The sequence below is a fragment of the Eulemur rufifrons genome, chromosome 10 (genome assembly GCF_041146395.1).
Source record: "Eulemur rufifrons isolate Redbay chromosome 10, OSU_ERuf_1, whole genome shotgun sequence".
In the NCBI taxonomy this organism is placed as follows: Eukaryota; Metazoa; Chordata; class Mammalia; order Primates; family Lemuridae; genus Eulemur; species Eulemur rufifrons.
The window spans coordinates 25,689,535-25,742,387 of record NC_090992.1 but is presented as its reverse complement, the minus strand read 5'-3'; the positions used below and the strand labels follow the sequence as shown (position 1 = coordinate 25,742,387).

At 39.0% G+C, this 52,853-nt stretch overlaps 2 protein-coding genes across 4 annotated transcripts; one reads left to right on the top strand and one right to left on the bottom strand.

The window, feature by feature from the left end:
* Positions 1 to 11,778: 11,778 nt before the first annotated feature.
* On the bottom strand, positions 11,779 to 36,801 carry SOX30 (SRY-box transcription factor 30). 2 transcript variants are annotated; one of them, XM_069484303.1, is made up of 5 exons: positions 35,605 to 36,801; positions 33,721 to 33,960; positions 32,282 to 32,461; positions 24,963 to 25,455; positions 11,779 to 12,160 (listed from the first exon to the last, which is right to left on the bottom strand). In XM_069484303.1, exons 1-5 carry the CDS (start codon positions 36,614 to 36,616, stop codon positions 11,779 to 11,781), a joined length of 2,307 nt encoding a protein of 768 aa, XP_069340404.1. In that variant the 5' UTR covers positions 36,617 to 36,801. The 2 variants fall into 2 exon arrangements, with proteins under 2 accessions (XP_069340404.1, XP_069340405.1); XM_069484304.1 differs by lacking the exon at positions 24,963 to 25,455 and having other exon boundaries at positions 12,042 to 12,160.
* Positions 36,802 to 45,397: 8,596 nt separating this feature from the next.
* Positions 45,398 to 52,453, top strand: THG1L (tRNA-histidine guanylyltransferase 1 like). 2 transcript variants are annotated; one of them, XM_069484306.1, is made up of 6 exons: positions 45,398 to 45,753; positions 46,661 to 46,837; positions 47,601 to 47,770; positions 48,553 to 48,641; positions 49,877 to 49,984; positions 50,987 to 52,453. In XM_069484306.1, the coding sequence occupies exons 1-6, from the start codon at positions 45,473 to 45,475 to the stop codon at positions 51,146 to 51,148; spliced, it is 987 nt and encodes a 328-aa protein (XP_069340407.1). In that variant the 5' UTR covers positions 45,398 to 45,472; the 3' UTR covers positions 51,149 to 52,453. The 2 variants fall into 2 exon arrangements, with proteins under 2 accessions (XP_069340407.1, XP_069340408.1); XM_069484307.1 differs by lacking the exon at positions 45,398 to 45,753 and having other exon boundaries at positions 46,707 to 46,837; positions 47,696 to 47,770.
* The last annotated feature ends 400 nt before the right edge of the window (positions 52,454 to 52,853 follow it).

Sequence of the window (52,853 nt, the reverse complement as noted above, 5' to 3'; positions counted from 1 at the left end):
TCCTTCAGGGCAGCCACGGGAAACACTGCGTGGAATAAACCCTGCCAGTCACAGCGGTCAGACATTCTCTGCAGTACTGTTCTTTTAAAAAACTGGAAAGTTGGGTTGAGGAGTTTGGGGCTATTATTAGCACCAAACACTCTAAAAAGGAAATGCCACTGATAATCTTAGATGGCTGTATTTTTATACCGAATCATTCCAGCTTCCTTCTTAGAGTTCTCAGTCATAAGAAATCCTTAATAAAAATACTACCTAAGGTCAAACGTTCGAACCCAGCTTAACATTGCTGAAATCCTTTGGGACTATTCGAGTCAGGACTGACTGGGAGAACTCAGATTGCATTTTTAGCCTATTTTTATGGCTGCTTCCTCCTGAGTTGCTCATGTCTGTTCTACCAGAAAAAAAAAAAATTTGGTAACTCAGCCGATGTATGAATATTTATTTGCACTGATTATGTGGAGACAGCATAGCAAAGGGGTTAGCGTGCAGGCTTTTATCAGACTTACCTGAGCTCTGCCCTTTTGTGGCATCAGGTAGGTTGCTCATCCCTGCTTAGCTTCCTCTACAAATAGGCTGTGAACCCTGTGAGCTAATGGCTTGTGTCTGCTACTTAGCAAATTTTCAGCAAATTTTAATTCATTACTGTTGCTGTTATTATTATTGTTGTTGTTGTTATGTATTCAGTTATACCTCCTAGCCTTTGAGAATCCTAAACTCTATCTTGCTACACAAAGCATACAGACACGAGAACGAGAGAATAACGGAAACGATGATACCTTGTATTGGAGAAGCTGTTAAAAATAATGTACTTTCATTTTTCATACACTGCTGGCCCCTTGCTTTGAGCTTTATTGAGGAGCAATTTGTCAATATGTGTCAAAAGTCCTTAAAATATGTTTGCTCTTTGACCCAGATTCCCTCTAGAAATTTTGTTAAGAAAACAATTTTGTGAGCAAAGATATAGCCTGGATATTACTTAGAGTAGCAAATATTTGGCAACAGTCTAAATGTCCAACAACAAAAGTTAAATGCATATTTAAACATTATAATTCGTGAACATTTATACAAAGCAGGTCACAAAACAATATATACAGTGTGGGTCCACTTTGAGGATATGACCTGATGTGGTGTTTTTTGATATATAATCATTGTACATGTTTTGGGGGTACGTGTGATATTTTGGTACATTCATACAATGTGTAGAGATCAAATCAAACTAATTAGATATCCATCACTTCAAATATTTATCATCTCTTTATGTTGGGAGCATTTCAAATCTTCTCTGCTAGCTCTTTTGAAGTATACAATAAATTATTGTTAACTACAGTCACCCCACAGTGCTATCGATCACTGGAACTTACTCCTTCAGTCTAACTTTGTGTTTGTACCTATTAACCAACCTCTATTCATTCCCTCCCCGCTTTCCCAGAAATAGTGTTTTTATTAAGGGTTTGTTATAACCAGAAACTCTAAGAAGGAAGCTTAAATTATTTCCATATAAAAATACAGATATATAGATATCTATACCCACATATAGAAAAGGTCTATAGGCCTTGGCTTAACAATGGTTTTGTGTGTAGCTGGAGCTTTTGAGTGGGTTTTCTGGTTTCATTCATTTGTATTTCTTTTTCTTTCTTTCTTTGTTGCTTGAATCAGAATCATTTATTTGTATTCCTATAGAGAAGTATTGTTTTTAATAAGGAAAAAAACAAAAAATTAGAAAAAACAAAGAAAACCTAGAAAACAAAAAGAGAGAACAATAGGTAAAGTAAGCAGTAATTTGGTCTTTACTTGACATTTATAAGGGTTCTAGGCCATTTATCCAGCTTGCCACAAATGCGTTGATTCACTGCGTGACATTGACCAAGTTCTTCCCATCTCTGGCCCTCAGCTTTCCATATGTAAAATGCAAGGGTTGGGCTAGGTGCGGGATGGCCAATGACTTTTGCCTTGAGTGCTAACTCTGTACCATTGCTAGGGACTTCCTGGACCACCTCTGTGATGACAAGGAATGTCTGATAGGAGGTGACAACTCTGTGGCTAACAGTGTCTGCATGAACATGAGAATAAGGAATAACACGGAAGGGCCATGCAGTTCCCATATGTCTATGTAGACTAGGTAACTTTAAGGTCTCATACAACTCTATGAGTCTGGGGCATCTTTAAGCAAAAATATTAATCTGAATTTGGGAAGTTATCATGGTTGGGGGTACCTAACTCCATGTGTTCATTTTCTGGTTAGGTTGCACTGGATCATTAATCTCACTTCGCAGGACCCAAGACTTAACTGGAGATTTACTGAAGGAGAAAATGGCCATGACAGTTGTGTCTCAATTGTATGTGCACCCATGACCTCCCATCCCAAGGACAAGGAATAAACCTGCAGCTGTTGTTTCAACTTCTTCAACCTGAAACAATTCAAAAGCCACAGCTGTTTCAGGCGTAAACCTAATCCTGGCTTTGTCCTCAGTCCACGTCTCATATTTCATGGTATTCTCTTCTCGGGGTTGTTTCGCAGAAGGCCACTTTTAATCATTAGCCTCCCAGAAAGCAGAAGTGCCAAGTGCACCTTCCTTAGTGGACTTTCCAGCGTGAACTGGAGCCCATTCCTGACTTGACTCAGTGGAAAGGCCCACAGAGGGATGATGACAGTCCCAAAGTCATGTGTTAAGGTCAAACCAACACTCAGCTTGGTCCACTGGCAGGCAAATATGGATTCTCTGGCAAAAACCAGCCTCTGGCTCTAGTGGTTTGGCCATTTGGAGGAAGGGGCAGTCTGGAGGGCGTTACTGCATCTCTACTTAACCACACTAATCTACCGTAGCTTCCACGGAGAACAGCAGGCTGTATTCAGAGAGCTCAGCGACAGCTGTGCCTTCCAAACCAAGACACTGTTCAGAAAGATGATCCGAATATGGGCTGTGTGTTTCAGCAGGATTTGGAGGGACTTTCCTACTCAAAAGGCCCTTTGTGTGCTTTTAAAAGACAGGGTATTAACCTCACGCGTGGCTAAAGCATGATGGATGACTCGGCGCTCTCGATTTACACTTGGCTGGTGGCCAGAGCTGAGCCGTCGGAACGCCTGGGCATCGGATGGACAGTGCCCGGCTTGTTCAGACTTGTTTCTGATGGAGTCAGTGGATCCCTGGGCTTTTGCTACAGCCAGGCTTGATGCGCTAAACAAGGCCAGAATATTCCAAAGGCTGACACCATGGTTCCTCTCAGAACAGCAGAATTCAGTGTCCTGAATCCATCCCCTCTCTTATCATCTTTGTTCATATTCAGCAACTTTATCTACTTCAGGGTCTCCTCCAACCTCTGCCTGTTTGTTGCAAGGTGTGGTCCTGCCCAAGACTCGGGTATCAGGAGCGCAGGGCCCATGCTCAAGTCGCTTCTACCCGGCTACCCAGGGTTCCCTGCTTGGACCTGGTGCCTTCTCAGTAAGATGCTTTGCAAGTGAGATGTGATTCTGGATTCATCAGCATGCTGGGCTGGCGCCATCACGTGAGCCTGTGAGACACCCCCATGCTGGAGCCAGGTGGGGTTACCGCACTCTTCTCTGGCACCCCTGGGTTCTGCTGTTTCATCAAAGAGGAGCTGTTTGATGTTGGATGAGTCGATTGCTCCTGGCTGGGCCTCAGTTTCTTCACCTTTCACTTGTGTTTTCCATGAAGCTCAAAGGAGAAAGCAAAGTGTTCTGAAAGGCTTTGTACAAGTGTGAGGAGGTGGTAGTGGCCAGTATCCTCCTAACAACTAACTGTTCCATCACATCTCGAGGAGAGAGAGAAGCTAAACACTGGGGCTGGACACATTTATTTCCCTCCCAATCATGTTTTCAAGGTTGGCCTTGTTCTAGCAGCTTGGAGGATTCCAAATGGCTGTCCCAGAGACGTATAAAATAGAGCAAAGAGGAGATGCGTTGAGCTGTTGCTAATAACACAAGAGGGAAACACCTGGGCACAATTGCTGCTAATAATAATAATAATGGCAAACACATTTGTATTAGTATGCACCCAACATTGTGTGCAAATCATTAATCCTCCACGGCAATCCTATGAGGTGTGAACAATTATTAGTATTATTCTTATTGTACAGAAAAGAAAACTGAGATTCAGAGGGGCGATGTTACTAGCTCAATGTCACACAGCCCCCAAAATGGTGGAGCCAGCAGTCTTTCTCAGATGTGCCTGATCCCAAAGCTGGTAGATATTCTTAAACACTGTGCTATGCACCCTCACTGCGGGGGAAACACTGCAGTGTGGAAAGCATTCACGGGGATTCAGGATGTTGGCTGGCTCCTGACACCACGAGAGGGGACTGTTTATAGGTCCTGTGTTTTTCCAGACTAATTTGCAAAAAATAAAAACCCACCATCACCACAACAAAAAAATCCTCGAACTAGCTAACTGGCTCAGGAACCAGTGTCGATGTGAAGACAAGCCCTGGGGTGAATGGAACCGAAGACTCCAACGGTGTCAGGATTCTCTCTCTGTCTTCCTATCTTGGTTTCTGTGTTGGAATCCTTTGCTCCTACCAAAGATGGGCTTTACCCAAACCAGAGGGAGCACAGCCATGGGCAGCTCCAAACTCACACTCTTACAGAACCGTTTCCCATGAAGAAAGCAAAGTTGCCCCAGCCTGTCCGCTTAGAAAAATCCTTGTACAGATTTTTGTGAAGGCTCTGACTAGCCTGCTGGGTGGCTCACCGAACCCTGCACCAGTCACAGTGACCAGCCACACCAGAACTAAAGGATCCCCTAAAGGAACAAGCAGAGGTGGGAGGTGGTTCTCACAAGTAGAGGGAAAATGTAGCTCAGTCCCTCCATTGTGCTCTGGCAGGTAGTGACGAAATTAGGGATGTGTTGGTGGCCCCTTCAATTTAGCAGATATTTTTTGTGTTTTCTTCCATTCTAAGCTAGCTCAGGATACAGTCGGGGTGTCCATATCTGTGGAAGAAAGAACTTAATCTGAGAGTTGCAGTGGATCTCAGGTGGATCGCACTCCAGCAAGCAATAAGGAGTTTGTCAGCAAGGACGACAGGGTGGAGCAGAAACAGGGCTGAGTTTGAAGGCAGACAGACTTGAGTTCCGTTCTTAACTCTTCCAGCATTTTCTGGGTGTCCTTGGATAAGTCACTTCACCTCTTGGGATCTTCAGTTTTTTCATTGTTTAAGTAAAGATTGTGACACTTATTTACAAGCTTGTTATGAAGACTGAGTGAGATAATCGCATAAACTATCAGATACAGTGGCACATGGTAGGTGATCAATAAAGTGTAGCTTCTATTAATTAATTCAGCAAATATTGATTGAGTGTGCAATACACTGTAGGCACAGTGATAAGCGTTGAGGATAATGTATCAAGCGAGAAATATAATGTCCCTATTCTCTTGCAGTTTCTAGCAGTGGGGGTTGGTGGGGGAAAAGTAAATGAGGAAACAAACAAGATAATTATAGATGATAATGAGTGCTTTGAAAAAATGAAATTCTTTGTATGCTTATATTTTTATTAGTGTAAAAATCCTCCTGTGAGGGTTGCTGAACCTCCCTTGTTCAATCTCTCTCCACCCTTTTATCTATGAGTTGGGAATCACATTCAAAGAGAGTTCAGCAATTGCCTCAAGCTTGAACTTGGAAAGACAGAACCATTGACCCTTAAAGTGACACAGAGAAGAGAGAGGAAAGGAAAATGGGATGCTGGCTGGAGGAAAATCCTGATGCTGTCCTATACCTCCAAACGCCTTTTTCAAAATCACCCAGGAAGTCTTTAAAAGATATAGACTCCCCGGTCCTATCCTTAAATGTTCAAATTTTAGAAGTCCAGGGTGTTGCTTTTTTTATTTTTATTTTTATTTTTTAAGTTTCCTGGTAATTCATATGGGCAATCAGACATGAGAAGCACTGCTTGTCAGCCAGGCTGTGAATTCTATTAGTCAGTGAGGTTCAGAATGCAGGGCTGCAGCTATTCTTTTGTTGGCCAACATATATTTATTTTTCTAGTTTCTAGGAGAAGACATTGGTCCTGGTTGGCCCCCAAGGAGTTTAGAGTCTAGCAGGAGTTATAAACAGGTGCTATGGGAACATAAAGCAGGAACAATTAACTTAGTCTTTGAGGGTTTGTGAACACTTTCTGGAGGGGAAGCGTTCTGGATTAGTTAGAATTTAGTTCAGCTGCATGTGACAGAGAACACAAAACTATAGTGGATTAAGCTAGATAGAGATTCATTTTTCTCCTATATAAAAGTCTCGAGGAAAGTAAAGCAATATGGTGCTCCTTTCTTGTTTTTCTACCTTCTTCAGCATAAAGCCTGTGTGGTCCAAAATGGTTGCTCAGATTCCAGCCATCTCTTCCACATTCCTGCCAGTAGGAAGGACAAAGGGGCAAAGAAGAGCACAACCTCTCTCTTTAAGGGTACTTTCTTGAAGTTGCACATGAAATGTCCATTGATAGGTTATATTCCGAAACTTGGGTACTCAGCCACACCTTGCTTCAAGAGATGACACAAAGTCTTTATATAGAATGGCCATGTATATAGCTAAAAATTTAGGGTTCTATTACCAAAAAAGAAAAGGAGAGCAGCCGTTGAATGACAACTGGCAGATATCTCTACGCTGAGACGTGAAGTATGCATAGCAATTAGGCAGGGGAAATCACAAAGCAAGGACTGTCCAGAGAGGAGAACTAGTGTGTATGCTGCCCCCGACTGGCAGGGACGGACACCACGCAGCACTCTTCTACCCACATGCTCCATTCCGCATCCTTCATATTGTGATCCAGAGTCCTGGGATGCGTCCACCGCCCTAGCTATTTAGTGCACAGATCTAAAATGACCACAGCACAATTCTGACATCAAAATCTTTCATGTTGCTGGAATAATGGCTGCTGAGAGAAAACTCCTCCTTTTGGTCTGTCAGTAAGAGAGGTCACCCTGAGATCTCATCACTGAAATTTACTAGGACAAATTACTGAAACCAATTTGGAAGAAACTACAATCCCGGCCCTTTCATATGATGAATTATGGCATACCAGCCTGAAGCAATGTTATGCAAACATGAAATGTGATCATTTATGAAGGCAGAGTATGATGAACAGCTCATGATAAAATATTGAGAAAATGCAAAATCGTGTATGTTGTGATTATGATCACATGAAAAATGTATGCGTATATGGACAAATACTAGAAAGAACATCAAAAAATAAAAATAATTATTGGATGGATTAAAGCCTTTTTTTCTCCTCTGAAAATTCACGTTAATGAGGTTATATTGTTTTTATAACAACTAAAAATTGAAAATAAGTCTTGCAAACGTTACATAATGTCAAAAACCAAACCAAACCAAACCAAACCCAGTACATGGTGTCAGTGGTAGGTGTGCATAAGAATCACCCGAGGAGTTTATCGAAATGTATATTCCCAGGCTCCAGCCCAAGAGGTTCTGACTGTATATGTCTGAGGAATGGCGGCATTTTTAACAGGCACCCGGGGTCATTTCCTTGGAAGTGGTGCATTGGCCACATTTGAAAAACACTGCCATAGATGGTGTCTCAGAGATACCTAAAAATAGAGCTGGGACCTTATCTGTGCCAAAGCAGCCCAGCTTTGTGTTGCGCTAATGACTCTAGGCCATATTCTTCTATCATGGTGGGGAAAACGGTAAGAAAGTTTAAAACAAAACTCTATGTTAACAAAAATGCATTCTCTCCCTGGTTTGTAAAGTGAAATGTCACCAACAGGTACAGTTTTGATTATTTTTCTTTTAGTCTTCCAAGTAAATGTGAAGCTGTCTGATAAAAGCACCCCTATAACAGTCACATGTCTCTGTTTCTCTTAGAGTCCCCCCACTCCCTGTATCTTACCTTGTGTCTTCGTAGTAGTCTGATACAAGTTCAGCTCTAATCTGCTTTCGAGAGTAAGGCATAGTCCTCACCAGTGAAATGCGGAAAAAAGAGAAAGGAAAAAAAAAAAAGAGTAAGGCATAGGAATTTCAAACTTTGCATCTGGATAGCACAATCTGTCTACGTCAGCCTTCTGGATAATTCAATATTCATTTTATTCATTAGGGTGACCAACGTATCCCAGCTTGCCAGGAGTTTCCTGATTTTAGCATTAAAATTCCAATGTCCAGGAACCTCCTGCCTCTCAGTCCTAGGCCAATGAGGAGCAGGACAGTTGGTCACTCTACACATTTCTGGTGACTATAACCTGTGTAATTACATACAGTTTAAAAGAGAAGACCTTCTGCTGGAGGGGTTGTCGGCCTCCACAAAGACCCAGGGAACACAGGCAAAAAGTTGGCTTTCTAAAGATCTTCCTATGAAAAAGAATACATATTAAGATGCCATTCGTTATTGTTAGAAATAAAACACTTCCCTCAAGTGGTTTCAGAGAAGGAGCCGGAGATCTAAGGGTATAGCAAAGCCACCCTCTCCTATTTCCCCCCTTTTCCTACAAACATTCTGTACTTAGAGAAAATTTTACTAAGCTTCATTTATGTTAAACTTATCACAAAGAAGAGATGTAATGTTGGATCAGACAGTCAGAAAGCAGAACATAGAGATAAAGGGTAAATCTGCCAAGAGGAGGTGGAGTTTTCCATCAAGTAGAATTAAATAAAAGGTACCTCCTTCTACACTTGTTTTAGATAAGTATTTTCATTGTGATGCCTTTGAAATTTCTCTTACATCCTAAAAAGTTATTAAGATGATTCAGAAAGCTAAAAAACATTGAGCCTCAGCAGAATTTGTTCCAAAATGTACAACAAAAAATTTTCAGAATTACTCTGTCCACATCAAAATTATACTACTTTAAAATATTGCAAATAGTTCATAGAATCCCCAGAAATTTATTTCAAAATCAGTTCCAAACTACAACTTTGAAAAGCAGCTCATACTTTTGGCTCAGGAATAATCCTACCAACAGCTGTATGACATGGTGAAAAATATACTTGTGTGTGTATTTAGCACATTTGCCTACTTGAATTCTTGAGTGCAATATCAACTTTCATCAAAAAGCCGGTGTAATAGCCAATGGTACTTTACAGAAATTTTAAGTTTCTGTTCTTCAATCTTTCGAGATGCTTAATGCAGAAAACAGTTTATTCAGCCACTGCTTTCTTTCAGTAAAGGATTTAAGGTGCCCAACGCAGAAAACCATATGTGAGTCAACACTTTTAAAACCAAAGCCACCAGCTATAATTGTATTAGCATTTCCAAAGTGTATCCTGTGGGATGTTAATAGACATTATGTCAAAACAAAAAAGGAGGATCTCACACTAAATTAGATTGGGAAGCTCTGAGATAAACAAAGTTGAACATGTTTCTTTACTGTAAGACTTTCAGACATTGCATTGATGATGGACATAGACACTCTCCAAGGTGGGGACATGGCATGTGTTTCCCAAACTTATTTGAACAACTTTTGTCAGAATATCTAAAAGGCTTGGGTTCTAACACACACATGTAGGGAAACACTGCTCTTGTCTTTCTAAATTTGATAATTTAGCTCCTCAAAAGTTGGGACTAAATCTATTTCGGTCTATTTGTGGTGAAACTAGTTTTTATTCGCAAATAGCTAGAGTACTAGAGTAGCTTTCTCCAAAGCACAGAAGAGTTTGAGTGACATTTCAAACACACTGACATTCCAACACACTTTGAAAGGAGATTATTCTTACAACAAATGTGATTACCTCCAATTTATAATAAGAACAAACAAGGCAATGAGACCTATTAGAAAATACTTGCGGTTTTGAACTTGGAGAATTTCACTTTGACAGCTTGGAGAAGGACATGAATTACTGACAGTGGGGCAGGGCTTTGTTTAGTCTGTAGATCTCATCAGTGGTTTGAAGAGTTATAAATGAGCAGACACGGGCATTTGTAGTTAGGCATGTTTATCTGCAATTGGGTACTTTTCTAAATAAGAGATACCCACATTTCCCAGCCCAAATTGTGCTGTGCTGTGCTGTGGATCTGTAAACAATCTAAACTCCTGGCTTCCCATGCCAGCCAGCACTGAGGAAGAAGAGGAAGAAGATTAAAAGAATTGCCCAGTTTTAGCCATTCAAAGACAACACTGGAGAAGGAATCAGAGATATAAGGATACCCCGAAGATACTTAAATATGCTTGATAATCATCCCACTGCTTTAACCCAGGGGTTCCCCCCAACCAATTTTCTGTAAGAATAAGGCCTATGATCAAAACCCAGTTTAGTCACAAAGGTGCTATTAAAATGAGACAAGGTAAAATGGGTCAAATTGTTGTATACATTTCTCCTTCATGGTAAATGTGTAGATAACCAAATGTTTCTTTAGTTCAGAGGTAAAGTAAAATAGTATTTACTTACTATCACCAAGAAACTCAAGTTTTTCTCTTTAACGACATCAAAATGGCACTGTGTATAGTAATAAGGAATATAAAATATGAAAACCAAATTTTTATTGGGAGAGGAAATGTTACGTACAATAAGCACAGGGATGATGAAATGTATTACATTAACAACCTTTAAGAAACAAATACAGGTTTAGTAAAGGAAGAAGTTGGAAGCTTAGAACAGATTTCCACACACAATTTCCACACAATTTTAAAGAAAAAGATCTCAATTTGCATAAATGATACAGATCATTGAGGAAAAAGTGTATTGGGGTTTGTGGCTATTTCTCATTATCCATCCATTTTGTGCTTTGTAGATCTGTCTTTTACCATGATCCCAACTAATTCTGGTGGTCCTGATACTGTTCTAAAAAGTTCTTCTCTATCTGTAAATCGGCACTCACCAAGCAGTTACATCACAAGTAGGGATATTCGTTCATTGTGAATTCAATAAATTCCACATGCAGATTCCACGGTTTTCAAGACAGCCGTTTGACCAAATCTGGAAGAGCTCTACCATTTTGTGGTGTCCGTAAGTCACATGTACACATGCGTAAAGAGTTTGGAAATGGCATTAGAATTCATGTACATCTTTGCTGATACATTTTTAAGTCTCACGCAAGCTAATAGGATCTGCACAATGCTGGAGGCTATTAGGTAAAAATAAATATCTGTATGTGTAATGGAAAACAACCTTCCATGAACAATACTCATTTGGCTTATTTCTATCTCCCAAACAGAAAACATCCAACAAGAACAATTTTATCTATGTTTATTTAATTAAACAAAAATAGAACAAATGCATACCAAATGGAAAAAAATATTCTAAAGTGATGATAAAAATGTTTAGGAACAGAAATGACTAAATTTAGCGGAAGGAATTACCCAGGTGCCATTAAACACATTTGCAACTTATAATTGGTTGTTAGTGTAAATTAAATTGAGTAACCAAGTCCCAGTACTGCTAAATGTTATCAAAATATTTTCAAAATGTTACATAAAAACTGACAACATTCATAAGTATTTCATAAACACCGAAGAATCATTTAAGGAAAATAAACATAGCCTGAGATAAAATACAAATCACACTTATGCCAGATATATACGCCCTGCCCCCTCACATACAATTGTGAGCCTTCAGTATTTTGCACGTTCCAAGATAAAGTAATGATAATACATGTTGATGCCAATCTCAGCCATTAAAATAAACTACCTCATAGCTTAAATATTCCTGCGATAAAACATCAGGACTCTACTCAAAACTTTATGAAGAAAAATTACATTTGGTTTTGACTCTTCAAATCATGGCTGAAAACTCTCAGCAAAACGTACTAGGCTTTTTTTCTCACACCAACTGACCCAGAATATATTTTAAAAAATGTTTATTTTCTGCGCATATTTGTTTTAAAATTATAAATTCCTGAGCACTTTTTCTTCTTCCTCCTCATCACTGTCAGTGACGTTGACTTGCTGGATGCTAGGGGGAGTTGACGTTGGGGCTGTGAAGACATTCTCCAAGGCTCCGATGTCCAGCGGAGGCATGGGGTTTAAGTACTCCTCCTCACTGTGGCCGTGACTGTTATAGTAAGCGGTCCCATCCATGCTCTCACAACTCCGAGAATCTTCGCTGTGTGTGCGTTCGTCTGGGTAATCTCTAAAAGGATAGTCTCTGTTTAAAGCTGAAAACATAGCTTCATGTTTTTGGTACCTGTCCTCATAATAACCAAGGCATTCTGGCATTGAACTTGGAAAATTTCCATAGCCAAAGGGAGGCCGACTATAAGGGCATGTGCTGTGGTAGAAAGACACAAGAAAGGAATTAGCTCAGACCTTGTCCACATATTGTCTTGCATACAGACTAACTGAGCAAGTTAACTCCATCCTCTTTGAGGCCTGGAAAGTCCCAAGATCCTTTCTGCAAGCACTTCATGTATTCATCTGCTCTTTTCCCACTGCCCAGTCTCCACCCAAGGTAAAAAACAAAGGAAGCTTGTGACTGGAATCCTCACCAGCACTGTTACCTATTTTTAGCCTCAGGCTTCTTACCTTTTGACAAGCTTGATGAAGAAAATTGCTTATCCCAGCCTTTCTCTCATGATGCCTCATATCGTGTAAGGTTTTGGAAATGCAGGTATGTGCTGTGCTATGCTAAGAATTGACACTTAGTGAACAATGCAACAACTGTTTTTGTTGGTATTTGAAAGGAAGCTCATGCGGAGAAAATGTATAACTGGATTGAAATCAAGAGTTTCTGAATTATTGGGGCTCTGGAACAGAGGATAACAACTTCTTAATTGACATTCAATAATAAAGTAAATTAAAAACACTCTTACTACCAGAAAGATTTAGGACTGATATTAAAATGTGGTTTTAAAATTATTTTTGGAGTGCAGGAATGTAAAGAATTGAAAAGACTTATTGCAGTTTTACAAACTGATGATTTTGTTTAAAAGGCAAATCCAAAATTCTGCCATTTGCAGGGTGCAGTGGTTTGCACCTGTAGTCCCAGCTACTTGGGAGGCTCATGCAGGATGACTTAAGCCCAGGAATTCAATGCCAGTCTGGGCAACCTAGTGAAACGTTGTCTCTAAAAAAAAAATAATAGTAATAAAACTTTTAAAAAGACTAGACCTCAAAAATCTGCTACTCAAACCTACTTGTCAATTTTTTTTTTTTTTAAGGAACATTCTCCCTTTTAAAGGCACAGAGGTATGAAAAAGTCCAACCAAGAGTTCCCTGGGCTCATGGACTCCATCTAGTGACAGATGACATAAACATAATGACCACACTTAGCAAAATTTATAAGTTGGGTGTTTCATTTCATGCTTTTTTTTTTTTTTTGAGACAGGATCTTGCTGTGTTGTCCAGGCTGGTCTCAAACTCCTGGGCTCAAGTGATCCTCCCGCCTCAGCCTCCCAAAGTGCTGGGATTACAGGTGTAAGTCACGGCACCCAACCCCTTTAGTTCTTTGTCCATGGTTTCCTTTAGCTCTTTGAGCATATTTAAATAGTTGATTTAAACTTTTTGTCTAGTGAGTCCCGTGTCTCAGCTTCCTCAGTGATAGTTACTATTAATTTTTTCCTGTGAATGCCATACTTTCTTGTTTCTTTGCATAACTTGTATTTTTTGTTGAAAATTGGACATTTTGAATATTATAATGTGATGTCTCTAGAAATCAAATTCTTCCCCTTACCCAGGGTTTGCTCTTAATGCCTATTTTGGGTCATATTTATTTGATTAGTGATTTTTCTGAACTATTTCTGTAAAGATTGTATTTTTTTTGTCATGCGTGGTCATTGAAATTTCTGTTCCATTAGCTTAGTGGTCAGCTAGTGGTTTGACAGAGATTTCCCTAAAACACCTAGAGACAAAAACAAAACCAAAATATTCTCTCCTGGTCTTTGCAGATTGGCTCTGAGTTGGGGTGCTCTGTCAGTGCGTAGCCAGGCTATTTGCAATTCTGCCTTAGCCTTCACTTCCTGCTTACACAGGCAGAGGGGAAAACACAGGGTCTTCTCAGGTGTTGTCCGAGCATACATCTAGCACTGGGCATGTGTGTGACCTCCTGGATTCCCCAGTATGCGTGGGAGCATTTCAAAGCTCTATTCCCCCATGTATCTCCTTCCCCAGTTTCTTCTAAGCTTTTATGTCTGTCTGCTGCTTGCCCTGTCTGTTGTCTCTTATCTTGAGCAGCTGAGGGTAGTGCATGCCTTTAGATAATTTCCACAAACACCCGTGGGAAACCACTCCAGCCCCAAGAGAGTTCTGAGGTGGGTGAAACAAAGGTAAGCCCCTGAGCCAGTTCCTCACAAAGCCAAGACAGGTCAAAACGCACAACCACAATGCTTTGAGAACAAGGTCTGTGTTGCCTCCTCTAGCAGCAACAAGCCACACTAGGGACATGGGCCACTGTCCCCTTGGCCATTGTCAAACTGGGAAATGGGGGATGGTAGGCAGGTAAACAAAACTGCAGAACTCTCACCACAATTTAGCAGATTCATTCTTCATTAAGCACCTCCCCCAGATGTTCTAAGATTTTTACTAAATTCCAGAGTTCCAAAAAAGTTGATTCTGACAGGTTTTGCCAGTGAAGGGAAAGATTCTTGGAGCTCCCTATTCCGCCACTCTCAGTGACATCCTACCTCGACAAAATTTTGTAGTTTTCAGAGTGTAAGTTTTGCACTTCTTTTGTTAAATTGATTCCTAAGGTTTTAAAAATCTTTTTGATGCTATTATAAATGGAATTACTTTCTCAATTTCATTTTCTGTTTGCTGCTAAATAGAAATGCAATTGATTTTTGTATATTGGTCTTATATCCTGTAAACTTGCTGAATTTGTTTACTATTTACAATAGCTTTTTTATAGATTCCTTAGGATCTTCTACATGGAAGATTATGTCATCTGCAAGTAGAGATTTTTTAATTTCTTCCTTTACCACTTGGATACCCTTTGTGAACTAAAATAAAATTTTAAGGCTCACCACCCCCCATTGGCTGACTAAATGGACCCCCTCATGGCCAAAAGAATATCCCAAAACTAAATTGCCTGCCAGGAGGAAGGAGGTCAGACATGCCTTATCATGCCCCCCTCCCTTCCTGGGGACATCTTTTATAACCCATTAACAGGCCTTAGGATATGCAAGACAAACCTACAGGTCCTCAATTTATACAACAAATATATGTCCGGTGGCTTATCTCTGATAAATAGCTTCTATGTTAAAACATTCCAGGTCTTTAGACAAAGCTTCATGTCTTTAACCAATTACAAGCCAAAGAATCTTTAAACCCACCTATAACCTGTAAGTGCCACCCCCTCTTCAAGATGGCCAACCTTTCTGGGCCAAACCAATGTATGCCTCCCACGTATTGATTTATGACTTTACCTGTAACCCTGTCTCCCTGAAATGTATAAAACCAAACTGTAACCCAGCCACAGTGAGTCCACTTGCTCCGGGTCACAGTCCTCAAATTTGGCTCAGATTAAATTTTTTTAAAATTATTTTACAGAGTTTGGCTTTTTTTCCATTGACACTTTTATTTCTTTCTCATGTCTAATTGCCCTAGATTAAACCTCCAACAAAATTTTGAATAGAAGTGGCAAGAACAAGACATTCAAAATAAAGAAGTATTGAATTTTGCCAAATGCTTATTCTGTGTCTTTTAAAGTGATCGTGTGATTTTGTACTTTATTGTATCATTGTATTATTCTATTATTATAAAATGGTATATTACATTAATTGACTTTCAGATATTAAACCAACCTTGTATTCCTGAGATAAATCCAACTTGATCATGGTGTATAATTCTTTTAATATGCTGTTGGATTTACTCTGCTAGTATTTTCTGAGGATTTTTGCATCCATATTCATAAGAGATATTGGCCTGTAATTTTTTCTTCTTGTGTTGTTTTTTTCTGGTTTTGGTATCAGGGCAATATTGATCTCATAGAATGAGTTGGTAAGTGTTCTCTTTTATTTTTTGGAAGAGTTCGAATCTAAAGTGTGTCTCCTACAAATAGCATATCATTGAATCTTGATTTTTTTAATCCACTGTGGCAATATCTGCCTTACGATTGTTTAACCATTCACATTTAATGTTACTATTGATGCACTTAGATTGATGTCTGCCATTTTATTTTTTTGTTTTCTATGAACCCTCATATTTTCCTTTTGGTCTTCTATTCCTTTTTATTGCTTTCTTTTGCTTTAAGTGAGAATTTCCTAGTGTAACACTTTAGTTCCTTTAAAAATATTTTTTATTTATTTATATATTTTTTAGTTATTTTCTTAGTGGTTGCTCTAGGGTTTACCATATACACCTTAACCTGTCAGAATCTACTTCAGACCTATACTAACATAATTCCAGTAAGATATAGAAATGTTGCTTCGATATAGCTCTATTCTCTCTTTCCATTTTTATGCCATTATTGTTATACAAATTACACCTATATATGTTACAAATCCAATTATATATTTTTGTAATCATTACCTTATATAACTTTATGTCTATTAATTAGACTGAGAAAAAGAAAGAACAGCAAGTATATATTTATGGAGTATGTTATATTAACCTTCTTATATACCATTTCTAGTTCTCTTCATTTGCTCCTGTGAATCTAAGTTACAATCTGGTGTCATTTTCTTACTCTAGAATGACTTTGCTTCTTCTTCTCACCTCCTTTGTGCTGTTATTTCCAAATATATTACATTTCTATATGCTATAGGCCCCCCAAAATAATTATTACATATTGTTTTATACTAATGGTTTTAAATCAGTTAAAAAGCCAGAGAAGAAATACATATTTATACTGTCTTTTTTTATGATTACATATTTACTTTTACTGGTACTCTTTGTTTCTTTGTTTGAATTCCAATTACCATTAAGAGTCACTTACTTTTAGCCTAAAGAATTTCCTTCAATATTTCTTATAATGCAATGTTAGCAATGGATCCTCTCAGTTTTTGATTATCTGAGAATGTCTTTGTATTGCCTTTTCTTTCTTTCTTTTTTTTTTTTTTTTTTTGAGACAGAGTCTCACTCTGTGCCATGGCTAGAGTGCAGTGGTGTCATCATAGCTCACAGCAACCTCAAACTTCTGGGCTCAAGGGATCCTCCTGCCTCAGCCTTCCAAGTAGCTGGGCATACAGACGTGTGCTACCATGCCTGGCTAATTTTTCTATTTTTAGTAGAGACAGGGTGTCTCACTCTTGCTCAGGCTGGTCTCGAACTCCTGAGCTCAAGTAATTCTCCCATCTCAGCCTCCCAGAGTGCTAGAATTACAGGCATGAACCACCACGCCCAGCCTTGCCTTCATTTTTGAAAGCTAGCTTCAGTGCATATAAGATGATTCTTGGTGGCTGGCTTCTTTCAGCACTTTGAATATGTATTCTGGCCTCCATTGTTTTCAAATGAAAAGTCAGCTGTTAATTTTATTGGGAGTCCTTTGTATATAATGATTCCTTTTCCTCTTGCTGCTTTCAAGATTTTGTCTTTGGCTTTCAGCATTTTACTGTCATGTGTCTAGGTGTAGATCTCTTTGTACTGGAGTTTACTGAACAACTTGGATATGTAGATAAATGTTTTTCAACAAATTTGGGAATGTTTCAGCCATTATTTCTTCAAATATTTTTTATGATCCTTTCTCTCTCTTCTCTCCTTCTGGTACTTCTATTACGCATACACTGGTGTGCTTAATGGTGGCTCTGTTCTGAGGCTCTGTTCAATTTTCTTCATTCTTTTTTTTTTTTTTTCTCTGTTCCTCAGATTGTGCGGGGAGTTAGCTATGTTCCCAGCAAAAAGCGAGTCCCTCAGGCAGGGGTTGTCGCAAAGGATGAAAAAATAGTAGGAAACAGAAATAAAAATAATACACAGAGGCAAAAATATAGTTTATAAAGAATAGATTTATGAAAACAGGTAAAGGAGGGCACTCGGATGTCCACACGACTTTCCCATCAATCGTGTGGCCCAGACTGAAGTTTTACGTCAGCATTTGTAGATTCGGTGATCGGTTGTCAGGGGTAACAGATTTATATATTAACAGGTGGTTCCGTTTAGGTCCAAAGTCTTCCAGATCCCTAAATTAACTCTATGTGAACAAATGGTTACAAAATCTTTTTAGGACAAACCTCTAAGTTTTAAGATAAAGCTATCACTTTAGTAAAAACAGAGACATTGTGGCTCTGGTTATTGTGTATTATGACAGAATTTTCAGAAGTCAAGCAAGAGCTCTCCCTTATGCTAATTACTTTAACCACATGGGTCCGTCTTGGGCCATCTCGGGTGACATGTCTTTATTGATCAGCTCCCATCCCATGGCTCCTTGCAAAACCTGCTTTGTCATTCAAAGTAGGTGAAAACCACATGCTTGAGACTGCAGTGTCACCTTGGAATGCAGCTGCTACTGACCATTGCGATGCCCTCCTGAGGTGAGGCAGCTTTTGATATGCGAATTAACACGTTCACATTTTCCTTCAGGGCAAAGCCTTGCAAAACTCCAGAGATCATTTCTGTCTCTAAAAATATAGGGGGCATTTCCATAAATCAATATTTCTTAGGCTCAACAAGATTGCATACAACCTATCAATCTATCTTCAAGCTTGCTGATATTTTCTTCTACCAGCTGAATTCTATTGCTGAGCCTCTCTAGTGAATTTTTCATTTTGGTTATTGTTCAGTTCAATTCCAGAATTTCTATTTGGTTCTTTTTATAATTTCTATTACTTTATTAATACTCTATATTTGATGAAACATTCACCATTATAATTTCCTTTACTTCGTTAAGCATGATTTCCTTTAGCTGTTTGACAACATTTTTAAAAGTTTTGAAGTCTTTGTCAAATTCAACAACTGGGCCCTTTCACAAGCAGTTTTTGTTGCCTCTCCTTTTTGTTTTACTGTGTATGAATCATACTTCTCTGTTTCTTTGCATGTCTCATAATTTTTTTGTTGAAAACTGGACATTTTGGATAATATATTATGGCAACTCCGGATAATGATTCTCTCTCTCCCTCTCTAGGGCTTGCCTTTGTTGTTGTTTACTTGTTTGTTCAGTGACTAGGCTAGACTATTTTAATGAAATGTATCTCTCCTGTAGTGTGAAATCTTGTGTGTCACTCCTTAGAGGGCACAGACTTGGACATAAATACAGTCATTGTGGGATGACATTGGTTTTAGCAGGGTTCTTTCTGACTGCCTTTTTATCTGATGTTAAGCCATCTGCATCATTTAGTATCACACCAAACTGTTAGCCTTCACTAATTACCAGGTAATTGCTCTATTGCTTTCAACAATGTCCTGGGGCACAAACTGCTTCACAGCCTGATCCAGTTATTAACAATTTCAGGCAAGACTGAGTTTCTTTGAGGTCTTTGAGATTTGTTCTGACCCTGAGTGGCTATTCTTAGCTGTTTCCCTGATTTCTCTGGTGAATTAACTGGCCTACGGTTAGCATGTTACTCTTAATTAAGAGGAGCCACCAGCCTCCTTTAATTTGCTAACCACCAAAATCTCTATGGGTTTTGAGAGAACCTTTAGGCTTGAACTTCCCCACACTCTGTTTCAAATAAGGTCAAGTTCCTTTGGAAAGAATTCTCTCCCTTGGCAAAACACCTCCAGTCTTCTCAGCTTGCCTCTCTCTGCATAGAACGTCCTACAAGTGACCTGGGACAAAGGTGACTGGGGTCTCAGAATTCTCTGCCTCTGATCCTTGGGGATGAGCTTTTATCCTATGAGCAGGGGCCAGCTGAAAAAAAAAGGGTCCGCAACCTCTTGGTCATACTCACCATCGACTTAATCTCTTAATCTGAAGGGGATGAGAAATGCTGCCCCTCCCTCTGAGATACTATATCCCTTGATAAGGAGCTAAGGGGAGAGAGCCCTGTCTCCTTGGCCATACCTTTCAGAATGGGGTTTCCATCAAGCTGAACTGGCGGTGGGGGTAGAGGGTGAAGTGTATAATGGCTCAAGTGTCAAAGACTCCCGCTGTTCTTAAGTTTTAGGAAATCTTCTTGCATAAATGTTTCTTCATTTGCTATATGCCCTTTAAGACAATTTCCAGAGACTTTAATGGTTGGTTTTATAAAATAGTTTTCACCAGCTATACTTTTTGCTAGAGAGTGGGTCCATGGAGCTCCTCAAGCTGTCATCCCAGAAATGGAACTTCTTCTCACTTATCTTTTTAAACATTTGATTCTATTTATATTCATAGAGTTTTGTTCTGGGATGCAGTTACTTGGAAACAGTTTGATCCTTTTAGGTCTTGCTTTTAAGAATTCTTAGATGAGACCATAGCAACATTTGGTCTAGGGCTATCTGAATTGAAGCAAGACCCTTTTGAGGACTCAATACTCCATGAAACATTTTCCAATCTGGTTGGTGGGACTATTCCCAGCACTGTGTGAGTGCCAGGCACTGTTTTCACTAATCCTTTCAGGTGGTTCTTTTACCAGCTTTGGGTAGTTTCCTCAAAAACATGCACTAATCAGTATTTCACTGAATACTCAAGAGAGACCCTACATTAGTGTCTGGAGTTCCATCTGTGTACAGCTCTCTTCTCTCTGATATTCTTATCCTAAGAAGTCTAGCAAATTTGGTCTCACTGGACTTTCAGCTCTGTCTCAACTTAGAAATTCCGCCACGATATTCTTGTATTTCTCCTTCCTGCACAGTGGTTTCCAGACCAGTAAGCTGAGAATTGTAGGGCTCACCTCATTAGCTTCCCATCACTCAGGGATCTCTGTCCTTCATTGCCTGATGTCCAGCATCTTGAAAATCATATTTTCATATATATTGTCTGGTTTTCTGATTGTTTCACAGGAGAGGTGAATCTAGTCCCTATTACTGCCTTTTGTCTGGAACACAAGTCCTCTTTAATTATTTGAAATATTGATTTTTAGTCTCTTCCTGATTTTCAATTACCACAAATTCTTGGGATGTTAATCCTCATTTGTAGCATCTACAGACTCCTATTCTTAATCTTTTCCTCATTTTCTGTTATTTTTTAAAGCTTTAATGACCATTCCCCCATCCCCACTTTGGAAATCCTAGGTGGCCTCCTGGATGATGGAAGTGTTCCTCTAGACCAGGTACCCCAGATAATTAATGTTGTATGCTAATTTCTCAGCTTGGAAATGTCTGCATCAAGTGGATAGTGTGATTTTAGATTCTGAACCAGTGTGTAATTCACCTTTGAATTTTGATTTCTAATGGAAATCACATAGAGCCCTGGGTAACAACAAGTTTCTCTTTGTGTTTTATCCTGGTCAGTGACAAAAATTTTCTGTCCCTTTTAACAAGGTTTTTTGAGGGTCCCGGCTTTATGGAGAGGTTTTAGTTTCACTCTCCACCTTGAGTATGGCCAAGACCTCATGTCTCTTCTCCTTACACAGGCATTAAAACCCAAGTTCAGACATTTTTTTGTTTGTTTTTAGAGAGACAGTGTCTTGATTTGTTGCCCAGGCTGGTCTCAAACTCTGCCTCAGGCTCCAGAGTAGCTGGTACTATAGGCGTGTGCCACCATGCTGGGCTTAAAACCTAAGTTTATAACCACTGAGACTAATTTCTGAATCTGAAAACCATCTCCAAGACCACCATAATTAGTTTTCAGCTTGTTGGTCATTTTGGGATCTGGGGATTTATTTTCCTTTCTGGAGTATTCAGCTAGGTATTAAATTGTTCGTATTTAAACTCAACATTTCTTGGTAGTTGCAGCAGCAGGTATTCTATGTTAACTAAAGTCTATCATGTTTTGGGACTATAAGTTTCCCTTCCCCATAAAAGTTTAGGCAAAAGTTTGTATATGTATGTAGATATGCATTATTATGAGAAAAGTCCATAACTTCATTCAAATTCTTAAATGGGTCTGTGACCCAAAGGTTAAGAAGAATTGCTTTTAACCTTTGATCCATTTGCCTAAAATTTCACAAGATGCCATTTATTCCTACATATCCAGGAATTCTTTGAGCTTACCTTCCCTACCATATATATCTAAGTATATTTTCTTTATATTTTAAGCTAATAAATCCTCATTTGTTTTTCATATCCTTTCTACATCCCTAATTGCAATAGATTTTTAAACTTTTCTCTTTATTCAATGGTCAAGAAAGTGACAATCCCACATAACTTCTTTGAATATGAAAGTCAAAATATATTTCAAGAAGAAGGAAAAAGAAGGGGTGGGGAGAAAAGAAGAACATAGAAAGACAGTGTTTCAATAAACACATTATGAAGACGGTTAAGATTTGAAGGCAGGAATAAGATGTTAGACTTCAGAGAGAGGGATCAGCACTTCTGAGTGTCCATCTTTTTATAAAATGACTCCTTGATTAAACCACCTACACTACTTGGTTTTTACTGTACAAACACAGGGCAAAATGGACTGTTCGGCAAACACAATTTTTTAAAATAAATAAATAAACCTAAATATATACATCCACACACAAAATATTTGTATATACCTCAAATGTCCATTACAATTATGGTATTGAAATAGTTGGATAATTCAACATATATATGGAGTAGGTTAGGAAAGAAATACTCTTTATACAAGATTCCATTATCAGCTGGAAGAATAGAAAAATTCAGAATCAATTTTCTCATTTAGCCAGGCTAAATTTTACTGAAATACACTATCTAGATAAGCATAAATAATTATATTATCCATTTCCTTGGGAAAATTATCAGACAGATACAGGTAGAAATCAGAAAAACAAATGAAAAATATTATAATTCACAAGAGTGCTCTTCTATTTTGGAAAACAAAATAGCTTACTGTTTATAGTTGACATGCTGCTTTGATATTCTTAAAAGAATTAAAAGTCAGTATAATATTACTTATACATTTCATTTGGTTCTTTCAATAGCATTATTATTAATTAGCAATAGCAGTATTAAAGAAAAAGGTATAGTTTCTGTCTTCTAAGAACGTACTTTCAAGAACTTCCTTTGAAAATGTTCCTTAAGGTGTCAGATGATTTGTACATGAACAGCCAAATCCTAGAAGCCTTGTCATGAGTGAGAAAGACAGACTTCCTATTTCATATGTAAGGAAGTATTGCCTGTCCCAAAGTCCACTTGACTACATGAGTTTTCCATTCAAAAGTACATATTTTCCATATGATTCTCTGCTAGCAACTAACAGCTGCCAATCAAGAGGAGCCATTATATTAAGAAGTCTTACCGATATAGTAAAAAAATATATATATATGGAATTCAAAATCACACAAAGCTTTCACTATTGGCTCTGCCATTGTGTAACCTTGCTAAAGCTATTTAACATACGATCAATTTATTTATCTGAAAAAGTAGGGAAGTGTTATACTCAAGCCATAAAATTGTTGTGAGAATTCCAAGTGAAAATGCCTAGCTCTCAAAATACTAAAAAGAAGAAAATAGAACAAACAAACAAAAAGCCAATAACAGCTAGAGTAAGACTGTGGAACACAGCCCATTTTGACTCTTTTTCTCCTTTCCTGTAAGCAAATACTGTCCAAGACGTTCCTGTATTACAAAATTAATTATGTAACAGATTAAATTTCTACAATTTTAGTTATTGACCTGAAGGTTCTAAGTAGGGCTAAATGTTCCCAAATCTACTCAGCTATTATATACCATCTATATTCTCAATACTCTTCCTATAGCTAGGAAAATTCTCCAAAACTCCTATACAATCCTAGATCCGGACACATAGCAGTGAGAAGAGATTATCAACCCCTGGCCTTAGGAGTCTCTTCAAGTTTGATCCCTTGAACTAAAAATAGTTCTGAAAGCTGCAAAAGATAAAAAGTGTAGAGTCTACAGGAAAAAACAAAACAAAATAAACCCTAGGTAGCAAAATCTCCCCTTCACCTGAGCTAATCCCCCAGTTCCACTTGATCCTAGGACTTGAAAGGAAGCAATCCCATTATGAATTGAAGCAACACAATATATACCTCAAAAGTTGTTTCCTTTGAAAAAGTTCTAGTGTTCAATAGTGCAATAGGGCAACTATAGTTAACAATCATTTATTATATTTCAAAATAGCTAGAAGTTTTCAAATGTTGCCAACATAAAGCAATGACAAATGTTTCAGGTGAATCATGTCCCAATTATCCTGATTTGATCATTATATATTATATGCCTGTATCAAAATATAACATGTACTCCATGAATATGTACAACTATTATGTATCAATAAAAAATTTTAAAAAAAGAAAAAAGTTATTTCCTTTGATGAGTAGGTATGCCCTAGTGGGTAATGTATTTAGTTTCTAAGTAACAATAGAAGATTGGTGTTAGACACTTAACATTTCAATCTCAACAGGAACCATCTTTTTCTAAACATTTAATAGTAATTGAAAAGTAGAGGCTAATACCACTCTATCAGAATGCTTACAAAAGAGTTAAATTCTATCACTCCAAAATGAAAAGTTACAAATTTGTTTTCCTAAAATATTTCCCTAAGAAAATCAATCCCTTTATTGGTAATTTACAGGGGAAATTTTCTGGTTTGGTAAAAAGGGCGCTAAGAGAGTGTGTAACTTTTAACTAGTCATTTAACCTCTCCTTAGACCAAGTGCCCTCCTCTGTACCATTGCTATTCAAAGTGTGGTCCATAAATCAGCAAAATTGGCAATCATATGGGAGCTTGTTAGAAATGCAGAATATCAGGTGTACTATCCCCCAGAATAGGATACTACTATACCCCAGACCTAATAAATCAGAATCTGCATTTCTAACAAGATACCACATGATTTACATACACTTTAAAGTTTGAGAAGCACAGCTCTACACAATAAGGGGATGCAACTAAGTGATCTTAGGTCCCTTATAGTTGCTTTGCATGAAAAATAATATCTGACAACATCAGGGCCTATATTCTCATGTGGCAAGAGTCGCCTAGAGCTGAGTTAGGGCATGCACTCTTTCCAGCTCCCCTAGTCATGATCTGGTCCCCCCTTCATCTATTATCTTAACTGCTTGGCTCCTATTCAGCCTCTAAATTAGAATCCAAGCAGAATTGAGGAAGACCCCTTTTCAGCAAAAAAAAATTGACGCTTTCAGAGGTAAAAATTGATTAGCTGTATTTTTAGGAGAAAGGAAAAAAATTTTTCACTTACCTTGATGGGAAGTAGTGAGGTCCAGGTAGGAAGTAAGGGTGATGAAAAGAGAATCTCGGTGGTGTTCCAAACAGAGTGGCTGGATGGCCAAGGGGAGGAGGCTGGTAGACATGCGAGTGTGGAAGGGGAGGAGCCTGGGGGATTGGAGCACTTCTGGGACAAGTGGAAACGCTGGAATACTCCTTGGGAGGCTGGATGGTCGAGGTTGCAAATCTGGCATGGGCAGTACTTGCACTGGTTGAAATCCTGTTGGTGCTCTCCAGAGAGACAGGGGTTGGTCTCTTCACAGAGTGACTGGCTCCAGAATGCAGCCGATGAGTGTCCGTTTGGGAAGGCCCAGCAAAACGCTGGGGTGGGAGTGCTGGGCGGAGGGGCAGACTAGGAGCCTGGACGGCGACCTGGCCAGTACTGGAGATGCTGGGCTGGAAAAGTGTGATGGGGCTTGGGCGCTGGACTGCAGGTGTGGGCAGCTGGATGGCAGGTGGGGCTTCACCTTTAGAAATAAAAATAACATAAGTCAAGAATTAATTGAGTCACTCCATGTTTTTTTTTCTTTCAGTAAAATTTAATAAACTGTACAAGCAGCGGCCTTCATTAACCCCGTTACTTAATAGCATCATCATATCAAACCACTCTATTTCCTTTACAACATTTTGAACAAACTAACGTCATCTTCTTTCCTTATTTATTTACATTATTTGTCTCTCTTTCCCAACTAGACTCTAAGTGCCATGAGAAGAGAGACCTTTTCTGTTTTGTTCACGGCTGTAATCTCAGGGCATGTAACATTCCCTGCCACAGAACAGGCTCTCAACAAATATATTTTGGATAAATAAATAAATGAATAAAATTATTGATCAATAATTTTAAAGAATGAATGCATACAAATGCTGGTATGCATACATACATGTTTCTAAAACAATAATGTGAAACTACTGACAGTAGTTACCTTTAAGAAGCTGTCATCTAGGAGAGGGAGGGGATAGGGCAGTAGGAAAAGCTAGAATTTCATTTAATACCTACTATTTGAATTTTCTATTTATCTAAATATATTAATTTTATATTTAACATTAATAGGGGTGCCAGAGTAGTAGTATAGGTCATTTTTCTTTTATTTTGTAAACTTCTCTATATTAAACTAAATTATAAATGACATTTAATTTTTTAGTTAGGAAAAACTTAAGGAAACAATTAACAAAATTGTTTCACTCTATTGTATTCAATGTGACTACAGAAGGAAATTTCTAAGTGGCACTAGGACTTGCCACAGACCAACCATTTGTGACAGATATGAAAGGAGTAGTATTGCAACATGGCATGGTGGATAGGACAGAATTTTTAAGGGTAGATGAAACAATTTGGCTTTATTTTTCTATTCCTGAAGAAGACAGAACTGCTGATTGAGTTACTGAGTTATCCAAATGACAGACCTAGCCTAAATTTAACTAAACTGTCCTGAAGAAATACAGATAGACGCTGTAGCAACAGAGTCATGATCCAGTCTATTCTGATAGTTAGGTGTCTGTCAATAAAGAAGATGCAGGCTGGGTGCAGTGGCTTATGCCTGTAATCCCAGCACTTTGGGAGGGTGAGGAGGGAGGATCCCTTGAGCCCAAGAGTTTGAGATCAGCCTGGGCAACACAGTGAGACCCCATCACTACAAAAAATAGGAAACATTAGCCAGGCATGCTGGTGCACACGTGTAGTCCCAGCTAATGGAGAGGCTGGGGTGGGAGGATCACTTGAGCCCAGGAGTTCAAGGCTGCGGTGAGCTATGATCATGCCACTGCACTCCAGCCTGGGTGACAGAGCAAGATCCTGTTTCAAAAAAGAAAAAAAAGAAAAAGAAAGAAAGATGCAGTCCAAGAACAAACTCTGTGGTTAGAAATGTCTCTGTCAGAGGCTGAAAGAAATGTGGGTCGTCTTTCAGCCTTATCCATGTAAGAACTCCCTCTCCTTCCATCTCTCCAGATAAGGCAGATAATGCCCCTCCTAAAGCCGGAAGTAGGGAATTAAGGGCCATATCCCTCTGTTTCAAGATGGCCTCTGACCCAATGAAGTAGAGGAATGGGGTGTAAAATACAGCTGTCCCTTCTCAGTTGATGAGGTTACATGGACTATCCCTCCCTCCCACCTGTAAGGCACAGGCCCTCGTTTGGCCTTTCCTGATTCATCAAGCACAAGGTAATTTCCCTTCTCCATGTTCCCTGAAAATCTTGTATATCTATCACTTATCATGAAATAGTGTAAATCTCTGTAATTATTTGCTTGTATGCCACCCCCACCACAATCACCAAATTAGGAGCTTGAGAGCAGGAACTCTCAATTCCTTTTTGTATCCCAGTATTTAGCACAGAATCTGGTTAATAAAAATAGTTAAGAAAAGTATGAATGAATGAAAGAATGAACTAACAAATGAGCCTATAGCAGACAGTACTTCTACCACTGATCTGCTGTAAGGAGCTATAAACCTCCTCTAAACGACAATGAAGCCAGGCTGACCTGGAAATTCTGTCAAAATTTTATTACTGGGATTGTCATTGTACTCAAGGCATTTGCTGCAAAAATCTACCTCTGATGGAGATTTGTTTTTCCTATAACCCAGTATGAGGAGCTCTTTGGTCCTCAGTAAAGAAGTATAATCTTCCTAGGCAAAGGAAAAATAAATTAAAAGAGCCACACAGAACCACTGATAAAGATTCAGTTGCTGAAGAAGGAAGGGACAAATCTTTTACCAAATACTCTTTTCTACAAAGATCTTCCTATAAAAGAAAAGGTGGCACTTAGGCACAAGGTGGTGAGCATGCATTCATATAACTCAACAAATATTCATTAAGCAACTAATATGTGCCTGACACTGTTTTGGTCTGAGGTAAAAAAAAAAAAAAAATTAGATACATAGATCTTTTATAATATTTATCTTGCAAAAAAAAATAGAGACATAGAGAATTATATGGAAGTATAATGAAGATGTACTAAATGTCAAAATTCAGGTTGCTAAACAGGAGGTTAAAGTCTGCAACATCCAGTTAGCTCTGATAAAGTGTCAGTGAATAGGGAAGACTTGTGAAAACAGCAAAGCTCTAATGTATCAAACTGTAGATAAGGGATGGTAGAAACTAGTCAGACACCTGTTTTCTCTACTTCTAGCACACAGCTGGATTACATTTCCCAGCCTTCCTTGCAGTTAGGAGTGGCCATGTGGCCAAGGGCTACCCAATAAAATATAAGTAGAAGCAATATGCATCACTTCTGCGACAGAGACTGACACATTCAAGACACACATGATCCTCCATGCCCTTTCCCCTTTTGCAGGTCTATGCAACCAGTACAGTGGCCTTGGATGCCACATATAAGAGATAGCAAAGCTATAGGGTAGAAGAAGCCTGGATCCATAAATCACCTTTTGGAAGAGAGCCGTCTACCAACCAGAAACATCCATTTTGGACTTCGCTTGAGTGGAAAATAAGTTTTAATTGTGTTTAAACCATTATATTTTAGAACTGTTAAAGCAGCTAGCATTATCTAACCATTACATGAGATAAAGAGCAGAATTTTAGATCCATAATATAGTATGACAAGGACAAAAGAAAAAATAAAAAATTGTAAATAGTTTTAAACAATTCCTGCATAACTCTCACCCATCCACTCCCAAAGAGGAAGAATCCATTACACGTGCTGAATGGATGAAGGGCGCAACCGGGCTTTTACTGTGTGGCTGGGATGAACAGTGAAGGAGCAGGGAATGGCAGAAACTGAGGACAGACCAAATTTTTCTAGAAGAAAAAACATTATAGAAGTAATAAAGACAGGAAGACCAGCATGTGGCTGGGGAGAGAGAAAGGAAAGAGAAAAGAGCAAGAAACAGAGAGACAGATGGGGAATGGAGAATTGGGAAGAATAGTTAGGCAACTGCTAAGAAAAGTAGGGCTCTGGGCAGAGACAACAGTAATGAGGAGCCCTAAGAAGAGTCACTGTGTGTTGAACCATGTGATTACTCTGTCCCTGCCTCCTCAAGAAAACTTACAATGAAGAGCTACATCACTTTCCAAGGAATTTTTAAGCCAGATTTAAGTTTCTTATGGACATAACACTCTACTGAAATGGACCCAAGGCTGGAACAAGAAGACCAGCTTTTTGGATTATAACAGTATCAGAATCATGGAAGTTTTTGTTTTGTTTTGTTTTAAGCAAGAAGAGGTGGGTAAACTAAAATGGCATGTCTACTACCAAAAAATTAAAATAGTAGTAAATATTTTTTGAACTAAAAATTTATAGAAAATTTACAGAAAAGTGAACGATGTCAACTGAATTAAGATATAATAAGGAAAACCAATTTCAGGCTTGAGAGATAAAATGTAGAACAACAAAATAATTGAACCAGAAAAATTCATGTATGTACAAAGTGACATTTAAAGGCCAGGCTAAAATATATATAGCTCTTACAAAAGTTCCAAAAGCCTTTACATGAATTTGAATACTAATATAAAATGGGGATAGTAGCATAAATGGCATCAAAGACGTGGTCAAAGATATCTAAAGAGAATTATGGACTATCATCCTATAAGCACTTTCAGAAACTAGAAACAGAAAAAAACCTTGGGATATGGTATCAAATACGAGAGACAGAGTAAACATAATGTACTGGGCATAAAAATTATACCTGCCAAGAAAGGTACTATAGATTCTATCAAAGAAATAGTAAAAGCAGTCATATTTGTATCTATCATTTCTACAACTACCTTCTGAACTCTTAGATGGCAGAGACAATAAAAACATTTTTATGTTTTGATCCTCGTAGAGGTTGGCTCATAATATGTACTTAATAAATATTAGGTAGTAGAGGCAGCAGGTAGGCAGGCATGCAAATGTAGCACTGGAATGTTACTCAGATATATTCACTGAAACGGGAGAATACCAAATTACACTGCCAGATTTCAAAAAGATTGACTGCATATCTTAATGGGCTAAAAATGTGCTGGGAAGATTTGGTATAGGACAAATGACTGATTATTAGAACAAACAGGTTTACTAGAATACACAGTAAAATGAAATAAGCTTCATTGAAAAAAAATATGCCTCAAAATTGGAAAGTTGCTATCGCTCACTGGCCAAATCAAAGAAAACCCATCAAAATCTTGTCCAAATGTCACAAATCAGCCCAAGTGTGGTAAATCAGACACAAATAAAAGTTAGGCAGTCCAAAGGAAAACTGAAGGAGCCACATCTGAGAGGCCTCACAGCCAACACTAACTGACACTAAATACTTTAACAGAAAGAAGATAATCAATGGAATTTAGTCATTACAATATAAAAGGCAACTGAAAACAGAGACTCAATAAATCCCTTCATACTAAAGAAGATCTTAAGATTTCTGAACCCTAATTAATTTTCAAAGCAGATAGGTTAAGAATATTAGATCAACTACAGTACAATGGCAAGTTCAAAGAACATTCTAATCCAAATTGACAAAACAAATATGAATAGATCTTAGGTGGCATTCACCTAACAATTGTAAAGAAACTCAAGGGTAGAACTGAGAAAACATTAGATACAGTAGACACCAATGGTCCCTACCAGAGATTTTTGGAAAATCAATTTAACTTCCAGCTATTGGAAGTGGTGACCTTAAGAACTGTAGCTTGGTGAGTGTATTTTCTACACCTGAAAGGGTGGGGAAATCTATACAGTATCATATTAATGCACAAAGCTTGCTAGAAAAAAGAGAGCAAATTGTTTCTGTAAGAGAAAATCATACCTCTCTACCTTGATATCTTTCTTCCATGGGAATAAAGCAAACATGCTTGAAAACAAAATTATCATAACTTTATATTTAGAACATAAAATTCATTGAAAGAAATAACAGGGCTGGGTGCGGTGGTTCACAGCTGTAATCCTAGCACTCTGGGAGGCCGAGGCGGGAGGATCGCTTGAGGTCAGGAGTTCGAGACCAGCCTGAGCAACAGCGAGACCCTGTTGCTACTAAAAAATAGAAAGAAATTATATGGACAACTAAAAATATATATAAAAAAAAAAATTAGCCGGGCAGGGTGGCGCATGCCTGTAGTCCCAGCTACTCGGGAAGCTGAGGCAGGAGGATTGCTTGAGCCTAGGAGTTTGAGGTTGCTGTGAGCTAGGCTGACATCACAGCACTCTAGCCCGGGCAACAGAGTGAGACTCTGTCTCAAAAAAAAAAAAAAAAAAAAAAGAAAGAAAGAAAGAAAGAAAGAAAAGAAAAGAAATAACAAAGTAAGGTATAAAAATTAACATCTGCAGATGATAAGAGATTAAAACCATGATCCCCCATAGGATTTGTGCTATAATTTGTCCTTTTTTTTTTTTTTCCTTTTTTTTTTTTTTCCAAATAGCAAAAGGTGAGAGTGCCTGACTGTGCTGGGAGAGAACAGGACCATAGGATCAGCTTTCCGCATCTTTCTCTTTAGCCTAGACATCTCGAATGTGGCTTTATTGCTATTGATTGCTAAAATGATACATAAAAAATACTGAAAATGCATAAGATTCTAAGAAGTCAATTTGCAAAACATCTAAACCTCTCAGCTCATTGGGGTAGCTTTATTACCAGAAGGATCTGAGCAGGCAGAAATTGGAAAGAACAGTAGTTTTAAATAGTTTTGTTCTAATAGTTTAAGACCAGGGATAGCAAGTATCGAATGCATAAAGCTCTTCCTGAAAGATGGTTAACATAGGTTCTTGTAAAATGATGGATAGCTCTATAACAAGTTTTTAAGTTTTTAAGATACTAGATTCTCAATTTTTTTTTCTCAAAATTGTTGAACAGGAATGTCGTAAAGAATTGATAATGGAGGAGAAATTTAGGGAGAGATAATATAATGAATCAAACATTTGGTAGAAAATAGTTACTTCATTGCTTTTCTAGAGCAGTGAGAGAACAGTCTTAACAGATCAGCATCATTACTAAGTTCCAGGACAGGATGCCTCATACTCCATTAGCAAGGCATTCTTTTATGTTGATAGTAAAAAGACACTCCTATTTCCTATTGAATTACCTCAGTCATTTCCTGCATTATCTGTCTAATCTATGGGCTCATCCTGATTTGCTTAAAAGGTCTGAGGTTTTAGACATGGATTATTTGCTACTCTGGCAAACCAACTTCTTTGATGTCTACTAAATTCTTCCTTTTCCTATTTAATGTCCTCACTATCTCTCATCTTGATTTTTTACCTTAATATTATTGTTTCAAATTCTTAACTCTAATAGGAAGAAAATTTCAACTTAAAAGGTAAATTTTCATGCAGTTATGAAAAAATAATAATAATCTACAATAAAACCAACTCACCAACTGGATGAGTGATGGTGTTCTGTAGGCTGGGAATTACCACAGAGTAGGTAGGTGAGCGATAAGGATAAATTGTTGTAGGATTTGTAGAGATGATATTCTCTGTGGTACCAGAAAATACATTGGAAACACTTAGAGGAAAGCGTTTTCGCTTCCCTGGACGAGGCTGATAAACCCAACCTATAGAAGAAGATAAACTACTTTTAATATAAATGTATAGACCCTATTTAACCTTTAAATAGTTCTTTTCATACTAAAAATACAAAGCACTTCAAAGTTTTTTAGAAAATAAGTTATGATCTAAAGTATCTTTTGCAGCTCTATGATACTATTTCTGTGAATGACTCCACTGTGTATTTTAACATACAAATCCATATAGCTCCTAACTTGTGGCCAGTGTTTTAACCCATAACTGAAAGGAAGATCAAATGTCTTACCTCCAATGACACATAACTGAATCTGTTGTAGAATCAACATCAAAGCCATTGAGCTTGGATCCCAAGCCTTTCCTCCACCTATAAAGCAATGCCTCACTATGACATTATTCATCTCCTCCTGTTTCCTCACTTTCTATAAGGCACAATTGTTTATATCTTACAATGCGATAATCACTAATGACCAGTCACTATTTTTATGCCTAGTTCAGGAAGAGTCACTTTCCTAGACTTGGCAAGCTCCAAGTCCACAAACAACTCAATTTCCTTCCAAAGTCAGAATGGTGGAGTTAGGGCAATTGTAGCCACTGTATAACTAACTGGAAGAATCACTGGTTCCCTATAGATGCTGCCTCTGATCTTCCCTCCTAGAATCTCTCTGCTCATATTGCAGAAAAAAAAATTTTTCCCCACCATACACAATCGTGTTGGCCAAGTGCTGTGCATTTTCCCAAGCTTAATCTCAATGTCCTTACTGCTGGAGAGGAAACGAGACTCATTTTATACTATATTATAATGGGGATGAATCTATCAATCACAAGGCAGGACTATGTTCTGACCACTGTGTAATATTAAAATGGAGCATGGTGTTAATCCTCGATTTTCATTATCTTTAAGTGTATAATTCATATCTTTTTCTGTTGCTATGATTTTAACACTTCTAGTATATGTAAAATTATAGCCTAGAACTCTGAAGATTTACCTTCATTAAATTTCTATTTCTGTATATTTAATCAAAATCACAATAAAACTGTATGTCCCCTGGTTTTTATTAGTTGGTAAATATGAGACCAGATATCCCCTTACTTGGTTCTACTTAAGGAAACTTATGCCCAGTATCATTTCAATCATTACTATAATATTAGTCATTATTTTCTTTATTGCACATATTAGATTAGAAAAAAATTACACATTTTTGTCTTTCCATCTCAACCTAACCTAATCTTTATCTAAATGAATTTAAAAGAAATTTAAAAAAAGGCTTTGTTCATTTCATTTGATTACCAGGAAATTCCTCTCTGTGCTTTTCTTTAATCTTTTGTGCTTCATCATAATAGGGTTTCTTTTGTTCTTCACTAAGTTTGTTCCACTCTAACCCGAGCTGGACACTGATTTCTGCATTGCTGGCTGCTGGGTTAGCTTTGGCTAGTGCTGGCCGGTGGATCCTTGCCCAAACCATAAATGCATTCATGGGTCGCTTCACATGACCATTTCTGTCCTTACTGAAGGGAGTATCTGGTATTCCTACATGACAAAAATTAAGAGACTAAATTAATGTGCCACACACACACACAATTTTAAAGTGAAGTGCATCTCCATCTATACTTATTTTTTAAATATCTGGAGAAAATATACACTTCATGATAGCCAAAGAACTGCCAATATTCCAGAATTCCTTATAACCCCTGAACTCAGCATTCTAAACTGTAGTTTAGAATGACTCCTTTTCCTCAAACAGAATAATATTATTGAAGATATTATGGAAGTTATAATGTTGAATACACAGTAAATTGCCGGCTTATTACTTCTTTGAGCTTTATTAATATAACAATAATTAACATTTATTAATAGTTTATTTCCTACTAAAAATATTCTATCATTAGGGGGCAAGAACTATGATTTATTCATGACTATAATCCTAGCACTAGGTAAGTGTTCCCTAAATGTTTAAAGGAACTCATTTACATGGTGATGATGTGTCCTTTCAAGCAAAAATACTTATAATATTATATTAATGATACTATATTGGTTGTATTTCACTGTGAAGGTGAAGCTCCTACCAAGGTAAGTCACCAACACTAGTTCCATGTCCTGGGAGAAAAAATAAGAGAAAAATAATAAAAGTGGCTTTTTGAAAGTCACAGAGCCAGATGAAATTAATAAAGGAAACTGGCTAAATTCACATTTCTTACATGATTCATCAAAAATAGCTGTCTATAAAGTTCTTATATTGCTTCTTTTAGGATTACTTAATAATCCTAAAAGATTTTTAAAAATTTTTTTTAAATGCTAAGGATGAAATATGTAATATAAAGAAAGTAATTTCCTTCTTTTAGAAAATGAAAACAAAGTCTAAAACTACCAAAGATAAAAGCAATGGGGTAGAGTGGAGAGGATGAGTCAGTAAAGAAAATAAGAACAAAAACAATAAAATTAATGAAAATATGAAACAAAAGATTAATATGACTTTCCAAGACATTCATTGGCAGTATTCTGTCTGAACTAAATCTTAAAATAAGAATTTGCTAACTATATATTTAGCATATATATTGTAGTTGTTACTGACGTAACTATAGTTATTTCTTTAAAATAATTTTTCTAACTTATTCTACAATATTTTCATTTTCAATATTTTGTAAGTCCTTAGTTTTTAGAAGGAATATTAAAGTGTTACATTTAATCATGTATTATTTTCTCCTAGCATTTTTAAAGATGACCTCTATAACTGACATAAACTTTCCCGTTTTATTATAACTTTTTTCATTAAACACCATTGCTGCTTCTATTTCTTGATACATGTAAAAGTATTGAACTACTTTAATACGATATTTTAATCTTCATTATTTGTAGCATATAAACCTAAGGCTTTGTGTTGTCTAGCAAGAATATTTCTATTTTTGTGTATAAAAATTAGTCATATCTAAATCTCATCATTTACTGGGACCTAAAATATAGATTTTTAAAAAATGTTTGGTAATCTTGAACGTTAGTGTATTTTACTGGTATATGTACAAGTCAATCAGAAGTGATACCTGTGCAGACTTTGCCCTGAAAAGAATCAGTTCCATGATTTTATTTTTCTAGTTTAGGCTTCTGAACTGCTGACATGTCAGCTATGGGGCAACATAGACGAAGTTTTGAAAACCAGATATCCCTGCTGTCTAATACCTGCGTCTGAGGGAAGCACGGTCAGTGGGACATCTTTGGTTTCAATTTTTACAGAAGGCTCCAGTAAGGATTGCATTTTAATAGGCACTGGTGTCAGGGGGACCTTGGTCAATCTTATCAGCTCTGAAGGTGGAGGTCCCTGAAATTGGATCCGGGCCCCCGGGGGTACGGTGTGGAGAGTCAAAGGGATCCTGAGGTCTTGCTGGTGTGGCCCAAAGGCGCTGGACGGCTGGGCCAAGATGACCTCCTTGCTGCCATGAACCAGGCCATTGGCCGCGGGCTCCGTGCCTAGCCTGCAGTCCTCGCGGAATCTCTCGGGCTCCTCCATTTTGATGATTTCTTCTCGGACAGTCGCCAGGTTTTTGCCTTCATTGCCTTTCCCCGCGTCCCTCATGATCTCCTCTGTCTCCAGCTTGCCCTTCTTCGCGTCCCCGCGGCGGCTGTCGAGGGCCGGCCCTGGGCCTTCCACCATGGCCGCCCTGGAGACTCTGGAGCCCGCTTCGACGGCCCTCCGAAGCGCCACTCCCGACGGGTCGGAGCCGGGACCTGGCTCCTGCTTCTCGACCGTAACGTGCAGTTCCTGGGGCTGCACCGGGTACAACTCGGGCCTGCAGGGGGCGCCCTCGGATGCGAGCGGCGGCGGCAGCAGCAGCAGCTCTGGCCTCAGCGACACTAGCCGCGCCTGCGCGGGCGAGGAAACAGCGCTGTCGTCCCGGGCCTGAGGCAGTGGTGGCACTGGCGGCAGCAACAATACCTGTTCCGGCTTCACCTGCAGCAGCCGCCGTGCCATGGGCTGTACGCCCGACGCCGGGGCGTCGCCGCAGGACGAGGCCAGGGTCGCAATGGCGGCCGCGCACGGGGCGGGCGGCGACTGAGGTGGCTCGACGGTCGCTGCCCGAAAGGAGGTGCCTTCGACCGGCAGCGGGGGCGGAGCGGGACGTAGCGGACGCGGCGGGGTCACCCGTGGCAGTTGGCGCGGCTGAGGTCGCGGCTCTGGCCTGGCTCTCTCCATGGGGGGGAGGGGGACGCCCCGGCCTGTGTCCCAGCCGGGATTGTGAGCTCAGCCGTTCGTTGGCGGCCTTCCCCCTCCCTCTTTCGGTTAAGACCCTTCTAAGGCCTTTGCTACCCAGAACCCTACGCGGTTCAAAACGCAGCCCTCCGTCTCAGCCTCGCCCAATCACAAGCGTCCCTGGACCGGCCTGCCAATCACAGGTGCGTTCTCTGGCCCCTCGCGCCCTCCGCTCTCGCCGCGTGCGGAGCCTTCGAATCACCCGCGGTGGCAGGGGCTGCGGCGCGTGTTGGCCATTTTTCCCCTCTGACTCTTCCTCTCTTCCGGAGTTCTCTTCCGGCCGTTGTCCTTAGTTACCCCTCCCCCGCCCGGAGCCCCCCGACAATGGCGTTGCCCTGGAAACGGTCTGGTTCCATGCCAGTGACCTCTCAGGGATAAAGTTGTGAGCTTCTTCCTCCAGCTGGGGAACAGGGCGTTGTGCACGCGCTTCGCGCAGCTGCAATACACGATTGGCCCTGAGCATCACCAGGAGCTTGAGGTTTTTGCCAAGGGGGAATGGGGCAAATTTTGCAACTTCTCAGTAACCTCGTTAGTTGATCTTGCTCGGAAATGGCTTTGACTTTTTGCTTTTACTGTACTAGTTAAACTTTCCATTAATCACCAAATTCATCCACTTCTTTAGTTGTCCACTGCCATTACCCTTTTCCAAGCTTCCGTCAACTTTCACCTGGGTATTGCTTTAGCCCTGTAAATAGTCTCTCTGCTTTTCACACTTGTCATCCTACTACACTCCAGCTGCCAGTGATCTTTAAAAAACACAAATCTAGTACTGTCACACCCCATTCTCCTAGATCTCCGTGGTTCCCCACTGACCACATGACAAGGGTATAAAATTCTTGTCAAAACCTATCAATCCGTGAATACCTTGGGCTCTACTTACTACTGTTCCTCACCACCGTAACCCTGGCTTTTTGGGCTGCAGCCACATTGGCCTCATTATTCTATTTCTGCCTAGGGCCTTTGATCATGCCCCAAATGCTATTCCTTCCCTTGTGTTTTCTTACATCCTCCTGCTCAGTTTTCAAAGTGCACATCAACTGGCACTTCTTCAGAAAAGCTTCCTCTGACTCTGAAAATCAGGTCAAATCTCCTTTATCTACTCATCACTTCATTTAAAGCACTTAGCACAATTCATAATTATATATTTATTTAAGTAATTATTCTACTCCCTTTCCTACTTGACTATAAAGTCTTTGAAGGCAGAACTGTTTATGTTTTGCTCATCATTGAATCCCCAATGCCGGCCATGAGTCTGGCATATATTAGGTTATTAAGTACGGAATGTCCGATTCCCTTAAGTACTAAGTTTGACGGTTGATATCCCTGATATTTCACTTTGACACTTTTTTTTTAAATTGTGAAAGTACATCCTTATTCTTTCAAACACACATTTTGGCTTGTGATTATCTTTAAGATTTTTTTTAGAGAAATTTTTGTGAAACCATGGGTAAGTCAAAAATTGGTGTTATTTTTTAATATGAGTTTAATCGTGGAACCAGTGCAACACAGACAGCTTGAAATGTCAATGAAGTATTTGGGAAGGATATGGCTAATGAACGCACAGTATGTGGAAGGTTTGAGAAGTTCCATTCTGGTGATTTTAATCTTGAAAAGGAGCCATGTGGGTGATCTGAGACCAAGGTGGAGAATGATGAGCTGAAAGCTGTAGTGGAAGCAAATCCATCTCAACCTACGCATGAATTAGCAGCAAGGTTTGATGTTACTATTCCAACAATATTGGACGATTTGAAACAAATGGGCAAAGTAGAGAAACTGGATGGATGGGTACCACATGAAATAAACAAGCATCAGAAGAGAAATCGTCTGGAAGTTTGCCTTTCTTTGCTGCCATGACATAAAGGCAAACCATTTCTACACCATATTGTTACCTATGATGAAAAATGGATTATTTTTGACAATCGCAGGCAATTGGCACAATGATTGGATAAAGATGAAGTGCTGAAACACAGTCCAAAACTGAATAGGTCCTGAAATTGCCCAACTATAAACTTACCTATGTGATATAAGTAAACTTCCATAGCGTTTAATCTTTCATTAATAAAGTTTCCAGTTATTTGGAGCCAAAAGCATTACAATTTATGGAAAAAGGAACAAAAATAACTTTCATAAAGCACTTAAATCATGCTTTGATTTTCTTTGAATATGTTTGGCTACCTACAATATTAGGACACAGATCTTGTCTTAATTCCTAGCACCTTCTACAGTCTCTGATTTAAAATAGTTGCTTAAGAAGTGTTTGTGGAATGAATGGATCAATGAACAAATGAATGGATAAATGAATCCATAGATCAACATGATGATGTGATTGGGGGGCAGTGTAGAAAGGTTGGTTAAGAGGATAAGCTCTTGTATAGTATTTCTGGCTTCCTGTCCTGGCTCTACCACTTATTAACTGTGTGACCTTGGGTAAGTCACTTAATCTCTGTAAGACTGTTTTCCCAGGTATGAAATGGGGCTAACAACAGCATATACTTAAAATAACCTTTGTGAGGCTATTAAACATTCTATGCAAAGGGCTCAACACAGAATTTGGTACCTAATAAGCACTCACTGTGTTGGCCATTACTACTGGAGAAGAGTAGAGAACAGCCAGCAATGATTCCAGATTGTCAAGCCTGGTTGACCGGGTAAATAAAGACAAATCTGACCAAAATTCAGTGTGGAAATGGAAAAGATGATGTTCAACTTCAGATGTATAAAACAAAGCCTAAATATAGTTAGAGAATGAAGACATATTGGTTGTGTTTATACAGATAAAGTAACTCTACTTAGGTTATGATTTATATTTCAGTTACTCATCCTGAGTTTCTATAATTACAGAATTGTACTTTACAAATATAGTAATGTCAAAAGGAAGATAACTTTTGGATTGTATCCATGATGACTGAAATCCAAGGGGGTAGGAGTTGCTGAGATTTTTGCCTAAGAATGTGTTTTCAAGTGGTAATATTTAAAAACAAAATATCATGGACAAAAAAGATTTCCTTAAATGGTGTAGACACATGCAGTGTCAGTGATATAACATAGTTAAGTCTCTGAAATCCTTTGAATTCTCTTCCCAATTTAATGTTTCTTCATAAACTACTATGCAACAGAGGAAAACTATGCCAGAAATATTTAGAGGGGAAATTCTGTGTATTAGTGTCCAAGGAACCACTTTTGTTCTCCAAGTAGCCAGAATGAGTAATAAAAACCAAGCGTGAGTAGTAATATTTGTCATGCACCCTTTTTGTCCATTGCTAAAATAAAAGAGAAGATCTCATTGAACTCAGATCAGGAAATAATTCTTCCTAAGCAAATAACTTGTGAATTACTTATTGGATTTTCTTCTGTGTTTAATTTCCATTGCATGGCAATGAGTAACAGTATAAACCAAATATAAAGTCGGTTCACATTCCAGATTCCATTTTTAGATGGGCAAGAAGATTTCAAATTCTTTTATTCAATAAACTAGCTCAGTCACTGGGAAAAAATTAAATTGAAATATCTGCCTGTATCAATCTCTCTACCAACATATGGCCCCTTCAGGGACAAATTATTAGAGGCTACTCAATATGCAGCCCTATAAATAACTCCTAGTTATGTGATGGAATTTATACTTCATTGAACACGACTCTGCCTCTTTATCAATAATAATATCTTTATATTATTTCAAGATGTCTTAATACCTTGCCTTTTCTAAAAAGGATTGAAGCTCTTTGTGATTTAGGATCTCAAACCATTTTGTGGACATCGAATTATTTTTTTTTTTTTATCCAGCTTTTCCTTTTAATCAGCAATGCATATCTGAAATATCAAGATAAATTCTCAGTTGGCCTAGCTGCATCTGGGTTTTTTTCACCCTCATTTACCCTTCACACCACAGCCAGATTAATTTCCTAAAACACCATTAGCTAGATCAAGGCCAAACTCCTTAGCTGTGCTTAATATCCTTAAGCCTGATTTTGTCTCTCATGGCTTTCCTCCTCCCTGCTATCCATCTTTTTTGGGTCTCTACATATCCCTCAATCCATCTTGCACATATTACTCACACCCCTTAATTTATCTGGAATGTCATCCTATTCTCTTTCAAGTTCATCCTGTCTATACGAATTGCTTTTGATCCAACTCAAACCTGACAAACAAGATAGTGAGTGAGATTTTTGCTGTTATTCTGAATTTATACCAAAGGCCCAAAGTTGAGAATATAAGATATGAAATTATCCATTTCTAAGATCAAAGAGATGCTAATAAGCCACTAGTAGTTTGGGGACAGCTACCTCCTTAAAAGAAAGCCTTGCTGAAAGAAGCAGGAACCGGATGTGCTACGTCAACCACCTACCCACTATGAGTTGATAGAAGAATAGGAATGAGAGGCAGAAAGTTGCATGCATTAATGGTGCACAGTGCTCATAACCACTCTTGAATACCAATACTAGAACATTTTTCTAAATGGGAAGTTGTGAGCTCTGGTCAAGGTTCTTTAAGGGAATTGCTAACCAGCAAGAAAGGAGAACATGTGAGAACAGTTACTGGAAAAAAATAAAGTTACTTTTTATAGTTATACCTCCAATGAGTTGAGACTTCTAAAAAAACAGTTACATATAGCCCCCCAAAATTTATTGGCTCAATCATTCAACAAGTATTTATTAATTGCTTCCCATGTGCCAGTCACTGTGCACAGGGGATACAACTTTGACAAATCTTAAGCAGAGTCCCTGCCCTCCAGGAACTTGTAAGAGTCCAGGAGTAGCGCTAGCTCCAGGCATGGTGCTCAATGTCATCACAATTTTTTTCGCCATCTCAGATTTTCTTTCCTCTGTGTAGACTTAAATCTTAGGCAGTCTCTTCCCTCTTGAAGGCAACATGTAACAATCCTAATGGAAAGAGAGCCTCTTCCTCCTAGTTATTCTAGCAAAGTGCCAGACTGCCTTATTGACTTGACTTGGGTCAGATACAGATCCCTGAACCCGACTGGTGGATCTCAGTCATTAGTAAGGCCACCACAAATATTTGTGCAGGTTGGTCATTGCAAAAGAGGATGAGCAGGGGTTGAAATCCAGCCAAAGCCATACCATGCCTTATCCTGGCAGAGGACTGTGTCTGCTGGGAGAGGGGGCCTTTTTCTAATTCACTAAGACACAGCAGTGGTCTTGGCCATGTGTTCACCCTGGAGCAAAGGTCAGATGGACTTATTCCCATGTGGACCACATGGGCTGAGGATGGGGAAAGGACAGTTGGGGTGCCATGGCTCAGAGTCAGAAACCTGTATGCTGGGCAGGCAAAGACAACAGCTATCTACTTCATTCCTTAAAAGCATGGAAAGGCAAGGTGGTAGAGTGGACATGACCTTGGACTCTGTGTTCAAGGGACTAGGTTCTAATCCTAGTCCTGGAAGCTATGGGACATTGGGCAAATCACTTAACTAGTCCCGTAAAAGCTTGTTTCCTTTTTTATAAAATGGAGAAAATTATTATCCTACTTGCCCTACAGATGCATCGAGAGGTGGGGGAAAGATAATGTATGAGAATATGGTTTGGAAACTCTGAGTTTCTTACACATGAAAGGTATTATTATTTATTGTATCCTCTCAGATGGCACCTAGGTCATTGTTCTCACTCATTGAAGGTGCTCAGTGGGTGTTTATCAACTGGCTGGTCCATGACATGGAAGCTCACATTACTCTGAGTACTCTTCCAAAATCTTATACAAGTGAAATGTTTTGGCAAAATGTTCATTCGACATTAAAATTCAAAGATTCCAGGAATCTGTGAAGCAAGCTGTCTTTTGACCTCATTATCTGGACTCAATTTAAATACTGCTTCCTCGGGGAAAATGTCGTGGACCATCCCCCCACCTCCTGATCAGGGCAGAGCCTCCAACCTGCTTCACACACTTAACACTGTCTTCCAACAACTGTGAAATTCTGTTTCATGTCTGTCTTCCTGAACTGACCCGGAACTCCACTGGACGGGCACCCTGGCTGTGTAGTTTGCTGTTGTATCACCTTGGACATGGCACATAGTAGGAAATCAAGAAATACTTAGCCAATGAATGGGTAAATTTGTAGGAACAAGGTCAAGTGGACTAGGAAACATACATCAAATTTTCCCTTTCTGTTCTCCTAATGTCTTTCTCCAAGCCCTCCATCGACCACATCCTCATGACTTCTGGAACCTGTGCTAAGTAAAGAAAGAATGACCAGTTGACTGAATGTGCCCGTCCAGTCAATGCTTATTTGGAAATACAATCCATTCACTCTGACCTATGTAAGCAGTGTCTCAAAAATGCAGAACAAATGTAGTAATTTCAAGACCCTGTAATCATAAATTTATTCTAGAATAATAGTTCTAAATGTCATACCCTTTTATATCCTGGTATGCCCTAATGCTCCTATCTGACTTGAAGCCATGACAGAACTAGGCAGTCATTCCCGGAAACATATACATTACTCCAAGCCAGAAATTAGATTAAAGTAGTTCAGAGGGGAAAGGAAATGTTAGAGACAAATCATTCTCTCCTCTTACCCACCTCCACCCTGAATTTCATTTACATAATGCAGCTCTTAGCACAAATGAAATGAGTCAGCGTCAGGGAAGACAAACTGAAACATGACTTCCATATCAAAGGCAGTTATTTTTCTTTCTGTCAGCCTGCAGCGGACAAGTGATTTTCTAAGTAATACAAATTTTAAAAAATAGAGGCCAATATCCAGTTAGATCATAAATACCTGTTGTGTGCAGAATTTTTATTTTATTTTTAATTGTGATAAAATACTTACAACATTTACCATCTTAACCATTTTCAAGTGTACAAGTCTGGTAATGTTAAGTCTTTGTCATGCTGCATCACATCAGGAGTTCCTATAGATTTAGGTTATATCACTATTAGTTGTACTGAATTTGATGACTAGCTTAAGGTAGTGACAGAGCTCTCCTTTGTAACTATGTTTTTCTCTTTCTAATTAGCAAATAATTTGTGGGACAATTTCATAACATTTTGGGAATATCCTGTTTCCCATAAATCTAATAAGTACTGGTTTTAGCATCCATTAGTGATCCTTGCTTGAATCAATGCTTTCACAGATGTTTACAAAAAGCTGACTTTCTAAGTCTGTCATTCTGCATTTAAAACTAGCCAGCATTCTTTTATAAAGAGCTTTCCCTCATCAAATGGGGATGAACTATAGTCCCACATAAAAAGGCAAGGTAAATGCCTAATTCTTTCCCTTGAATAACCAATTTTCAGAATAAGAAGTTAGTGTAACAGTCATCTCCAGTGGTAGCAAAAGAGTTTTCCCCCCCTTTTCATTGAGTATCATGGACTTGTGGATTTTTATTTGTTCAGTGTATTCTTATCGATCCTCCAATTATCTCAAATTTGGCCAGGAGAAACCCCTTCAAGCGCTCACCTCTTTGATATGCCCTCATTAGTCTGTGCATTTCCTTCCTTTCTGGTACAACATGATGTCCCAGGTCACTGTAAATTTCACTGCCACAATGTGGAGTCAGCTGTTTTCTCCAAGGAGTTTCTGTCAATGGGGAATGATATTTAGAAATCAAAATCTGGATGCTTATTGCTTCTGGGGTGTCATTTCATCTCTACCCAATGGGCAGAGGTTGGAACTGACTTTAGAAATCGTGAGTTCATATTAAGTAATTTTTAAAAATTCTAATGAACCCTAATGAATGTAGGGTTCCTAAAGGAGGTAGGATTTGATTGTCTCCTGGTCAATCAAGAGAGGAGGTTGTGGAAGTAAAAGGTGAGGAATGAAAACTTACAGAAAGCTGACTTCAAAGCAACAGGAAGAAAGGAAGGATGGAGGATGTCATGGATTTATGTCCTAGCTCTGCCACATATGTGATCTTATATAAATTACTTTTCTTTTTTGAGTCTCAGATTTCCCTTTTCAAGTGGAGATACCAATTCCTCCCATGCTTCCCTCTGAAGTTATTGTGAGCATCAAAGAAAATGACTACCATTTGTGGTACTATTATGGAGACATACACACATACTGGTGTAGATATATGAATCCTGAATGACTATACAAGAAACTGGTAACAATAATTGCCTAAGGCACATGAAGTTAGGAGTTAGGGAGAGATTTTTCACCACGTATCTTTTTATATTGTTTGAATATTTTTCTTGAGGATGAAAAAACAATGTAGGTAGGTAATGAATTTGAAAGAGCTTTATAAATCACAAAGCAGCACACCAATATTAGGAGTTTGTTGTTACCATTAATATTATCCACTAGCAACAAGAAATCGAAACTGGGTCTTTGATTATTTAATGATGTAAAAGTTGAGTAAGTTAATTTATTATGCCCATCGTTGGAATATTGACTCTATTTTAAAAATCACACTTTGGAATAATCAATGACATTGGAAAATATTCAAGCTGAGTGAAAAAAATATAACAATTGTATAGGTGAATGATTTCCAATTTTGTGTGTTCCCTGTGTAAACACACATGCACCAAGAGACAAAAGACTGGAAGGAATCACCCTCAATGCTTTGACGGGGAAAAAGGGCATATAAAATGTCACTTTTCTTAGTTATATTTTCGGTATATTCCACATTTTCTACAATGAATTAATAAATGCTACTTGGAAAGGGGAAAAGTTACAGTTACACTTTCTAACTTCGTCGGAAAGAATTTTTTAAAACTTCGTTGACAGTGATTTGTACAGCAAGACGGGAGGAGAAAGAAGAGCAAGCGTGGGAAGAGCAAAGGGAAGAATGGAAACCGGCCAGTCGTCCCCGCGTGGAATAAGAGCTCCAAGGAGAGGCGAGACGGATGCAGACCTCCCTACGCCTAGAGCGGCCACGGAGGGAAAGAGACACTTCCGGGGCGGGGCTGCCGGGTCCCTTCCTTTCCGCGGGGGGAATGTGGGCCGCTCGCAACATTAAGGTTCGCGATTGCTTGGCTGCAGCTTCCATCATTCTGAGACGGTGCCTAAGGGTGGCGGCGACCATGGCCAAAAGCAAATTCGAGTACGTCAGGGAGTTCGAGGCTGACGACACCTGCCTGCCCCACTGCTGGGTGGTAGTGCGACTGGACGGCAGGAATTTCCATCGGTGAGCGAGCTTGGCTCGGGGCCGCGTGGTGCGCCCGCGCTTCCGGGGACTCCCGCACCTACTGTCGCAATCCCCCCTACCCTGCTCACGGTTACCGGGGTAACGCGGCAGCCAATGAGTGCGCGACACTGAGCATCACCGTGTTGTGTCGGCTACCACTGTGCTTGAACGCGGGCTAGTCAGGGTAGTTAAATTGCGGGGTGGAAAGGGTGGGGAAGGTATGCTCCTCTGGTGAGGAGCCGGCTTGTAGTGCCCGTATTAAGTGAGCAGAGACCTGTTAGCAAGGACCCGGTGGAAAAAGCCCCTCCCCGGTGCAGTACTTAAGCTCTTCAGTTGGTTGTCCGGCTATTCTGCTAGCTATCTTTTCATGCTCACTGCTCAGAGGTCTGTGTAAATCTTGCTGTGGGCAACACTTTACAGTATTGTCCATTTTTCATTATCAGTCACAGACCACATGGACTGGATTCAAGAAAGAGTCAGAAAAAAGGAATTACTCTGAAACTATGTACATCTATTCATCAATTTTTTAAAAGATGAGAATTTAATTTTTGAAAAGAGCTGCATTTTTAATAAGGATCATTGTAACTAACGTTTATTGAGCGCTTACTAGGAGCCAGGCATCATTACATTTGTTTTCTTCTCCCTAACCTTCAGGACAACCCGATGAGGTAAATACTCTTTATCCCCATTTCACAGAAAGGGGAGTCGACGCTTCGCAATTATGTCCCTTTTTCTCCGTTGGTCAGGGCAAGAACTGGAGTTCTTAAGGAAATGGGTTAGGTTGCGGCTAGTGGAGTGTTTGGGGGTCACAGTAGCTTTATCTTTGAACAGTCTCTGTGATCTGTATTGTTAATGACAAGCTGTCTTCTATCCATTCCCTACTCCCTCTTCTCCTCCTCCTATGAAGGTTTGCTGAAAAGCACAGCTTTGCAAAACCTAATGACAGCCGTGCTCTCCACCTGATGACCAAATGTGCCCAGACCGTAATGGAAGAACTGGAGGGTATTGTGATTGCATATGGACAGAGTGATGAATACAGCTTTGTGTTCAAGCGGAAAAGCAATTGGTTTAAAAGAAGAGCCAGGTAAGTCCACAACCTCGTTCCTTTCTTCAGAATATTTCCTACCAGCCTCTGGTTTTCTGTTTATCTTAATAGCAGACTTATAGACTACAGATGATGTCTGCAGTGTTAACAGCTGCAGAGTGTATGTATATTTCCTGTTTAGACTGTTGTACTTCCACCTGATATCTGAACGTTACATATACATCTTTATCTAATTCTTTCACCTTCATACCCCATCAACTAAGTTTCTCGACTGACCTAGTGTTGAACATTAGAACTAGAAACAGAGACCATAAGAATGTAATATTAATGATTCATAGGTTAGCTTTAGCCAGTGACAGTTTTTAAATGCATTGCAATATTATTTAAACTTTTAATTAAGGAGTATCTCAGTATAAAATAGACAAATATGATACTTGATTTGGCAGCATTTTAAAACTCTTTACAGGAAACAAATCATATAATGAATTGGTATGTTTTTAAGTCTTCTTCCAAGACTAAAAACAAAACAAAACTCTTGAACCATAAATTCATATCACATCCTACAGAGAAAAATTTGGTATTGGTAAATTACTTAATAGGACTGGAAGACGAGGCAGGCTGCGTTCAAAATACGTAACTGAGATATTGAAAAGTTTTTCTTGGCCAAATGCATTTTATCTCTTGGTTTGCTGAACAGTTTGTGTAATCTCTCTGTTGCACCCACAGGCCCTATCATGGTGTTGAATTAATACGGTGTGTTTTCTCTTTTCTTGCTCCACCCAATGTGCCTTACATTTCTAAGTAAGTTCATGACTCACGTGGCCTCCCAGTTCGCCTCCAGCTATGTGTTTTATTGGCGGGATTACTTTAAGGACCAGCCTCTTCTGTATCCCCCAGGCTTTGATGGAAGAGTTGTGGTGTATCCCAGCAATCAGACCTTAAGGGACTACCTCAGCTGGCGGCAAGCAGATTGTAAGTGGCACCAAATAAACAGATGTAGTTAAACCACCAATTCCATGCACTGAAGGTGTTGATCTGATACAGGTTTGGCTCACATGGGTTTTGTATGGAATGCAGTATTTAAAATTTTTTTTGATTAGTTAAAAATATTTGAAAAATTGGGAGATTTCATGTAAAAACTCCCTATCTCCAGGTTTCTTGGAAAAATCAGAAGATGTGCTAATACTGGATGTACGTTTCTACTTAGTATTGGACAGAGCCTGTGCACAGGCAGCTGTCTTTACACACAAAGCTACACACTTGCACAAGCCAGGGTGCCAGTCTCTGCCATTCCCTGGTGCTCCCTGGGGTCACCCACTACATTACACATTTATGTTCATGCCAGGCTCAGTGGGTATTTGAGTTGTGACCCTTACCTTATGTTACTGTGATGATGTTTGTGAGGCTTTTACTCATTTGGTATATTTTGATTGTGCCAGAGGAACTGGAAGAGAGATTGGAATAATATAAATAAAATAACTTTGAAAGTATTCCTAAGATTAGTGTACAAGTTAACAGATTTATGTAAAGCATAACTGAAATGATCAAATAAAACTGTTGTTAGGAAGTCAGTTTTTTCTGTGTACCCCTTTTCTTTGTGCTCCCTATGTAAGACAAGTCACTAAATGTCTCTGAGATCTCTTTAAGAGGAGAGGGCCAGGGCTCTAACTGTGAATATTGAATAAAGGTTTTATTTATTTATACACACGTTTTTATATATATATATGAACATTGTTATTTTGTTCTCCTCACAGGTCACATCAATAATCTCTATAATACAGTTTTCTGGACACTTATACAACAGTCTGGACTAACACCAGGACAAGCCCAAGAGAGATTACAGGTATAAAGATCTTACTACGTTAATACTTAGCTGGGGACAGTTTGCTGTAGGTTCTGCCATAACATTTTTTTAATGTTCCCTTTACATTCTTTTTTAGCTCCCTTTACAGCTTTGTTTTGAAAAGATATAAAAAATCGTAATAGTAGCAGCTCTGCTCTTGCCTGCTCTGTAAATCTGGATGAGTTACTGCTTTTCCCTGAGCCGTCGTGTCCTCAGCTGGAAAATGCAAGTAACGACACTGGCACTGCATTCCCAGTGCTCACACGTGGCTGGAGCTGTGTACTGGCCGCCTTGTGTAGACGGGGAATGTGCTCTTTTTTGTCAGTCCTACCAGCCTCTTTCCTCATTGTCATTCCCTACTGGGCACCTGTAGTTTCTTGGGTTTATGACCCCTGTGTGTGGTAAGAGTCCATGCTCTCCAGGGTGAATAACCACACTCAAATCATGTTTCTGTTTAATTTTATCCACTCTGCCTCAGTGCTTTATAGGTAAAATATAAAAAACAGTAGCTCCTACCTCAGGTTTATGGTGAGACTTCAATGCCATGATGCATGTAAAACACCTAGAATAATAGAAGCACATTGTAAATGCTTAATAAATACTGGTTTTATTAGATAACAGTAATAAAAAAGTGTTACTTGTAGAATGACTAACTCTGAAATGAGGTAATCTGTTGTAACCGTTCCTAATATTAATACAATGCATGATACATTGTAATTACTAAGTAAATGGTTGCCATTTTTTAAAATACTAATGATGAAGATATATAGCAATGATAGGAATACCAGTGGGTATATCCAGGTTTGGGAGAGCCAAGTTCAGAAGTTGATTCTTAGGAGAATGAGGACAACCTTCAACCTTGAGCAGTTTGTATAATCTTTCTAAGCCGCAGTTTTCTTATCTCTAAAATGGGGATAGTTGTGATAATCCCGTAAGAAACATAAAGTGCCTTGTACATGATAGGTATTCAGTTACTATTAGTTCCTCCCACTCCTTCACAATCTTGACTTGTGAAGCCAGGGTTTGCTACAGAAGAGGATTTTATGAATGTAGACATCTAAAGATTTGAATTGCTCTTAAAATGAAAATTCATTAGTGACTCTGAGATGTTTGAGAAAATCCTGCCACTTCTCGATCTGTTTGTGCAAGTTTAGATAGCAGGTCAAATGGATGGTAATGTTAAGGGAGAAAGAAGACATTCAAAGCTTTTTATATCTCTCTTTTTATTTCCTCAGGGAACTCTTGCAGCAGAAAAGAATGAGATTTTGTTTTCTGAATTCAACATCAACTACAATAATGAGCCGCCAATGTATAGGAAAGGGACTGTGTTAATATGGCAGAAGGTAATGTTGTTATGTTCAAAGCAAAACGGAAATCAGGAAACAAGAGGGCCTGTGCCCATCCCAAGCATTGTCCTGCCTGCTCCCCATATGCTGATGTGACTTTAGTCGCTAACATAAACTAGATCCTTTCCAAAAGGAGATGCTGTCGATTCTTATTTTGGGTGCTCATTTTGTCAGTCTGGAATTTCCTGTATGTAAGTAGAATTGCAGAATATATTATTTTTCTGTGTCATAAGCTCTCCCTGTAGCAAATAAAACCCTTTCAGAAGGGGATAGGAGGACTTTTGCATTTACAGAATATTGGAAAAATACTTCCTCCCACACTGGATAATACCATTAAGTGGTCCATCCATCCCATGACAACTATAATATGAGGCACTAAGAGATGTTGTATGTGATATCTGTAAATTATTTTCAGAAATTTTATGAGATTCCCCCCACATGCATACTTAACCTTAACATTCTGTAATAAGTCTGTACATTTACCTAAATCCTTAATTCTACCATTATTTTCTCTCTTTACCCATTCTTGAGCATAATCATTTCTCTAAATTTATTTCCTTCTATGTAGTTTTTTTCTGAAATGCACGTTTTCAAGTACTAAAGCCTACCTTTGAGAGCTAGTCATTCCCCTGGCAATTTCACCTTCCGTATTAGCATTTTCAAAACACATTTGTTCTTTGGCACAAACTTAGATACTTCTTCATGCAGGTGGGAGAAGAGAAATACCTTTAATTCTATAGTGATTGCGAATGGGGAACATGTCAGATCCCTTCTTTCTTCCTAAGATTTCTTTTCAGAATATGGTAACATAACCTTTTTTAAAGTATTTTTAATTATAAAGAACTTCATGCATATTGATACATATATATGTACATACATAAAAAAATCTGGCAGTCAGAAGTATATAAAGTAAAAAAGTGAACTTCCCCCACATCTTCCTTTTTTCTCCCAATCCTCCTCTTGAGTTAACAATTATCACTATTTTCCTTTTACCTGTAGGTGGATGAAGTCATGACAAAAGAAGTTAAGCTGCCAGCAGAAATGGAAGGAAAAAAGATGGCAGTGACCCGGACCAGGAATAAGCCAGTGCCCTTGCACTGCGATATCATTGGGGATGCTTTCTGGAAGGAACATCCGGAGATCCTAGAGGAAGACAGCTGACCCTTTGCTCTTTAGTTCTGGTGTGCTTAACCATCCAAGCCCACCTCCACCAGGTCTCCTTGCCTTCGGTGCCCTAACATCCCGACCACCCGGAACACTGTGCCCGGAATGGCATGACTCAAGTTGGGAGAGGAACAGGGAAGGAGGGGATGGATGGGGGTGGTGTATCTTGTTCTGCTTAAGCAGAACACTTTTTTTTTTTTTTTTAAACAGTGTTGGAACATGGTTCCTTTGGTAGAAGTACATTTTTTAAAAAATCGTGGTACTATTTTTATAAAGCAAGAGCTGTTTCATGCCTTGCAGAATGAATCATTTTTAGATTCTGACATAAATCTTATAAAAACCTGTCGGCTCTTTTCACCTATGATAAAAGAGGAGCCCAAACTTTATCACCCACCTCTTCTTAACTAGAGAACCCAGTGACCTTGAAAATCTCACCTTTGCCACCCATCTGCTTGCATTCGTCTTTGGCAGAGCTGAAGATAAACATGGGTTAATGCCTGCATGATGCCTCTGAATTCAGGAATTACAGGGAAAATCAGAGCTCCGTGCCAGCCTCCAGGATGGCAACTTTGGCTGAACAAATGGGTAGTGGTTTGCAGGACCTCAGGTACACATTCTGTGGATTGACTTAATGGAGTTGTCAGGATGATCATCATCTTCTTCCTGGGGACATAGTTTCCAAGGCCACTGTGAGATACGTGAGAGAACGAAAACGTGAGAATGAATGAGGATGGAGAACGATTTACTTCATGTCCTGTAGAGACTTCACTTTTAAAACTCATTTTCCTATGGACCTCCTGGAAAGATTTTCAGGTAGCCTCTATATAATCAGAACAATGACATTTGAGTCATGTCCCTTGGGGTCACAAGTAGCAGGTGTCAAAGTCATAATAAGGCCACCTGCTGCTGGGTCAGTGGAGGTGGGTGAGGGACAGTAGAGGTCATTGCTCGTTGCCAAGGTGTTGGCCTCTGAGCCGGGAGGTAGTGGGAGTAGGTGGTGAGAGAACTCACGTTTCCTCTTGTCCCTGTTTCATATTTTAGAGGAAAAAGATTATCTGGCTCTATTAAGAATTAAGAGACAGCCCATGTCCCAGTGCCTGGCCTTGCGTTGCAGAATTTACAGCCAAGAATTTTTGAAAGGGTGACGGCTGGCCTCATCCTTCACTAATTGACACCCCATCTGTCGATGCCATTTTTCTCCTTCCTGTTCTCCCAACTCTTCGGGAATAGGAGATATGGTTTTTGTTTGGTAATTGCTAAAATCTCTGGGGAAAAAAAAAGTGTCAACTCCCTTGGTCTACTTTTTTGTTTATTTTTCTTATACAAATACAATATATGAAACCAAATTTTGTGTATATCTTTGGGTAAACCAGGATATACATACCCTCATCACAGCGGTGGTTGACAGACTTCTGGATGCAAAATACCACTTAGAATGTGTGTTTAAAAATGCCAATTTCAGCCTGTATCTCTATGAAGAATGGGGACTCAGCAATCTGATTTTTAACCCCAAAGGCTTCTGATGCACCTTGGACAACAAGGCCCTCAGTATACTGTGATAGGTGAGGCAAGGCAGTAAGATAATGCAGCTCTCGATTGACAAATTTAACTTAATGGTAAGCTGATAGCATTTTGTACCAAAACTACAGACAAGTAGACATTAAAGTGCAAATTTTCAAGACAAAACCACCCAGAAGAACTT

Excerpts from the sequence above, each read along its gene's own strand:
- SOX30 (XM_069484303.1), bottom strand. The coding sequence starts at position 36,616 with ATGGAGAGAGCCAGGCCAGAGCCGCGACCTCAGCCGCGCCAACTGCCA. Across the intron at positions 33,961-35,604 it reads CGTGCTTCCCTCAGACGCAG|GAATACCAGATACTCCCTTC; the intron begins GTATTAGACAGC and ends TTTGTCATGTAG. Across the intron at positions 25,456-32,281 it reads CACCATCACTCATCCAGTTG|GTGAAGCCCCACCTGCCATC; the intron begins GTGAGTTGGTTT and ends TTATTTCTAAAG.
- THG1L (XM_069484306.1), top strand. The coding sequence starts at position 45,473 with ATGCAGACCTCCCTACGCCTAGAGCGGCCACGGAGGGAAAGAGACACT. Across the intron at positions 45,754-46,660 it reads GACGGCAGGAATTTCCATCG|GTTTGCTGAAAAGCACAGCT; the intron begins GTGAGCGAGCTT and ends CCTCCTATGAAG. Across the intron at positions 46,838-47,600 it reads TGGTTTAAAAGAAGAGCCAG|TAAGTTCATGACTCACGTGG; the intron begins GTAAGTCCACAA and ends TACATTTCTAAG.